Source organism: Lineus longissimus, chromosome 15 (genome assembly GCF_910592395.1).
Source record: "Lineus longissimus chromosome 15, tnLinLong1.2, whole genome shotgun sequence".
NCBI lineage: Eukaryota > Metazoa > Nemertea > Pilidiophora > Heteronemertea > Lineidae > Lineus > Lineus longissimus.
Window position 1 is genome coordinate 222108 of NC_088322.1, and position 71785 is coordinate 293892.

The window sequence follows — 71785 nt, forward strand, 5'->3', positions numbered from 1 at the left end:
AGTAGGCCTATCTCTGTAGCTAGGAGATCTGGATCGATGCCTCTCCTGACCATTCCTATTAGGCCTCCTCGACGACTCTGATCCGTTCTTCACCCTTTTGTTACTGCTGGCGCTCATCATGATGGTACAATGTTTTACTGGCCAATTGCACCTACTCTTATACACTCAGTCCAGACTGGACACGCACTTGGTATCCACGCACTGGGAGAGTGTCCAGGTGTCCATAATGAAAACATTGCCTATATGTACAATTGTCATTCGAAGAAGTACACAGACCTCGTACAACAACAACAACAACATGTCATTCGATGTACTATTTGGATTACCAACGACAACGACGACGGGGTTTTACAGTAGTAATACACAGCCTATGGACGTCACGACGGCGACAATGCCAGCATCATCGCATACCGACGAACCAACATCATTGCAAAACCAAGAACCATCGAACCATCAAGAATACCAACCGTATATAGCTAGTACTAGTGCCACCATGAACTCTGTCAACTACATTCCAACTCCGATCGGGCAACTGCGTACGATGATCAATCCTTTTATGAAGACCACGACGGATGATGGAGACAAAAGTATCTTTTTCATGAACACGGCCTCTGAGATTATGAGCATTGTCGAAACACTCAATTCTAAGCAGACAGTAGCTGCATGGACCACCACCATCGGACACTACCAACAGTTTGATACATTCTCCTTCCACGACGTCTTTTCCACATACAACTGCAACGTCAATGATGTACCCCCAAAGCCCAAACTCGCTGTGACCAATGCCATTCGCCAGATGACGTGGGACCCATCGATTACCGACGAAAACGACGACACCAACGCCGCCGTCCTGGATAGGTTGCAACTGTTCAAACTGGAGCCTGTGTGTGCATCGCTTAGATGGAAAATGCTTTACGAGACAATGACACTCGGTGAACTTTCGTTCTCCGACTATATCCTGTTTGTGTTTTGTGCCCAGGAAGAACTGAACGCTGTAGTGAATGGGACACATTTGTTTGAACAACTAGACACGCGTCGTATTAATTTCAAAACCATGATTGCAGAGTGGTTGACTACGCTGTGTCAAGTCTACGGACTCTCCATCATGCGTATGATATGTGAGTACGTGCTGTTGATCACCAACTACGACGTACCGTTGGATGAATGCGATAAAGATAAGTTCACAACGACCAAACACCTGCCGGGCAGACATCCTGGCATCTACAGGGGCTTGTTATATACGGCCCTAACCAATGCGGCATTTGTTATGGTTCCTGGTTCTTTCAGAACAGGAACCATATTGTGTTTGGTCATGGTGTCTGTGTGTGTGTGTGTCTGTCTGTGTGTCTGTGTGTCTGTGTGTCTGTGTGTGTGTCTGTCCAGTCTTATGACTGTCACAGCTCAGTTAAAATGAGGGTTAGAGGTCTAGAAACAGTTCCTACCCCTAGGTTTGTGGACACTAGCAATCTAATGAGCCCATCATTGTCAACTTACGACACGGGGATCATGGTGAAATTGACATTTTGAGATGTGAGATTTTGTCTGTCACACTTTTCAGATGCGAATATCTCTGTCCCTATTCAAGTTAGAAGTTTGGAAACAAGGTCTACCCTAGGTTATTGATGTGCCTGATTTCAATGAGTGCATCAAATTCAATCTCAGTTATCAGGGTCATGGTGATATTGATATATCGAATTTGATATTTTGAGATATCTTGACATCTGCGTAAGTTAGCAATGTGCAACCAAGTCTAGGTAATGTGTAGTTACCAAAGAGTTAAATGACATGAAAATGTACAGTGTCAGGCATTTGGATCATTAAGATATCATGAGATTTTCATATATCAATTTTGATAATTTGAACTATCTCGGTCTGTGGGAGGAGTAGAGTCATGGAACCTTCACCTATGCCCAGGTTATTGAGGTTGCCCATTCAGGTTATGCAATGACCTTGAAGGTCAGAGGTCAAGGTCAAGGTCAAATCACCTGCCAATGAAACCACTGATATTTCAACTGTTTAGTCTATGACACGGGAACAACATGCCAATCTATATCTTCTGTGATGCTTTGAAGGTCAAACGTCAAGGGCAAGGTCGAAAGTTATGAAGCAGGCATCCTCTCCTATCTCGGTCTGTCGAAGGGGTTGAGTTGTGGAGCCTTAACCTATGCCTATGATAGGTGGCAGTTTAGATTATGCAGTGACTTTGAAGGTTTGAGGTCAAGATCTGATCACCTTGAAACATAAAACTGTTGCTATTTTTGAGTGTATTTCTTGTGATATTTGAACATGTTTTGGAGGTGCTTTACAAGAAATGTGTATGATGACGTCACAGAATGACGAGAGCGTAGCATATTTTCGATACTCCATGCTACCAGATCAAAATAAAACGAAATCCTTAGTCTCTGGCTTACAGAGATGCTGAACATGAGATTAACCGGTTCCGCATCGTGCCACACCGTTTTCAGTGTGAACACTTAATACGAATTAAGGTTTAAATTCAATTCGAATTAAAACTAGTGTCAACAGAACTTTATTTCAACATTCAGCACATCGGGAACCATCAGACATTTACAATGTCATCTTGTTTACATTCGATTCGCTCACGCGGTGCTACAAACGGGCTGTGTTGACTATGACAGCATATTGGATGATATTCAACGATTGGATGTGGAGCGGCGATCTTGTGAAATTGTCTTGATGTGCATGGCGTTCAGTATCGATGGAATCGTGTACCGGTCCGTGTGCAGTAACACAGCAGACAGCGACGGTAGCGCGCCGGCGTTCACCGCTCGGGAACTCGAAGAGATGCGCGCCACCTCCATACCGTGCCACATGTACGACCGATACGTTGTAAGGATCGACTGGTTTACGAAAAATGAACTCCTACAAAGAAAACTATTGCGCCCAGGATACGATTTGGAGGATTTGCATGTAGAGATAACGAGGCCGCAACGAATGAATATGTACACTTCAGTGTTGAGGAACTCTTACGAACAGTACATGTACGGAGCAGCTGCAGCGGCTCGCGGTATTGTCGGTCGCCGCGTGGAATCTCCCATGAGCACAGTTACAAATAGTATAGCGAAACAGACACTTTATTACAAACATGTGATGCGCAATTGCTTCAAACTTGTTCGCTTTCTTTACGCCCCGCCCCGGCAGTGAATGAATCATTTATTCGATGAGTGGATCGAGAGTCATCGGAGCCTGCACAGGGACTGCCCCATACGTGTGGTGGTGCTGCTGCTGCCACCTATTAAGGGTCAGAGTATAAATTCATGCTCAAAAATATGATTTCTTTGTAAAGGTGTCCAAGTGTCCAGATTTCAGATAGGTGTCCAATTGTGGTCAACAACACAACACCTACAAGTGTACGCACTAGTAGTCTACACACGGTCGGAATTAGACCACCAGGAGGTAATGTGGCGTTTTTTAGGTTCAACGTCTATTTTTACAAAAGCGATGAAAAAAATCTTATGTCATGAATCATGTCTTCGTTGTCTGTCCCTCAAGGTGTCTGGTCCATGGCATATCTGGGTAAAAATGTGAACGTAAAGGTGGCCCTCTCGTACACCCCCCCCCCCCCCCCACAACATCGATGTATTTATTATATGTAGTAGGGATATAAAATTTTCCGAACAAAATGACACGAAAAGATTTGTAAAGGTGTCCAAGTGTCCAGATAGGTGTCCAAGTGTCCAAATAGGTGTCCAAGTGTCCAGATAGGTGTCCAAGTGTCCAGATAGGTGTCCAAGTGCACCATAACACTGTTTTCAGCACTTCATTTAAATATTCTGCAAGCAACCTTACGTTTAATATCATTTTAGAAGAGCAATTAATTCACTTAATTATTTCAGTCCAAAATTATTTAAATCAAATTTAATCATTCCCTCCCCGTTTAGTCATAGTTTTGTTCCGCTAGGGTTGGTCCACACTATCTTCTACCTGTAGGTACACTCCTAGTTTAAATCACACAGAAGTCACAAATGAATGAAAGTGATTAGTGATGTCAAAACATGTTAATTTAAACAAGCAAAATAACTCAAAAACATGACCCCCAAAAATGACTGAAACTCATGGTATTCTTCAGAAGCATAATATCAGATATCCATTACTATCTAAGTGGTTTTAAACCACATATACCCTGTTTTTGAAGTGTTGCTCATGATTATTGATTGGTCGTGATTGGTCATGATTGGTCGGCATTTAGTATCGCCCCATCTTGCACTTTTATGAAAATGCCGCCATGTTGGATTATAATCGAAAATTTCGTGACACAAATTGGGTCATTGTGGAACCAAAACTGGACAGATTTTCATCTAACTACTTTCAAAAGATTGTTAGGAGACTGGACAATTGGAATATGATGGTGTGGACATTCATAAAGTACGAACACAGGGAGTAATATAGGCCGAAAGCCTAAGCATGATACCGCTTCGTCGCTACACAGTAGTCTTACATGTAAATGAATGTACATGCTTATACATGTATACAGTGTGCGTGTTTATCACCTAAAAAACTCAGTAAGTAAAAGTAAAAACATGCATTGTGTACTTTGTGCCGACTCATTGCCTTATAGCACAGATGATGTGATGGCTGTACTTGCTGCTTAGTGTTTGCAACTAAGGCCGACAAATTAAGTCTCGACAGCAGCCCACGCAATGCACCATCGTCTTTGGATATCGGTACAATTTTGAGCACCGTATCGGGAAAGTCATCATCAAATCCGTTTTATGGGAGAATGGCGAAACCCGGCAAGCTTCATTCGGACAGTACTCTGTTTGAAATTATCGAACTATCCACGGTGCCAGTTACAGTGCACCGAGTCAAGCCAGTATCGTTGGCGCCGATCCACAACATTTTCGACATGTGTTTGGTGAGCATGTCCCATAACGATTCGTTAGATGTGCATGTGGAGAAGAACTGTTGCAATGACGTTTCACAAGGAATTGTAACATTTATTGTAAATAACGTGGCCGAATCTTTTAACAAGGCCGACGTGAAGAAGTCCGCAGAAAATGAGTCGCTCGGATTTCTTGACGGACTCTGTTCTTTGGGGGGGGAAGGGTATCTTGCCCGAGATGTATGCGAAGGCAATATTTAGCGATCAGGACACATATTATTCGGAATACGTATCCGAATCGCTGACATCGCTCAGTTTGAACAATCCGAACGAAATGGTTAGTGGTGCATTCTTGTGTCTCGTCTTGGAAACGTTACTCTTGCATAAAAGTTTGTACCAAGTCGTGTTGGACGGGGAGCATTTCCACAAGCAATTCGAGAACCACTTGAACCTTATGCGAAGCAGTAAGTACGATGGTGCTGTGGATAACGCGTTTGTGCAGTATTCGGCCATGAAGTTTGCAGACGATCTCATGAAAGTAGTTTGCGCGCACATAACAAACAAAAAACAGTACGTAACGAAACGCGTCCTGGGATTTCTAATGGAAACAATCAAATTTAATCGATTCTTGACGCTGTTGACGGACTCTACAAGTCGATGCGAAAAATCGGATGATCTGCTGCACTTGGATAGGAATCTGGTTGCATTTGATATGCTCAAAAACTATATAACTGTGGAGAAAAGGTTAGTGGACGTGTACAACACTAACAGTCGTATCGTTGAAAAAAGTGAGCTTCATGTGTTGAATGCCATATGTAATATGGTCGAAGGACAAAAACATTCCCAATTGTGGTGTTGGGAAGAAGACCACTCTAAAAACTCACAAGGAGGACATCGAGTACGTTAAGATAAACTTGCCCGAGTATGTGATTGAGGCTTACAAAAACATAGAATAGTTTGGGTCGATTCATCCCATTATATCTCGAATGCATATTTCTAACTACTGTATACATGTTGATAAAATGGAGTTAGTGATGTGATTGTTATAAAATTTGTTTTTCTCGTTAGTCTTCAATATGTGTGGAAATCATTCAGACCTTCCTCCACTCCTCACCTGTTTTGTAATAGGTGGACCATCCATTTATTACATACGCATATTTCTGTATTGAAATCATTCATAGTATCTCCATGATCTATAATTGTGTAACTATTGCATGTTTAATTGTTGTTTTATTTTGTACTATCATCATACATCATAATTATCCAGATGGAAATTTTGATTGTGATAATCCCTGCCAGCTTACATTATTATTGTGTCAGTCAACTGTATTATTTGTATTACCTTTGGCCCCTAGAGGGCGTATTCGAGTAATAAATAAATAAATAAAATTAATTAAAAGTTGGGATTTTTTAGACGTTTAATGTTTTTTTCAGAGGAGATATTACACTGGGTCACTCCCCCCCTAGACCAACCAAGTATGGTTGTAATACTGGCACTTCCTGGGGCTGAGGGGTCATTTCAGGATTTAGACCTACCGAGCCACTCCCCAGCCGGAACCAGTGAGACCCAAGTCATCTCCCCCCCCCCCCCCCCCCCATTCCACAACTGCTAGCCATTGCTATTGGATTTTTACATGTTTTTTGGGGAAATATAAATGTAGGGTCCCAGTGTAATATCTCCTCTGAATAAAACATAAAAGCATTATCTTACGATGAAATGAATAGAAACGTAAGTGGCAGTGTTATGTTTATTCATCTGCAGCTTCAGAAACAAACGTAACAAGAAGTGATACCCTCAAAAAATGCAGTCCGACACACATGCAGGATAAACCACATGTCTCCTTTCCTGATGAGGGTAATGTGAAAACCATTCCTTCTAACTATTTTTACAGAGGCATGTTTACATTCCTCCCTCGTCACCACAAACGGGACAATGATTATGCCATTGCTGCAAGTAGAGAGTTCTTCTTGGTAATTGTTCTTTATGTGTTCAAGGGAGTTTTCCATGCTTCGTGGAAGTGCTGTCACTTTCTTGAGGTAGTCTTCATCCCGGTTGAATTCCCAACATGTGTCAGGTGTCAATGTCTCGGGGAGGTCGGAAAATTTATCCAGATAATCCAAACATTCCAATACATGTACATTCATCGCGGGAATCCTAGGCATCTGCCATATTTCAGTAAGAGTGAAGGGGCCATAGTCCTCCGAATTATCGGGTAATGTACGGTTTAGAACGTGAAGCGCTTTGAATTCTTTCAAGTACAAGTTACCCGGAGAGATCATTACACCATGCTCATTGGCAATGAGATAACTGTCGAACTCGCAAACATAGACACTATCGACTTCAACATTTCCCTCAGGACGAAAGGCTTGGAATAGTACATAGTTCAATGTAGCCTTCACTGCTGGGGGTAGTTTCGGTTCCGGCTGTGCTGTCACTGTCCAGTACGGACTGTAATTTCTTGTTGGCCTTTATTTGGTACATCCTGTATATTCAGTTCATCCCGCAGTTGCACATTGGCCTGGATGTCCTTATCAGCTGATTCCAGGAAAAGCACGTTTTCGCCATATTCTAAAACAAAGACGACATCACGTTTATTTTCATCACGCTAAATTCCAAGTTTACGGCTGTAGTACGCCTTTTTCTGCACTATCTGTGGTAGTCACTTTTCACCCAGGAAACTAACGTTCTGTAAGTGTTTATATGATTATGTGTCTTTCTGTATTTTGGTCGCTACAAGACTTTGTAGTTGTAGGGCTAGCGATGCCGAGTTCCTCCTGGACACTGCTATTGTTTGTTTACGTGTAAAATTAGCTGTCTCACTTGGAGTCTCTAATTCTTGTATGTTGGGCCACGTTGTGCTTAATCTTCAACACTGTTCGATGCTATGTCGTCTAAGGCCATGTCTCATCTGTGTGTTGTATATAAAAGGTGTCTTTAGCGGAGTTTAATTAGGCTACGGGTCATGTCAAATTTTCTATTACTGAAGGTAGTTCGTCTAGCTTAGGACAGGCGGCAACACCGTCTAGTCACATTCATTGTCTTTGTCTTTAGACTTATGAGTGTTGTCTCTTGTATCTTTTCAGTTTACCGAATCGTTTATGAATTATGAACCTGTATTTTCAATAAACTATATTCGAAGTCAAAGAAGAGTTTTCGTCGAGTGACTGATCCACAGTCACTCTAGCATTCATATTCTTCACTTGGTAATTGAGATCCATTGAATGACAATATTGTACATAGGCAATGTTTTCATTATGGACACCTGGACACTCTCCCAGTGAGTGGATACCAAGTGCGTGTCCAGTCTGGACTGAGTGTATACGAGTAGGTGCAATTGGCCAGTAAAACATTGTTGGCCTACCAAAGAAGGATTTCCCCACCCGGGATTTCCCACAACAAACATCCTCATTGTTATCACACATGGTACAGCGCCATTTTATCCCTGGTGTCGAAGTTATGAACTATTGTCAAATAAAATCATCTTTTTTTAGAAGATGCAAAGACTGAATTTGAGAATTTTTTGTTCGTATATCATCGCAAGTGATCCTAGAACAGTATAGGACACAATTCAAATTGATACCATTGAAAAAACTAACGAAACGAGGCTTGCTCAGGGCAGCGTCTGTATAACGTACGCTGCCCTGAGCAAATCCAGGTGACAAAATGGCGCTTTTCGAGCTTCAAAGTCAATTTTTGACAAAACCGAACGACAGAATTCAATAATTTTTTCACCAAGATTCTTGTATTCGTCTCGACTTATCGTGTACCAAATTTCATTGCATTGGGTTCATGCATATTTCTAACTACTGTATACATGTTGATAAAATGGAGTTAGTGATGTGATTGTTATAAAATTTGTTTTTCTCGTTAGTCTTCAATATGTGTGGAAATCATTCAGACCTTCCTCCACTCCTCACCTGTTTTGTAATAGGTGGACCATCCATTTATTACATACGCATATTTCTGTATTGAAATCATTCATAGTATCTCCATGATCTATAATTGTGTAACTATTGCATGTTTAATTGTTGTTTTATTTTGTACTATCATCATACATCATAATTATCCAGATGGAAATTTTGATTGTGATAATCCCTGCCAGCTTACATTATTATTGTGTCAGTCAACTGTATTATTTGTATTACCTTTGGCCCCTAGAGGGCGTATTCGAGTAATAAATAAATAAATAAAATTAATTAAAAGTTGGGATTTTTTAGACGTTTAATGTTTTTTTCAGAGGAGATATTACACTGGGTCACTCCCCCCCTAGACCAACCAAGTATGGTTGTAATACTGGCACTTCCTGGGGCTGAGGGGTCATTTCAGGATTTAGACCTACCGAGCCACTCCCCAGCCGGAACCAGTGAGACCCAAGTCATCTCCCCCCCCCCCCCCATTCCACAACTGCTAGCCATTGCTATTGGATTTTTACATGTTTTTTGGGGAAATATAAATGTAGGGTCCCAGTGTAATATCTCCTCTGAATAAAACATAAAAGCATTATCTTACGATGAAATGAATAGAAACGTAAGTGGCAGTGTTATGTTTATTCATCTGCAGCTTCAGAAACAAACGTAACAAGAAGTGATACCCTCAAAAAATGCAGTCCGACACACATGCAGGATAAACCACATGTCTCCTTTCCTGATGAGGGTAATGTGAAAACCATTCCTTCTAACTATTTTTACAGAGGCATGTTTACATTCCTCCCTCGTCACCACAAACGGGACAATGATTATGCCATTGCTGCAAGTAGAGAGTTCTTCTTGGTAATTGTTCTTTATGTGTTCAAGGGAGTTTTCCATGCTTCGTGGAAGTGCTGTCACTTTCTTGAGGTAGTCTTCATCCCGGTTGAATTCCCAACATGTGTCAGGTGTCAATGTCTCGGGGAGGTCGGAAAATTTATCCAGATAATCCAAACATTCCAATACATGTACATTCATCGCGGGAATCCTAGGCATCTGCCATATTTCAGTAAGAGTGAAGGGGCCATAGTCCTCCGAATTATCGGGTAATGTACGGTTTAGAACGTGAAGCGCTTTGAATTCTTTCAAGTACAAGTTACCCGGAGAGATCATTACACCATGCTCATTGGCAATGAGATAACTGTCGAACTCGCAAACATAGACACTATCGACTTCAACATTTCCCTCAGGACGAAAGGCTTGGAATAGTACATAGTTCAATGTAGCCTTCACTGCTGGGGGTAGTTTCGGTTCCGGCTGTGCTGTCACTGTCCAGTACGGACTGTAATTTCTTGTTGGCCTTTATTTGGTACATCCTGTATATTCAGTTCATCCCGCAGTTGCACATTGGCCTGGATGTCCTTATCAGCTGATTCCAGGAAAAGCACGTTTTCGCCATATTCTAATACAAAGACGACATCACGTTTATTTTCATCACGCTAAATTCCAAGTTTACGGCTGTAGTACGCCTTTTTCTCCACTATCTGTGGTAGTCACTTTTCACCCAGGAAACTAACGTTCTGTAAGTGTTTATATGATTATGTGTCTTTCTGTATTTTGGTCGCTACAAGACTTTGTAGTTGTAGGGCTAGCGATGCCGAGTTCCTCCTGGACACTGCTATTGTTTGTTTACGTGTAAAATTAGCTGTCTCACTTGGAGTCTCTAATTCTTGTATGTTGGGCCACGTTGTGCTTAATCTTCAACACTGTTCGATGCTATGTCGTCTAAGGCCATGTCTCATCTGTGTGTTGTATATAAAAGGTGTCTTTAGCGGAGTTTAATTAGGCTACGGGTCATGTCAAATTTTCTATTACTGAAGGTAGTTCGTCTAGCTTAGGACAGGCGGCAACACCGTCTAGTCACATTCATTGTCTTTGTCTTTAGACTTATGAGTGTTGTCTCTTGTATCTTTTCAGTTTACCGAATCGTTTATGAATTATGAACCTGTATTTTCAATAAACTATATTCGAAGTCAAAGAAGAGTTTTCGTCGAGTGACTGATCCACAGTCACTCTAGCATTCATATTCTTCACTTGGTAATTGAGATCCATTGAATGACAATATTGTACATAGGCAATGTTTTCATTATGGACACCTGGACACTCTCCCAGTGAGTGGATACCAAGTGCGTGTCCAGTCTGGACTGAGTGTATACGAGTAGGTGCAATTGGCCAGTAAAACATTGTTGGCCTACCAAAGAAGGATTTCCCCACCCGGGATTTCCCACAACAAACATCCTCATTGTTATCACACATGGTACAGCGCCATTTTATCCCTGGTGTCGAAGTTATGAACTATTGTCAAATAAAATCATCTTTTTTTAGAAGATGCAAAGACTGAATTTGAGAATTTTTTGTTCGTATATCATCGCAAGTGATCCTAGAACAGTATAGGACACAATTCAAATTGATACCATTGAAAAAACTAACGAAACGAGGCTTGCTCAGGGCAGCGTCTGTATAACGTACGCTGCCCTGAGCAAATCCAGGTGACAAAATGGCGCTTTTCGAGCTTCAAAGTCAATTTTTGACAAAACCGAACGACAGAATTCAATAATTTTTTCACCAAGATTCTTGTATTTGTCTCGACTTATCGTGTACCAAATTTCATTGCATTGGGTTCACTAGATAAAAAGTTAGACTTTTGAAAAATGACATTTTAGCTACCCTCTTATAGTAAATGATATCCCAACTCCATTGAGTGATTGACAGACATGCTATGACGACCACACGTGACTTTACAACTGAGCTGTGATTGGGTTATATTTATACCTAAAGAATATGCTAATTATATCTTAATGTCTCGCGTAGTGTGCAGTTTGTGGCATAGCAAGTTTGAGAGTTTATTGGCACTTATTACGTTTTTGTTTAGCTTTAGCATGATAATATTTCTATTGTTTCTAGTGTTATTTTGAGTGATATATCCCCACCCGTTCAGCACCGCAGAGCATACTTCATTGTCTGTCCTTGGTGGCGTCAGCTTTTCTTCTGTGTATAGTTTCTGGAGGTTCTCTATCCTGGCAGCTCTCATCTCTTGCATGATTGGGCATCTGATCAGGAAGTGAACAACATCCTCCTCCTCCTCGTTGCACAGGGGGCAGATTGGGGAGATCTCCTTTTTTTAAGAACTGGACCTTTGTGACTTGCAGGCCGTATCGACCCACCAGTAGACGTGCCTTTGTGGTTGCAGCCTCCACCATATATGGTTTGCCTTTGCACGGAAGCCATAATGGGTGAGGTTTGCCTGTCCAAGTCTGATGAACAATCAGCCATTTGAGAGTCTTCTTACAGCCTGCCTCGATTGACAGTTTTGTGTACCATTTGTCCTTTACTAGTAGGGTTGTGTGTTCTCGCCAGGAGGATTTAGGCCAAGGGTACACTATTGCCTGATTCACGTCAATGCCATAGTGCCATCCCAGCTTGCGGACCTGTGCAAACCAGCTCTTGGAAGTGTCTGTCTTCGTCGCTAATTGTCTAAGTGCCACCTGATACAGTGGGTTAACCGTGTCTAGTCTTGTGATAGCCCCAAAGAGTGACAGCTGCTGATGTATGTGAACAGTGGCAGTTATTGGAAGTGCACCTAATAGGAGATAGACGGCGACTGAAGCTGTATTCTCTGATAGGCCCTGGATCCTGCGGATGATGGTTCTGTGGCATCTGTCAAGTGACTCTAGCTGTGTGGCTGTGGCGGTTGTGGCCTCCAATCCATACACGATTCGTGGGATGACAAATGTCTCGCAGAGCTTCTGGCTGGCTGGTGGGTCCAGCCCGTTGTTGCCGTGGAAACCAATACCCATCAGCGAGTAGGCAGTCCTTCTTGCCATGGACAGTCTGCTTGTTAGATCTGGGGTTGCTTTACTCGCCTGCCAATTCATTCCTAGATGGTCAAATGTTTCGACAGTTGGAGCTGGTTTGGACTTTAGGAACCACTGTCTGCTTGTCTCTCCGTCATTGCAATGGATTTTGTGCGGGCATACCACTGACTTTATTGGATGAAGGTCATACAGGTTGTCTTCGGCGTAGTTGCGCGAAAAGCTTCTTGTCTGTTTTGTCGAAGTGGAATGCTTTCTTCTGGATTTTTGGGCGACTCTGTTGTGTCTTTTGCTCGACACGATTTAGCGTTGTAGTCGATCTCAGTGGGTAGTGCATCGAGGTGTTAACATGGTATTCCTTTCGTGGGATAGCTGGGTTCGACCATTCGTGGTCTGCTCCTGGTAACTGCCGGATAAAGATATGGTCGATTCTTGAGTGGTGGTTGAGGTGGGGATTGCAGTAGGTGGGAAAAGTTGCTCCTTCTCCAATATCCCTGAACAGTAGTTCTGTCAGTAGTTCTCTGAGGCCCCTCAATATCATGTCAAATCATATTATCATAAAACGATTGAAAACAATAAATATACGGTCACAAAAGTTTATGATAACTGAGGCTACGAAGGTGTTGTTATTCCTTGACCTGTGTCTATATGGCACTGCCGAACACTGGGCATCAGCCTCATTTGTATATACAAAGAGATACAACGAGTTACATATCACCAGGTCGTAACATTCAGACTAAACATATTATATAAATACTAGCATTGTACCCGTGGCGCAGGCAGGTTCAAATCACATCACTAGAGTCCGATTTTGGTTAGTCAACAATGAAACAGTCGTTATCGCTAGTGTGATCGCTTTCGTCGTCAGTTTGGTTATGTATTTTCGATGAATCGTATAAACAGTGTTTTCTGTGCAGCCAATAGTTGTTCAAGTGCGTCGGATTATCATGTTGTGCCATGACGTCAATAATCCATGGACAGACTCTTGACACATATCTCATAATGAAATACTCCGCATGTCGGACGCACATAAGTCCACAGGAATAAGTGTCCTTCTGATGACAGGTTTTTTTCGTGCACTTGGAAAACGTGAACTCGTTGCCGTGAATTGAATGGAATATATACATAATGTCATCCCGGCGTTCATCACGGCGTTCATATAAGCTGTCGAAGACGAAACACTTTTTACAATGGGTATCAACGATTAGCAACACCCAGTGATTACCAGTGTTATAAGGTACAAAATAGTGGCGCTTCCTCGACTCGTTTTGGGAAATAGGAGTTTTACATTTTTCTTTTTGATCTTTTTCCACCTTACCCTGAAATATATAATGCGAAGAGCACAATGAACTGATTTATCAGTATACCGAAGTGAGATGATCCGGGGAATCATCGTCAGAAAAGTACAAATTTTGCCAAGAAGATCAGTAATAAATCCACCCAAAACTTCGCAATGTATGCTGAAGAAGCAAACTTGGCAAAACACAGCACCTCCAATGCTTTTCATTCCCGACAAACGAAGATTTTGTCCAAAAATTTGCAAATATCGGGACCGGCCCCCCCCCCCCCCCCCCCAGCAATTTGTGATGACGTTGGCCGCGACGTCAGTCATGAAGTCGTTCTGAACTATCCAAAATGACTTGTTTTTTACCATTTTTTTACCACGGCATATCTTTTGCACAAATGTGGGTTTTCTTTCAGTTGCTGTGGTACATGTATATGACAAACAGAAAACTGCCCTCGTGTCTGATTCGAGTCACCGGATCACACGAGTTGATTTTATCCGGCCGCGTGAAAGCCCGAGATCCCAGAACTGCTGAAACTGCAGTCCTCTGTGTCTAGAAATTAGACAAAAAGAATAGCTGCATTCAATGATCTGAAAGCCACATACCTTCCAATATCTGAACAATGTCGTGTCTAGCACTTCCACCAAGTGATCCACTTCGTGCTTTTTTACCACGTTCATGAGTTGTACCTCTAGGGTCTTAGTGGTATACCAATGACCACGCTCGACAATAGGACGTAGGTCGTCCCAAAACAGCTTTTCGTCGTGCATTTTCACGCACGTCGAATCGTCGGTCCTCATCTTGTCGGTCATGTCATCAGTATATTTATCATAAGGATGCGCTGAAAGTACACAGACGAGTATATACAAAAACGTGTAGTCAAATGTTTACTTGCGCGACACCATATACCGCCCTGTATAAAGTATAAAAGGCCGCGCATCCGCGTACAACGTGGACAGTACTTGCATACGGTATGATAATTGCACTTTTATGCCAGTCATTCTGTTAAATATTCCACTAAACACTGAACCAAAGAGCGTTTAGCAATCTCAAATCATCATTTAGCTAAAACTAGAAAATTTCATGTAACATTTGTTTCATGTGTCGCCTTCATGTCCAAACTTCAACTGCATGCATAGCTTCCAATCAGTACTCAGACTAAATGCTAAACCAATAGAGTACAACTATTCAAGCAAGAAGCGCACCTACCTTCAAAATGTTGAATACTCTCCTCTGTCAACTTGTCCAGGGTTATCAAATCCTCTGGATTGCTGCTATCGGCGACTCGGTTGTATGCGTTTAACAGGAGAACAGAAAAACCATATCTGGCAACCGCTGTGGTGATCCCGCGACTCTCCAGGTTCGTCCGAATAAATTCCAACATACATTTATCGTAACACCCGTCTTTTACATGGTATTGCTTTGCAATGCACATGTTATATTGTTCGATTTGATCACACAGATGTTTCAATTTGCCAGTATCAAAGCCAGCCAAAAGTGTGGTCAAAAAGTGTTTGGTGTGCATATCGGCCACTGAAGTTTTCATGCTGTCAAGGAAACCAAAACATTCTGTATACATTTTTTGTTGTTGAACGGTATCAGCTTTTGGTGATGTGACAAGCTGATCGTCCGACACAGCGACAACATTTGGTGGTTCGATTGCAGAATTCGCAACATCGCCAGTAAATAATTGTTCAACAGGCTGCACATCGAGTAATTGACAGATTTCTGACACGTGGAGAGGTAACTGGTTAGTGATGATTGAACTTCGACAACTGGCTGTTGCATGTCGACCTGCAATTCTGCAGAATTCGCAACATCGCCAGCTGTAAATGATTGTTCAACAGGCTGCATCAATAAATCGAAATTATCATCGAATAGTTGACAGAATTCGGACTCGTCGAGCTTGGACACGTCGAGAGTTAGGCCATCATGCACCGGCGGGCCAGTGGTTGACAAGTGAACATCAAAAAGTGGCTGCTGCAGGTCGTGTCCGTACACGTCGAGAGTGGCGTAATAGGGTGGTTTCGCAGGCGCACGGATAGCACGACGTGAACGTTAAGCTAGACGTAACCGTTTTATTCACTGCTGCATCATTTTGGTGGTTTCGCTGCACACGAGAAAACGGTTACGTTTAAGTCTAGGTGGCGCGAATTTTGAAAATGGCGGCACTCAGAGAACTCTTGCATTTGGCGATTGAAAATGAAGATGATGAGTTTGTGTACCTACTTTTGAAGAAATGGCGGTGCCAAGGGGGGTAACATATGATCCAGCGGTATCCAGTGAAAACGTCCCCATGCCAAAACGTCCTCGCTTTCAAGGTACCAAAACGTCCTCGTGTCAAAAACGTCCTCGCTTTCAATTGAAGGTGGCTTGGCATTGGGGGCTTGGGCTTGGGCTTTGCCTGGGGTAATCGCCATAAGCTCCAAATCTAGATGGGCGGGCAGGTATATGAAACAAAAGCCCGAATAGAGATTTACGATTATGTTTGCTCTGTGGAAGTGATGTAGAAAATGAAATCCATTTCTGTATGCAATGTACAAAATATGCAAGAATTCGCACGGATTACCTAAAATCCATTGATACATAGATTTACAGGGATTGTCAGATTTAGAAAAACTTTGTATGAGGGGATACCACATACACCACTGCACACTCAATATGATATGGATCATTGGCATATCTAGTCGAAATCCCCTATAACACTACTTCTCATTTGGGGCCGCTCATTTTCACAATACTAGTATTTGACCCTAGCTTTACTACTTTACTATCAATGTGACAAACGGACATATATCAATACTGTGTTCGCAATATAATTGTACACATTAATGGGGCCGCATTATTATGCTGAATTTATTGTTCTTCTAAGGAGGTTTCTTTAAATGACAATAATGATCATAGTAATAGGTATTGGAGCAGAATATTACATGCAGGGTGAAAGAACCAATTTAGTTCCGTTATCATATATACATGTATAGGTGGATAAAGTTAGAAAATGAAATAGTGCAGATCAGATAATAATGATGATAATAACGATAATATAAAATATATCAAGTCAAAATATCAGTCTGTCAGTAGTGTGAATTGACGATATCTAGTCAGGCTTTCATCTTGTCACCCTTAATTACGCAATAAGAGATGTCACAGTCTGTCAGTAGTGTGAATTAGTGATATCTAGTCAGGCCTTCATCGTGTCACCCTTAATTACGCAATTAGAGATGTCACAGTCTGTCAGTAGTGTGAATTGGTGATATCTAGTCTCTAACCCTCATCCGTTCACATGGCACAGGACCCGGACACTTTTTCCAGGGGGACATTTTCTACTTCTGCACCCCCGGCAGCCGCTTTCAAAAGTCAGTCATTGAGCTCCACAAGCAAGCCGCCTCATATGTGACAGAGGATAGCGACATGAAGGCCGTAAGGGTCAAGGTCATGGGCTCCAAGACGCCATGGACGCACGAGATTCCCGTCGTTGGTGAGAAGATGAAGGAGAGTCGACGAGCATGTACTAGAGACATGACAAATTTTTTGACCAAGTTTCGTCAATTTGGAACGCCATTCGGACCGTCTTCGGAAACGTCAAGATACGGGGATGCGCGTTCCATTGGGCCCAGTGCATCTGGCGAAAGATACATGACATTGGTTTGGCACCAGCCTACAAGAACGACAATGCGACGCACAAGATCTGCCGCCAGCTTCTCGCTCTGCCGTATCTGCCAGCCGAGTTCATCCCGCAAATCTTCGCCCGCCTGGAACAGAAAGCCACGACCGACTCATTGCAACGCCTTACCACGTACATTCGCCGCCAGTGGATCGATTGCCACCTACTGAAGCCAGCTACCTGGAGCGTCTTCATGCAGCCCGTCAGGACCAACAACGATGTTGAGGGGTGGCATGGAGCCCTCAATCGCCACGCCAGTCGGGGAAACCTGTCCTTCTACCTGATGGTGCGACTTCTGGTGGTAAGTTGCCTAGATTCGATTTAGAGACTTACACGGATGATCAATGTTGGAACGAATTCAGATTCCGTAAAGATGACATTCCTGTGCTCTGTCAATGCATAATAGTTTACAGAGCCTGCCCCTGGCTGTGCCACACCCGTGCACCACTCTAGACCTGCCTTCACAACATGAACACACAAGACAACACATTCCATCATCATCATGATCATGGATGGCCGGGGAAATATCCACATCATGACATGCATGAAATGCATGCGGCACAAGTGTCAAGTGTACATCCATGGGAGCGAAACATCGGCAACCGCACTTTATCATCTTTTTTCGCCTGCAAGGATAGGCGATATCGACTACAAAAGCCATTTATTTGCAGCACAATATTCCTAATAACTATTACAGGTGCTACTCAGGATGTACGACTTCTGTGTCAGTGAAAATTCGTCAATTTTGCTGTCCGTTTAGACTTACGTGTATCGAGCCCGCTATCCGTCTTTTCCCTCCTCCGTTTACGCGAAGGGACGTTGCGTACGACGTCACGACACCGCAAGTAGTGATGACGTCACCGCTGCTAATTGTTCACGTCGCGCTATCCGTGCGCCTGCGAAACCACCCTAATCATGCACCGGATAAGTGGTCGTTGACCTTTCGACGTCGGCTTCATGACTGTCTACGTTTTGAAGAGATTTGACAATTTTTTTAAGTTTAACCATGTCTTCTTCCACTACTTCCAATCGTTGGTCAGAAATGTCCACACGATCTTTCACGACTTGTGCATTGCAGCCAGCATCAACAACAGGTTGCTTCCTTTTCCTTTTTCTATTGCCGTGTAGGCCTATGTTTTTACCTGCAATTGAAAATGATGGAAAATTACGCTCACTTGGATAAAATACGCATATCATTGATTTCGTTCACAGATGATAAGTGACCACCTCCCCTTTACAAGTCGACTAAAACAGGCCAGTTCACCTTCAATTGACCAAAAGGATCATATCCCTGTAAAAATATTGACAAGAGACCAGTTCCCCTTTAATCATTTTGACCAAATGACAAGAGGTCACCTCCCCCTTTAAAAGCTGACCAAAACAGGCCAGTTTACCTTTAACTGACTAAAAGGACCATATCCTCTTTAAAGACATGGACAAGAGGCCTGTTTCCCTTTAATCATATTGATCAAATGATAAGAGGCCACATCCCCTTTAAAAGTTGACCAAACAACAGGCCATATCACCTTTAATTGATCAAAAGGACCATCTCCCTTTAAAGATATGGACAAGAAGCCAGTTTCCCTTTAATCATTTTGACCAAATGACAAGAGGTCACCTCCCCTTTAAAGGTTGACCAGAACAGGCAAGTTTACGCTTAGCTGACCAAAAGGACCATCTCCCCTTTAAAGATATTGACAAGAGGCCAGTTCCCCTTTAATAATTTTGATCAAATGACAAGAGGTCACCCCCCTTTTAAAAGTTCACCAAAACAGGCCAGTTTTACTTTGATTGACCAAAAACAGGCCAGAGCGATCGGGGATTTATATTATTTTTACAAAGCGCCCCCCTCCCCTCCCCCTATAGGACACAAAATGAATAAAATCGAAAACTCAAGTGACATATGGTTTGTCATTGGTATGAAATTTCCAAACAAAAAAAACACCTACCTTTAGCAGTGATTTGATCGCAGCTGTGACCAGACTCCATTGAGAAAAATTTATCGCGGATGTAAGGGATTTCATCAATACACAGTATAATCTTGTTGTTGTTGTCAAAAATTCGCAATTGTTCACCTCCTCCAAGCATTTCGTTGTCAACATATTCAGAGTGATAAACCCTACAGTTTTTCGACTGATTCTTTCTCCGCCATTCAGAAAGCCGTTTGTACTGGCGATTTGTGGACATTATAATTTCTTTGCTCCCTTTCCTAATCTTTTTTATCGCATGGCTTTTTCCCGATGGCTTTTGTCCTAATCCGTCCCAACGGTAAAGTTTTCGTGCAAGAACATCGTGGTCTTCTTTGTTCAGTATGGGTCTGGACGTTGTAAAAATGGTCTCCATTTTTCCAAGTTGAAACTAAACTATAATATCGCTATAACGCAATTATGCCAGAGTTCGCAGTTTTAGGGCGCCTTCGTTGGCTGATCGGTATTTGCTTGTGATGTTGCGTTGAATGACGTGAGCTACTTTGGAACTCAGAGAGTGAATAATCTCTCTAGTAAAATACACCCTTTTATTGCAAAGAAACTCCTCGACATGTCATAGCTGTCCATCAGCCACTGGTTTGCCATGTTCACATCGTTAATCATGAATATAATATAATTGGGTCGTTATGTCGTTATCATTCCAATTTGATCTTACTAGTCCACTGCACCCGTGGCCGCCATCATTTAGAGAACCGTTTTCCCACTAATTCGGCAGTTTGATCATAATTATGGAGATGAATTACCCTAATGGGAGATTCATTACCAGGATGTTAGAATTGAGTACTCTCGCATCCTTCTATGTAACGAGCGGAGATAATTAGAGAAAACTTCATTGGAAAGCACTGGGAAACCTTTGGCACCAAGATTGTTCTCAAGCTCATTAATCATCACTAGCATACATCATGACAGGTCGGCTTGTTTTCAATCTCACTAAACTGCAAATGCACAGACTGTTGTATGGGGCATTGCAAATGGATGTTCACTCAATGCGGACAATGAGATAAATGACTTATTTTATTTACAAAGTGATATGATCGTTTATATACAATACAGTGGAACCCCGGTAACACGACCACTCATAGTAATGAAAACAAACCATGAAAACGTTAGAAAAGGAAAGCTTATTTATTCATTTACACTTAAACAATTGATCATACCTGCAAAATCACATTGTATATTTTGTTTTCATATGTATTCCCATGGCCATTGTCCCCGTCTCAACAAAGCTTGGCAGCGAGGTGCTAATTACTATGCTGCTGTCGCGAGCGATTACGGCAATTAGGCCTGGTGGTCGGGTTAGCGGGGTTGATTTTCAGTTTGGGACCGGCCAAGCCAGTGGTCGCGGTCGGGGTACCGGGGTGGTCGTCTTAGCGGGGGTCTCTTAATGGTAATTAGAGAGGAAACCATTCGGGACCGGAGAATCGTGGTCGCGTTGGCGGGGTGGTCGCGTTACTGAGGTGGTCGCCAACCGGGGTTCCACTGTAGTTTATTTTTATTTACAGGTGCATCTGTGGAAACTGTCAGATCATGGAGACAGCACTAGAATGCAGATGTTGCCAGACTATGCACATAGTCCAGCAAAAGCTCACTGACCCCTTGATCGAAGGTGCCGATTTCAAGTGTGTGACAGAACACCCGAGTTTTGAAGGAGCCTGCCTAAATATATTGTTTGAAATAATTTTTATTACTTTCAGTAATATTGTAACATACAAATGAATCCCAGGGCTAGGCTATCAAGCATTATTAGCCCTGGTTATTATTACGTAGAGAAAAGTGAAAGATGGCAGAGAAGAATTAAACAAACAAGGATATGATAATTGAAGACAGGCTTCATAAGTTAAAGAATGGCGAGTTCAGCAATAAAGGTGCTGACTCTAGTAACGATAAAGATATTGTCTACAATAGACAATCTGTAATGGCCATTCAATAACACCTGCAGCCTGTCTTCTTGACAAAGGTTGTAGAATATAAAGGTGAATGATGGCAGCGTATTCAGGTCATCAAGAAGATCAACCCTAAGCATGTCGGCAAGAGGGCAATTGAAGAAGAGGTGGCGTGTGGTTTGCGCCTTGTGTCTGCATTTACAGTAAGGGTCGTTAACATTTACAAAGTTATGAGAAAACAGGTGGTTTTTGAATATAAGGTCACATCTGGTCCTATTCAAAACGATTTCAGCTTGACGGGGTAGGTTTAGTTTGGGCGTAGCCATGGACATTTGATTCCTGTCTAGGAATAGTCTTAAGTGATATTTGAAAGAGTTTCGAGAGTAACGAGTTTGGACATCTATTGGAAGGGAAGACCAGTGCCTAATTGAGCTGGGTATTGTGCCTAAATATATGGGCGTTGGAAGTTGCTTTCCTAACGTTCAAAGCACAGCAAGGGAATCACGCCCCAGATGGACCAAATCATGAGTATGTACTATCAACGGACAATGTTCTTTATTCTAGTGTTCCCCTCTAGTCTACATATTAGTAGGTTCTTCGAGGTTGATCTGAACTCAGTGAAACACTTTGCCTGGCATCTAGATGGCTCACACTGCTACCATGCAAAAGAAAACAAACGCATTTGTATTGTAGATTGTTGATTTTGGTTGTATTACTCTTTGATATGCAGTTTCACCTTTCTTTTTCAGGAGGTATTTCAGTCAACAAGTAAGTTTGCCCTTGCATAAAGAAATAAACAATCATCCATCAAATGATTATGATATGTTTGATAGGAAAAGGAGCCCGAAATTAATGCGTCTGTTATTTGAATCCCTTGTCAGGTCAAAATTGGAATATAATTCCGTTTCTTGGGATCATATCACGAGGGAAAACTTGGTCAAGCTAGAAAGGGTTCAACGCAGAGCCACACGGCATATGTTGGGTGGAGAACTTAGTTACAAAGAGAGGCTCTCTGTTATGTCTATGTTACCTTTGTCTTACAGGCGGGAGATGGCTGACCTCAATTTTTGCACAATTGCTTTATCGGTAAAATCGATTTGGACACTTCAAAATATATATCTTTTAGAGAAAGGAGGGGTGACCCACTTCTTTTACGTGGTGCTAGATGTAGAACGGAGACATATTGCCGGTCGTTTTTTAATCGTGTGGAGGGCACGTGGAATGCCCTGCCTATGAGTGTGCGTTGTGCGGCGAGTCCTAACGCCTTTAAGCGATCCGTCAGGGACTTTTATGAAAGCCAGCTGATGGAGCGTTTTGACCCGGACAACGCGTGCTCATGGGTTGGGCGTTGCAGGTGTCCTTTTTGCCGCTATTAAAAGAATGCTTTTACATTTTTATTAAAGTTATTATACTCTTTTAGGGGTCCCGTGAATGGGTCTTAATTGACCCTTTGGCGCTCCCTTTTGGGCACCTAGTTTTACTGTTATTTCGACCATATGTTTTATTTGTATTTTCATCACTGTTGTTTTACTTTGTATATAATTTTATGTTGGTGCTCAATAAAGTTGTTGAAATTGAAAAAATTGAAATTGAAATAAAACGGCGTTATGATCGGATTGTTAGTTGAAAATTCAAAAATCGGGCTTCGTAAGGACATTTGCGGATCCGTCAAATGCTACGTGCAAAATCTGGGGTCGCTCAGCCATTCAGTCTGGGTGCCCCTATCATTAATTAATACTACGTGCCCGAACAAACACTAGGGACCGGTCCACATTTACTGCAGATGTAAAGTATACCCCCCGAGATAAAGAAAATATCGGCCCATTAATTTCTGCATGCTGCGATATCGGACTATTTGGACAGCAATCTTTGTATTCGTCCCCCTTCCAGTATTATTATGTAGATTACAATTTATATTGTTAACGTGGTGTATCGAGTGATTTAGTATCATTCAGCGGAAATACTTTTGTCGGGGATGCGCGATTTCGTGCCTAAGGACTGGCTATTGAGAATTGTTCCGTGGTTAACTATCATTTTAATGGGGTTAGGGATGATATATAATAACCTTATTCCCGCTATCATTGATGATTATGACATCATGATCACCCTTGAAAAGCGCCTCATTAACTTTATATCTAATTCTACTCAATCTTCAAATTCACTCCTCAACATGTGCACACAGATGGTACTGGCGGGCAGCACATCGTCTGTTGGCAAGTCCTTGACTGTAATTAGTGCAAGGCACCGTGTACCAAGAATGGATCTGATAAGGAGAGGGTGTCTTACAAAGTCATGGAAAATCCAATCGTCATTTCTGTGTACTCAGATTCAAGAGTTGCTTCACATGAGGGACTCGGGTGATGGACACTTAGAAACCGAGGAGATCAATGAGATATTAGACCATTTATGTACATCTTAGGTGACTTCCTCGGTTGATGGGATTCTACCGCTGGAGTGCCTCATGTACAACTAAATTATATGTCCTCATTTTGTATCGATATTTTGTCAAACTTGTTACAGCACTGTATATATTTCAACACCATGCACCTCTGATTGTACCTAGTACGAAATAAACATATATCTATACTATAATGCGCGTTGTGGCCGCTAAATAGGAGGCGATTTTTGTTTCAAAATTGGGCCTCGAAAATGCGTCGAATTCTTGCAACTTTTGGTTTCGTAGGTGTGGATCATGAGTAAGAGTGTCACTGAGGGTGTCATACGTCGAATATCTTCGTGGTTTTAGAATAAATAACAACTTTTCAGAGAGCACCTCGACTGGAGAGCTCCGCTCATTCTCAAAAGCATGCACAAACTTCACGCATATTCTCCCTGCCACATCAGTATTAGCTTCCAGCACGTATGTAGTGCTATACAACCTGGTCCATGGTGCAGGGTATTAGCAGGGAGATTAATGATTAGCCTGTTCTATTTTAGTTCTATTCGAGAAACACTGACCTGAGTGATAAGGCAAATTCTGCAGAGTGGCCCACCGGAACATGTAGTCAGGGTATCAATAAACAGTTACTAGCATTGTACCCGTGGCGCAGGCAGGTTCAAATGGGCTATACCTTGAATAGATTGAATTGCAATGAAAATATAATGCAATATCAAAGGAGCAATATCGAAGAGACAAATTAAACCAACCATTTGTCCACAGACTCGGACCCTGTGGCGTGCTGTATGCGTGCATATAAAAGTAAATCAATTGGTCCGAATGATGATGAGGCAATGTGAATATACCTCGTTCCTTAGTCAGCAATATGCCCCTTTTTATACGGAGATGAAGGAGAACCCAGATAGGCCTTCACATGTTGGCCTCCAAATGGCTCGGACCAATTGCACTATCACTACTAAAACTTTAAAATGCGTGCTCCTCCTACATGTACAATGATGTAGCATGATCTCGGGCAAGGCACTTAGTCGACAGGCAAGCTAGAAGTTCAGCACCGTGAGCAGCTCCTTGATAAGGCCATGCCAAGTTCAGAGTGCCTCTTCAGATACATCAAGTTTTGAAAGCTGTGGTGAGCACATAAACATACCATTGTAACCTTAATTTGAAAATCCCTTCATAATCAAGGGCTAGCTCTGGCTAATACAGTACCAATATACGATAGACCATCAATTTGACCCCAGCTCCTTACTGCGGGAAAACCCAAGTCCAGCAACCAAAAGTATCAAAATACATTTTTGTTTACATTTGAACTGCACACATGCGTTTGTTTACAATTTCTTTCCCGCGAAATCTCGAAGATCAGGTGACCTACAATCGTGGATTGAAAATAACATTAACCTTGGTTCAGCAGGTCAACACGTGTACAGGCTGTTCCAATCATCCCCCTACAGCCAGCCGTTCAACAGGTAGTGTTAGTCACCCCACAGGGAGTGCAGGTGATTCATTAATCCTCTGCATAACTGAACAGCAATGGCTTGGCTTCCGTGAGTGATAAGGAGAATTGACCGTGTCCGATTAAAAATCCCTCATTACTGCTCCGCTGAAGTAAATTTCCGAAAATAAACATGACGTTGCATCAGGATAACATATCACCTGCAAACGTGCAAAATTTCGAGACGAAACACGACCCCCAAATGGCACTTTAGCGAGCCGCCTTATAGTATTATGATATAGATGCCAGGATGGACAAAATATGTACAGTGGCCAGCGCTTGCTCTTTGTTTTATTCTTTACTGACTGATGTTGTCAGTTTGAAATGCGTTCTGCATCTCTCCATGCGCCTGGCTTTGGTCCGACAGTGGCATTGGGTACGGGAGTGGGTAGGTGATATGCCTAATATGTGAGGGCCTTATTTGGAACAGGACCTGCTGTCACTGGTCTCAACGCATTGTGCAAAATAGCGTACTCCAATCAATCTATTGGGGGTTGCATGTAGATAGCAGCAATAAGTCCCTAAATGCAGTTAATTTCGTGTTTAACCTTTAATAAAACTTCAGTAACGTTAGAAATTTAATGTAGCTCAATCATCGTGCCCATTTAACTAATTACATTTCAACTTTGCCCGCTCCATGGGTATATGCTTATATATAATTTGCTGTTCAAATTGTCCGATCATGGCAAACTGCTAATTAATAGCATGCGAAATAGGTTTATAATTGTAACTGCATGCAATTAGAAAATTGGTTCGAGACCTTTTCACAGAGTCTCGTTATAATAATACAATGGACCGAGTCGCGGCCGCGTCACCCTCCCCTATAACTAGTATTCGTATGCCATTATCCTGGACTCTGAGTTCGTGACTTGGCATCTGTATATTTAGGGCACTGGACACGCTCGTTCTCTCTAATTGCTCTCTTGGCGGCCCAGCTAGCAGCTTCGCCTCATAAGTCTGATAAGATATCAGCAACATCATTTCAATTTGAATCAAACAAATTGTCGGAGAAATCGTCCTGACCAAGTAGCTATGCTTTGAGGATAGATGACAAAAAGCTCACGAAATAGATTCTGGCCTAAGGACACGAAGGTCGAAGAAAAGCTGTGGGGAACACAGCCGGACCTTCAGGCGACAAGCCGCTTCATCTCCGCCACAGGACTGAGGTTATAGTACTTAGGCAGGTTGAACGCTGAAGAAGAAGAAGAAGATGACAAAAAGCCAAAGGCGTTTTTCAAGATGGGCAAGGTGAGTTGAGGTTGATCCAACAGAAACCATCAACTTGTTTGAATTGAATTTCAGCACGATATGAAGCAATGTAGGCCACCATAGACCTTGATGGTGTACGTTCCTCTTTACTCCTTGTACTGGAAGATTGAAACTGTTTTGTGGCTAACTCACGCGCTAATGTTGGTGTTATCTTGTTGCACATGCTGGGCATATTCCAACGAAGGAGAAAGGTGACATTGATCCTCTTTTGTCATGCTCCCCTGACTTTCAGAACGGCATCAATAGAGTTCTAGCGTAAGTACAGTGATACAAGTCATAGCATTACCTTTTGCAGCTAACTTGCTTATGGGTTTGACCCCCTTTCCTTCAAGAAGGCTAAGTGAGGAGATAACTTTAGCAAACCTAGCAAAAGTTTGCGAATCTCATTTGATGGCATCGTCATATCTTTGCAGAGAATTCATCGCCGACAACGAATTGCAAGAGATACCGTTTCCCTCAAGCCGTTTCAACAAGTGTGAGTTGGCTTATATTGGAACAATCGCAAAGAATATGAACCTAATCGTGAGATATCAGCAACATCATTACAAGTAAGTGTAGTAAATTATCTCTTATTACTCTTTGAGTTCATTCCCTACTAGGTTAGTCTGTGTTCAAGTTCAGCATCGGTCTACGGCACAGTGCCTCAGACTTCCCGGTTGACGTATAAGATGATTTCTTCAATTAAAGATGTTATTCGTTTGCTCCATAGTGCTGAAGGCCTTTGAAGTCGATACGATTCAGTTGTCTTCGTTAGTAGAGTGGGTTAGAGAACTCCCTTCACATGTCAACATTGGAGGGGGAAAGTTATGCACTGTCGCAGAAGTCCGAGTCATATGTCAAGGAGCTGGTGGTCGGAAGTTAAATGTTGGCGCGAATACCATTCGCGAGGCGGATTTGGTTTCTCTGGAGCCAGATGGTTTATTGACTGACGAGATAATGAGTGGATTCCTTTGGATTATGATGAGGGAGTGCAATGTGAAGACATCCAGGACTGTAAATATGCCACCTTCCTATCTGGCTGTGATGTCGGAAAAGGGAAACATGACCTGGCTATTGAGAAAGGTGAGTTAGTTTTATCTAGTGGCATTTTATTGTCTGCACATGGCTTGAAAATAGTCTGTAGCTTGCTTGCTTGCTTTAGAGCAGCTCCAGACAGTGGTCAAATCAGCGCTTGTCCCTCAAGGTGTCTGGTCCATGGCATATCTGGGTAAAAATGTGAACGTAAAGGTGGGGGGGGGGGGGCAATTTTGGCCCTCTCGTACAACCCCCCACAACATCGATGTATTTATTATATATAGTAGGGATATAAAATTTTCCGAACAAAATGACACGAAAAGATTTGTAAAGGTGTCCAAGTGTCCAGATAGGTGTCCAAGTGTCCAAATAGGTGTCCAAGTGTCCAGATAGGTGTCCAAGTGTCCAGATAGGTGTCCAAGTGTCCAAATAGGTGTCCAAGTGTCCAGATAGGTGTCCAAGTGTCCAGATAGGTGTCCAAGTGTCCAGATAGGTGTCCAAATGCACCATAACACTGTTTTCAGCACTTCATTTAAATATTCTGCAAGCAACCTTACGTTTAATATCATTTTAGAAGAGCAATTAATTCACTTAATTATTTCAGTCCAAAATTATTTAAATCAAATTTAATCATTCCCTCCCCGTTTAGTCATAGTTTTGTTCCGCTAGGGTTGGGCAAGTGGGGGGGGGGGGGGGGGGGTACAGGCCAGACTGTGAAGACATCAATGCAGAGGTTTCGGAGGCTTGATGTGTCTGCATGCCCAGACTGCAATGGGTTACTGAAAGACACAGATTTTGTTTCGCTTTTGGGTAAGTCAGGTTTCATCGGCATAGGACGCATGATGGAGTCATGACAGACGAATAGCTTAGCACTGTATTGGCCATCAAGAATAGACTGTAACTGTTTACCAAACATAAAAGGAACATGAAGGGTGCCCGGCAAGGGCACCACGGCAGCCTTCATGTTTGTCTGGCACACCTTACAATCTGTCCAATTTATCTTAAGCCACTTCCTCAATCCACGAAACGTAGACTGAGGTGATTTTCATGCCAGAGCAACATGGATTTGTTGCCATAATGAGATTGCTTGGAATAATATTAGCAAGGGTCATGACTGTCAAAAGAACAGTTTGTTTGCCATCATCAGCCAATAATTCGAAAAGAATCTGAGATTTCTGTTTAGAACATGCCGACATTTTGCAACACAAGAAGAGTTTAGCGGTCAGCTTGAATGCTAGCTAGATACAAAACGATGCAACAGAGCACATCAATACGATGTACAAAATGACGGTGTCAACATCCAGTTGCGCAGTTTCACCTGTCTCACAACTGGAGCTAATGTTGCAAATGTGTCTTCAAAAGCAAAGCGATGAGTATTGTTTGTTATTATGACATTTGCTTTGACCAAGGGTGTAGGGCGTCAAGACCAGGAACTATAAGCTCAGAGCTTATTGTCTGGTTCTACAAAAGGTGAAGATAGACAGAGAGCTATTGCAATAATGCTTAACAGACTACTGGTGACGGACGTTAAGCTAAGCCAAGTTGACGGAGAGTCATTGCATAGGCTGGCTTCATCGTTATAGTGAGCATGTTACTTAATTTGTCGGCCTTAGTTGCAAACACTTTGGAATGTGCTTTAGCATGTTTGGCCATTTCTTTAAAGTCCATAGCTAGAATGATTTGTGTGTGGTGGGAAACCCCGGGTTCGGGAAAACCTTCTTTGGTCCACACTATCTTCTACCTGTAGGTACACTCCTAGTTTAAATCACACAGAAGTCACAAATGAATGAAAGTGATTAGTGATGTCAAAACATGTTAATTTAAACAAGCAAAATAACTCAAAAACATGACCCCCAAAAATGACTGAAACTCATGGTATTCTTCAGAAGCATAATATCAGATATCCATTACTATCTAAGTGGTTTTAAACCACATATACCCTGTTTTTGAAGTGTTGGTCATGATTATTGATTGGTCGTGATTGGTCATGATTGGTCGGCATTTAGTATCGCCCCATCTTGCACTTTTATGAAAATGCCGCCATGTTGGATTATAATCGAAAATTTCGTGATACAAATTGGGTCATTGTGGAACCAAAACTGGACAGATTTTCATCTAACTACTTTCAAAAGATTGTTAGGAGACTGGACAATTGGAATATGATGGTGTGGACATTCATAAAGTACGAACACAGGGAGTAATATAGGCCGAAAGGCTAAGCATGATACCGCTTCGTCGCTACACAGTAGTCTTACATGTAAATGAGTGTACATGCTTATACATGTATACAGTGTGCGTGTTTATCACCTAAAAAACTCAGTAAGTAAAAGTAAAAACATGCATTGTGTACTTTCTGCCGACTCATTGCCTTATAGCACAGATGATGTGATGGCTGTACTTGCTGCTTAGCTTGTACGAAGTCATGACTAGCGCACGGGCCAAAAAAAAAGTTCAAAATGTGTTCTGGGCATGTTGTTTGTTTGTATTGCTGTGCCTTTGTTTCTCGGTACAATGTACTGGTAAACCCAATGGGTATCCAGTCAAATCGTCCCCAGTAGCAATCGTCCCCGCTCATAGGGGTCAAATCGTCCCCATGTCAAATCGTCCCCGGGTGAAATCGTCCCGGTTTCCGGCGCCAGTGCATGATGGAACCCGGTGGTGTATGGGGTATGGCATAAGGCCAGTAGTGGCATGATATGTCTATTCTATAAGTCTATTCCTGTATAAGGGATGAAATCAGAGGCGGATTTAGAGGGGGGCGGACCCGGCGTACGCCCTCCCTTATTTGAGAAAAATCTTTGAAATTGACCACGAATTTCAGGAAATCGTCATAAAATCGACATAAATATCCGGTAAAAAATAGATGCCCGCCCCCCCCCCTTATTCAGACTCCTGGATCCGCCCCTGGAAATAAAGAAAAATTAGCATACGCAGTGAGTTGTTTAATTAAAGGAAAAGTCGTTCAAATAGCCTTTAGCAATGTTTAGTTCACGGACCTGTGAATACTTAGTACGGTATCTTTTAAAGTTCCATGGTGAGTTGATATCACAACCGATCAAAGGGGTCGCTAATTCAATTGATGATGAACACAACCATTCATTATATCAGTGAGTTAATATCACAACTGGGCCTATATTGATCAAAGGGGCCGCTTCAATATGTTAGTGAGTTGATATCACAACTGGGCTTATTGAGCAAGGGGGCCGCTAATTGATGAACACAACCATTCATTATGATCAGTGAGTTAATATCTAATGTCTATCTATCTACTAGGTAAGTACTTTTAAAAAAGATCAAAATGTGTTCTGGGCATGTTGTTTGTACAGTATTGCTGTGCCTTTATTTCTCGGTACAATGTACTTCCACACTATCGTCATTGGAATGCCACAGTGCAGTGAATGTTGGTCATTTTCTACCTGGCCTTGATGTACATAATCATAATTTTGAACCTGTAGCCTGGGCCTACCGGATATTGTGAGAATGAGATGAGTGTTAACTTTAACTAGCAGACCACTTACAGTACACAAATAATGACATTGTGCTCATGTAGAGACGACATCACAGATCTGTGTGTACTATTGGGTGGAGGGAATTTTAAGGTAGTTGAGGAGAGTTGTTCATGGAGAACATATTGAGTCAGGAGGACACATTATATAGAGGATAAACTATTCCAGTACACATGACAAAGAATGATCGCAAGCAAGAGACCTGGGCCGGCCCATCATATGGAGTGACTGTATGAGTGGAATACAACCAATGTCAGTAAGTAATGACAAACTTTTCAGTGAGCACAACCAAGGAATTGACTGATTTTGATTTTGATTCATCACTGTTTATTGCAGTGCATTCTTTGCTCTTCCAGTTGCTGTTATAAATGAAAACATCATGCCGAACACCGACAAGAACAGTGTCCTGTCAAGCGCATTCATTGATGACGAGATGCGAGATCCTAATTGGAATGCAAATCTTTCAGTCAACAAGTAAGTTTGCCCTTGCTGTTGTCATGGAATCATTATTTATTTCTCACTCGTAATCAAACATGTCAAATGATCTAGAACTACTGATATTATTGTAGTACTGTACTGTTTGATGATAATATACATAGATGTAACATAGTACTATATAACTGGTGAGTCTAGGGTTTCAGCTTTTCATTCACTTTAAAAGTTTCTTCTTTTTATCAGCTTGTTGAGGAGGGTGCACAGTTGGTGAATATGATCGAAAACAGCATCAGCTCAGCCTGCTGTCAACAACTGATAGTGGTTCAGATGACGATGATGCCATTGGTCGTGCCCCACTCCAGGTGATTGCAGAAAATGAACGAGAACTGCCCTCTACTTCTAGAACTTCTAAGTTTGTGATGTCTATCTATCTACTAGGTAAGTACTTTTAAAAAAGATCAAAATGTGTTCTGGACATGTTGTTTGTACAGTATTGCTGTGCCTTTATTTCTCGGTACAATGTACTTCCACACTATCGTCATTGGAATGCCACAGTGCAGTGAATGTTGGTCATCTTCTGCCTGGCCTTGATGTACATAATCATAATTTTGAACCTGTAGCCTGGGCCTACCGGATATTGTGAGAATGAGGTGAGGACAGCCAACTGATTTTGATTTTGATTCATCACTGTTTATTGCAATGCATTCTTTGCTCTTCCAGTTGCTGTTAATGAAAACATCATGCCGAACACCGACAAGAACAGTGTCCTGTCAAGCGCATTCATTGATGATGAGATGCGAGATCCCAATTGGAATGCAACTCTTTCAGTCAACAAGTAAGTTTGCCCTTGCTGTTGTCATGGAATCACAGCTCATTGTCATTATGGACGGTATGACCTACAGCGCCATTATTCCCTAGTTGTAATGTGTGGAACTAATGCCGAATAAAGTCATGATTTTCAAGATATAATGCAACCACAAAATATTCCAATCTTTTGCAAGGAGATTCAAATATGATCATTTAACACGATTAGCCTTAGATTCAGTAACTTTCTATCACAGGAGCCGAAATATGACAATGATCAGGGTAGCAGAACATATAGTTCTTCTACCCTGATCACCCGCTAGGTGAAATATGGCGCTCATTCAACTTCAAAGTCATTTTTTGGCAAAACTGTTCACAATTATGGAAATATTGTTTAACCTAACGTCTTATATTCGGGTAGAGATAGTATGTGCCAACTTTCATCAAATTCGGTTCATTACTTTAGATTTTCGAAAATTGAAAAAGTGACATTTTTGCTCCTACCTATAGTATGATGCTCTTTCCCAATATAATGTATGAATTCCATGCTATGACCACGTGACATTTAATTAATATGTTAATGTGTTCTATATTTGTAATTGTCATTGTACTACCATTACAATGTAAAAACATGCATTGTGTACTTTGTGCTGACTCATTGCCTTATAGTACAGTATGACCTACAGCGCCATTATTCCCTAGTTGTAATATGTGGAACTAATGCCGAATAAAGTCATGATTTTAAGGTATAATGCACGCACAAAATATTCCAATCTTTTGCAGGGAGATTCAAATATGATCATAGAATACGATTAGCCTTAGATTCAGTAACTTTCTTTCACAGGAGCCGAAATAACACCTTGCTTAGGGTAGCAGAACATATAGTTCTTCTACCCTAAGCAGCCGCTAGGTGAAATATGGCGCTAATTCAACTTCAAAGTCATTTTTTGGCAAAACTGTTCACAATTATGGAAATATTGTTTAACCTAACGTCTTATATTCGGGTAGAGATAGTATGTGCCAGCTTTCATCAAATTCGGTTCATTACTTTAGATTTTCGAAATTGAAAAAGTGACATTTTTGCTCCTACCTATAGTATGATGCTCTTTCCCAATATAATGTATGAATTCCATGCTATGACCACGTGACATTTAATTATGTTAATGTGTTCTATATTTGTAATTGTCATTGTACTATCATGACAATGTAAAAACATGCATTGTGTACTTTGTGCCGACTCGTTGCCTTATAGCACAGATGATGTGATGGCTGTACTTGCTGATGGGACCTTGCTGTTGTCATGGAATCATTTTTTCATTTCTCACTCGTAATCAAACATGTCAAATGATCTAGAACAACTGATGTTATTGTAGTACTGTGCTGTTTCATGATAATATACATAGATGTTACATAGTACTATATAACTGGTGAGTCTAGGGTTCAAATGAATAATGTGGCCATCTTTGACAGCCCTAGACCTGGTGTCAGATTGCTATGTTGCTAAATGCAATTGTGAAATAATTCATAGGCCAGCTTTTCATTCACTTTAAAAGTTTCTTCTTTTTATCAGCTTGTTGAAGAGGGTGCACAGTTGGTGAATATGATCGAAAACAGCATCAGCTCAGCCTGCTGTCAACAACTGATAGACGTTCAGATGACGATGATGCCATTGGTGATGCCATTGGTGGTGCCCCACTCGATCCAGGTGATTGCCGAAAATGAACGAGAACTGCCCTCTACTTCTAGAACTTCTAAGTTTGTGATGTCTTTCTATCTAAGGTAAGTACTTTTAAAAAAGATCAAAAGTAGTGTGTTCTGGGCATGTTTGTGTTGCTGTGCCTTTATTTCTCGGTACAATGTACTTCCACACTATCGTCATTGGAATGCCACAGTGCAGTGAATGTTGGTCATTTTCTATCTGGCCTTGATGTACATAATCATAATTTTGAACCTGTAGCCTGGGCCTACCGGATATTATGAGAATGAGGTGAGGACAGCCAACTGATTTTGATTTTGATTCATCTCTGTTTATTGCAATGCATTCTTTGCTCTTCCAGTTGCTGTTAATGAAAACATCATGCCGAACACCGACAAGAACAGTGTCCTGTCAAGCGCATTCATTGATGACGAGATGCGAGATCCTAATTGGAATGCAAATCTTTCAGTCAACAAGTAAGTTTGCCCTTGCTGTTGTCATGGAATCACAATTATGACATTGTGCTCATGTAGAGACGACATCACAGATCTGTGTATACTTTTGGGTGGAGGGAATTTTAAGGTAGTTGAGGAGAGTTGTTCATGGAGAACATATTGAGTCAGAGGACACATTATATAGAGGATAAACTATTCCAGTACACATGACAAAGAATGATCGCAAGCAAGAGACCAATGAGCACAACCAAGGAATTGACTGATTTTGATTTTGATTCATCACTGTTTATTGCAGTGCTTTCTTTGCTCTTCCAGTTGCTGTTAATGAAAACATCATGCTGAACACCGACAAGAACAGTGTCCTGTCAAGCTTTGACAGCCCTAGACCTGGTGTCAGATTGCTATGTTGCTAAATGCAATTGTGAAATAATTCATAGGCCAGCTTTTCATTCACTTTAAAAGTTTCTTCTTTTTATCAGCTTGTTGAGGAGGGTGCACAGTTGGTGAATATGATCGAAAACAGCATCAGCTCAGCCTGCTGTCAACAACTGATAGTGGTTCAGATGACGATGATGCCATTTGTGGTGCCCCACTCGATCCAGGTGATTGCAGAAAATGAACGAGAACTGCCCTCTACTTCTAGAACTTCTAAGTTTGTGATGTCTATCTATCTAGGTAAGTACTTTTAAAAAAGATCAAAATGTGTTCTGGGCATGTTGTTTGTACAGTATTGCTGTGCCTTTATTTCTCGGTACAATGTACTTCCACACTATCGTCATTGGAATGCCACAGTGCAGTGAATGTTGGTCATTTTCTGCCTGGCCTTGATGTACATAATCATAATTTTGAACCTGTAGCCTGGGCCTACCGGATATTGTGAGAATGAGGTGAGGACAGCCAACTGATTTTGATTTTGATTCATCACTGTTTATTGCAATGCATTCTTTGCTCTTCCAGTTGCTGTTATAAATGAAAACATCATGCCGAACACCGACAAGAACAGTGTCCTGTCAAGCGCATTCATTGATGACGAGATGCGAGATCCTAATTGGAATGCAAATCTTTCAGTCAACAAGTAAGTTTGCCCTTGCTGTTGTCATGGAATCACAATTATGACATTGTGGTCATGTAGAGACGACATCACAGATCTGTGTGTACTTTTGGGTGGAGGGAATTTTAAGGTAGTTGAGGAGAGTTGTTCATGGAGAACATATTGAGTCAGGAGGACACATTATATAGAGGATAAACTATTCCAGTACACATGACAAAGAATGATCGCAAGCAAGAGACCAATGAGCACAACCAAGGAATTGACTGATTTTGATTTTGATTCATCACTGTTTATTGCAGTGCTTTCTTTGCTCTTCCAGTTGCTGTTAATGAAAACATCATGCTGAACACCGACAAGAAGACTGTCCTGTCAAGCTTTGACAGCCCTAGACCTGGTGTCAGATTGCTGTGTTGCTAAATGCAATTGTGAGATAATTCATAGGCCAGCTTTTCATTCACTTTAAAAGTTTCTTCTTTTTATCAGCTTGTTGAGGAGGGTGCACAGTTGGTGAATATGATCGAAAACAGCATCAGCTCAGCCTGCTGTCAACAACTGATAGTGGTTCAGGTGACGATGATGCCATTGGTCGTGCCCCACTCCAGGTGATTGCAGAAAATGAACGATAACTGCCCTCTACTTCTAGAACTTCTAAGTTTGTGATGTCTATCTATCTAGGTAAGTACTTTTAAAAAAGATCAAAATGTGTTCTGGGCATGTTGTTTGTACAGTATTGCTGTGCCTTTATTTCTCGGTACAATGTATGTACTTCCACACTATCGTCATTGGAATGCCACAGTGCAGTGAATGTTGGTCATCTTCTGCCTGGCCTTGATGTACATAATCATAATTTTGAACCTGTAGCCTGGGCCTACCGGATATTGTGAGAATGAGGTGAGGACAGCCAACTGATTTTGATTTTGATTCATCACTGTTTATTGCAATGCATTCTTTGCTCTTCCAGTTGCTGTTAATGAAAACATCATGCCGAACACCGACAAGAACAGTGTCCTGTCAAGCGCATTCATTGATGATGAGATGCGAGATCCCAATTGGAATGCAACTCTTTCAGTCAACAAGTAAGTTTGCCCTTGCTGTTGTCATGGAATCACAGCTCATTGTCATTATGGACGGTATGACCTACAGCGCCATTATTCCCTAGTTGTAATGTGTGGAACTAATGCCGAATAAAGTCATGATTTTCAAGATATAATGCAACCACAAAATATTCCAATCTTTTGCAAGGAGATTCAAATATGATCATAGAATACGATTAGCCTTAGATTCAGTAACTTTCTATCACAGGAGCCGAAATATGACAATGATCAGGGTAGCAGAACATATAGTTCTTCTACCCTGATCACCCGCTAGGTGAAATATGGCGCTCATTCAACTTCAAAGTCATTTTTTGGCAAAACTGTTCACAATTATGGAAATATTGTTTAACCTAACGTCTTATATTCGGGTAGAGATAGTATGTGCCAACTTTCATCAAATTCGGTTCATTACTTTAGATTTTCGAAAATTGAAAAAGTGACATTTTTGCTCCTACCTATAGTATGATGCTCTTTCCCAATATAATGTATGAATTCCATGCTATGACCACGTGACATTTAATTAATATGTTAATGTGTTCTATATTTGTAATTGTCATTGTACTACCATTACAATGTAAAAACATGCATTGTGTACTTTGTGCTGACTCATTGCCTTATAGTACAGTATGACCTACAGCGCCATTATTCCCTAGTTGTAATATGTGGAACTAATGCCGAATAAAGTCATGATTTTAAGGTATAATGCACGCACAAAATATTCCAATCTTTTGCAAGGAGATTCAAATATGATCATAGAATACGATTAGCCTTAGATTCAGTAACTTTCTTTCACAGGAGCCGAAATAACACATTGCTTAGGGTAGCAGAACATATAGTTCTTCTACCCTAAGCAGCCGCTAGGTGAAATATGGCGCTAATTCAACTTCAAAGTCATTTTTTGGCAAAACTGTTCACAATTATGGAAATATTGTTTAACCTAACGTCTTATATTCGGGTAGAGATAGTATGTGCCAGCTTTCATCAAATTCGGTTCATTACTTTAGATTTTCGAAATTGAAAAAGTGACATTTTTGCTCCTACCTATAGTATGATGCTCTTTCCCAATATAATGTATGAATTCCATGCTATGACCACGTGACATTTAACTATGTTAATGTGTTCTATATTTGTAATTGTCATTGTACTACCATTACAATGTAAAAACATGCATTGTGTACTTTGTGCTGACTCATTGCCTTATAGTACAGTATGACCTACAGCGCCATTATTCCCTAGTTGTAATATGTGGAACTAATGCCGAATAAAGTCATGATTTTAAGGTATAATGCACGCACAAAATATTCCAATCTTTTGCAAGGAGATTCAAATATGATCATAGAATACGATTAGCCTTAGATTCAGTAACTTTCTTTCACAGGAGCCGAAATAACACCTTGCTTAGGGTAGCAGAACATATAGTTCTTCTACCCTAAGCAGCCGCTAGGTGAAATATGGCGCTAATTCAACTTCAAAGTCATTTTTTGGCAAAACTGTTCACAATTATTGAAATATTGTTTAACCTAACGTCTTATATTCGGGTAGAGATAGTATGTGCCAGCTTTCATCAAATTCGGTTCATTACTTTAGATTTTCGAAATTGAAAAAGTGACATTTTTGCTCCTACCTATAGTATGATGCTCTTTCCCAATATAATGTATGAATTCCATGCTATGACCACGTGACATTTAACTATGTTAATGTGTTCTATATTTGTAATTGTCATTGTACTATCATGACAATGTAAAAACATGCATTGTGTACTTTGTGCCGACTCGTTGCCTTATAGCACAGATGATGTGATGGCTGTACTTGCTGATGGGACCTTGCTGTTGTCATGGAATCATTTTTTCATTTCTCACTCGTAATCAAACATGTCAAATGATCTAGAACAACTGATGTTATTGTAGTACTGTGCTGTTTCATGATAATATACATAGATGTTACATAGTACTATATAACTGGTGAGTCTAGGGTTCAAATGAATAATGTGGCCATCTTTGACAGCCCTAGACCTGGTGTCAGATTGCTATGTTGCTAAATGCAATTGTGAAATAATTCATAGGCCAGCTTTTCATTCACTTTAAAAGTTTCTTCTTTTTATCAGCTTGTTGAAGAGGGTGCACAGTTGGTGAATATGATCGAAAACAGCATCAGCTCAGCCTGCTGTCAACAACTGATAGACGTTCAGATGACGATGATGCCATTGGTGATGCCATTGGTGGTGCCCCACTCGATCCAGGTGATTGCCGAAAATGAACGAGAACTGCCCTCTACTTCTAGAACTTCTAAGTTTGTGATGTCTTTCTATCTAAGGTAAGTACTTTTAAAAAAGATCAAAAGTAGTGTGTTCTGGGCATGTTTGTGTTGCTGTGCCTTTATTTCTCGGTACAATGTACTTCCACACTATCGTCATTGGAATGCCACAGTGCAGTGAATGTTGGTCATTTTCTATCTGGCCTTGATGTACATAATCATAATTTTGAACCTGTAGCCTGGGCCTACCGGATATTATGAGAATGAGGTGAGGACAGCCAACTGATTTTGATTTTGATTCATCACTGTTTATTGCAATGCATTCTTTGCTCTTCCAGTTGCTGTTATAAATGAAAACATCATGCCGAACACCGACAAGAACAGTGTCCTGTCAAGCGCATTCATTGATGACGAGATGCGAGATCCTAATTGGAATGCAAATCTTTCAGTCAACAAGTAAGTTTGCCCTTGCTGTTGTCATGGAATCACAATTATGACATTGTGCTCATGTAGAGACGACATCACAGATCTGTGTATACTTTTGGGTGGAGGGAATTTTAAGGTAGTTGAGGAGAGTTGTTCATGGAGAACATATTGAGTCAGAGGACACATTATATAGAGGATAAACTATTCCAGTACACATGACAAAGAATGATCGCAAGCAAGAGACCAATGAGCACAACCAAGGAATTGACTGATTTTGATTTTGATTCATCACTGTTTATTGCAGTGCTTTCTTTGCTCTTCCAGTTGCTGTTAATGAAAACATCATGCTGAACACCGACAAGAACAGTGTCCTGTCAAGCTTTGACAGCCCTAGACCTGGTGTCAGATTGCTATGTTGCTAAATGCAATTGTGAAATAATTCATAGGCCAGCTTTTCATTCACTTTAAAAGTTTCTTCTTTTTATCAGCTTGTTGAGGAGGGTGCACAGTTGGTGAATATGATCGAAAACAGCATCAGCTCAGCCTGCTGTCAACAACTGATAGTGGTTCAGATGACGATGATGCCATTTGTGGTGCCCCACTCGATCCAGGTGATTGCAGAAAATGAACGAGAACTGCCCTCTACTTCTAGAACTTCTAAGTTTGTGATGTCTATCTATCTAGGTAAGTACTTTTAAAAAAGATCAAAATGTGTTCTGGGCATGTTGTTTGTACAGTATTGCTGTGCCTTTATTTCTCGGTACAATGTACTTCCACACTATCGTCATTGGAATGCCACAGTGCAGTGAATGTTGGTCATTTTCTGCCTGGCCTTGATGTACATAATCATAATTTTGAACCTGTAGCCTGGGCCTACCGGATATTGTGAGAATGAGGTGAGGACAGCCAACTGATTTTGATTTTGATTCATCACTGTTTATTGCAATGCATTCTTTGCTCTTCCAGTTGCTGTTATAAATGAAAACATCATGCCGAACACCGACAAGAACAGTGTCCTGTCAAGCGCATTCATTGATGACGAGATGCGAGATCCTAATTGGAATGGAAATCTTTCAGTCAACAAGTAAGTTTGCCCTTGCTGTTGTCATGGAATCACAATTATGACATTGTGGTCATGTAGAGACGACATCACAGATCTGTGTGTACTTTTGGGTGGAGGGAATTTTAAGGTAGTTGAGGAGAGTTGTTCATGGAGAACATATTGAGTCAGGAGGACACATTATATAGAGGATAAACTATTCCAGTACACATGACAAAGAATGATCGCAAGCAAGAGACCAATGAGCACAACCAAGGAATTGACTGATTTTGATTTTGATTCATCACTGTTTATTGCAGTGCTTTCTTTGCTCTTCCAGTTGCTGTTAATGAAAACATCATGCTGAACACCGACAAGAAGACTGTTCTGTCAAGCTTTGACAGCCCTAGACCTGGTGTCAGATTGCTGTGTTGCTAAATGCAATTGTGAGATAATTCATAGGCCAGCTTTTCATTCACTTTAAAAGTTTCTTCTTTTTATCAGCTTGTTGAGGAGGGTGCACAGTTGGTGAATATGATCGAAAACAGCATCAGCTCAGCCTGCTGTCAACAACTGATAGTGGTTCAGGTGACGATGATGCCATTGGTCGTGCCCCACTCCAGGTGATTGCAGAAAATGAACGATAACTGCCCTCTACTTCTAGAACTTCTAAGTTTGTGATGTCTATCTATCTAGGTAAGTACTTTTAAAAAAGATCAAAATGTGTTCTGGGCATGTTGTTTGTACAGTATTGCTGTGCCTTTATTTCTCGGTACAATGTACTTCCACACTATCGTCATTGGAATGCCACAGTGCAGTGAATGTTGGTCATTTTCTACCTGGCCTTGATGTACATAATCATAATTTTGAACCTGTAGCCTGGGCCTACCGGATATTGTGAGAATGAGATGAGTGTTAACTTTAACTAGCAGACCACTTACAGTACACAAATAATGACATTGTGCTCATGTAGAGACGACATCACAGATCTGTGTGTACTTTTGGGTGGAGGGAATTTTAAGGTAGTTGAGGAGAGTTGTTCATGGTGAACATATTGAGTCAGGAGGACACATTATATAGAGGATAAACTATTCCAGTACACATGACAAAGAATAGTCGCAAGCAAGAGACCTGGGCCGGCCCATCATATGGAGTGACTGTATTAGTGGAATACAACCAATGTCAGTAAGTAATGACAAACTTTTCAGTGAGCACAACCAAGGAATTGACTGATTTTGATTTTGATTCATCACTGTTTATTGCAATGCATTCTTTGCTCTTCCAGTTGCTGTTATCAATAAAAACATCATGCCGAACACCGACAAGAACAGTGTCCTGTCAAGCGCATTCATTGATGACGAGATGCGAGATCCTAATTGGAATGGAAATCTTTCAGTCAACAAGTAAGTTTGCCCTTGCTGTTGTCATGGAATCACAATTATGACATTGTGCTCATGTAGAGACGACATCACAGATCTGTGTGTACTTTTGGGTGGAGGGAATTTTAAGGTAGTTGAGGAGAGTTGTTCATGGAGAACATATTGAGTCAGGAGGACACATTATATAGAGGATAAACTATTCCAGTACACATGACAAAGAATGATCGCAAGCAAGAGACCAATGAGCACAACCAAGGAATTGACTGATTTTGATTTTGATTCATCACTGTTTATTGCAGTGCTTTCTTTGCTCTTCCAGTTGCTGTTAATGAAAACATCATGCTGAACACCGACAAGAAGACTGTCCTGTCAAGCTTTGACAGCCCTAGACCTGGTGTCAGATTGCTATGTTGCTAAATGCAATTGTGAAATAATTCATAGGCCAGCTTTTCATTCACTTTAAAAGTTTCTTCTTTTTATCAGCTTGTTGAGGAGGGTGCACAGTTGGTGAATATGATCGAAAACAGCATCAGCTCGGCCTGCTGTCAACAACTGATAGTGGTTCAGATGACGATGATGCCATTGGTCGTGCCCCACTCCAGGTGATTGCAGAAAATGAACGATAACTGCCCTCTACTTCTAGAACTTCTAAGTTTGTGATGTCTATCTATCTAGGTAAGTACTTTTAAAAAAGATCAAAATGTGTTCTGGGCATGTTGTTTGTATTGCTGTGCCTTTATTTCTCGGTACAATGTACTTCCACACTATCGTCATTGGAATGCCACAGTGCAGTGAATGTTGGTCATTTTCTGCCTAACCTGGCCTTGATGTACATAATCATAATTTTGAACCTGTAGCCTGGGCCTACCGGATATTATGAGAATGAGGTGAGGACAGCCAACTGATTTTGATTTTGATTCATCACTGTTTATTGCAATGCATTCTTTGCTCTTCCAGTTGCTGTTAATGAAAACATCATGCCGAACACCGACAAGAACAGTGTCCTGTCAAGCGCATTCATTGATGACGAGATGCGAGATCCTAATTGGAATGCAAATCTTTCAGTCAACAAGTAAGTTTGCCCTTGCTGTTGTCATGGAATCATTATTTATTTCTCACTCGTAATCAAACATGTCAAATGATCTAGAACTACTGATATTATTGTAGTACTGTGCTGTTTGATGATAATATACATAGATGTAACATAGTACTATATAACTGGTGAGTCTAGGGTTTCAGCTTTTCATTCACTTTAAAAGTTTCTTCTTTTTATCAGCTTGTTGAGGAGGGTGCACAGTTGGTGAATATGATCGAAAACAGCATCAGCTCAGCCTGCTGTCAACAACTGATAGTGGTTCATAGTGGTTCAGATGACGATGATGCCATTTGTGGTGCCCCACTCGATCCAGGTGATTGCAGAAAATGAACGAGAACTGCCCTCTACTTCTAGAACTTCTAAGTTTGTGATGTCTATCTATCTACTAGGTAAGTACTTTTAAAAAAGATCAAAATGTGTTCTGGGCATGTTGTTTGTACAGTATTGCTGTGCCTTTATTTCTCGGTACAATGTACTTCCACACTATCGTCATTGGAATGCCACAGTGCAGTGAATGTTGGTCATTTTTTGCCTGGCCTTGATGTACATAATCATAATTTTTAACCTGTAGCCTGGGCCTACCGGATATTGTGAGAATGAGGTGAGGACAGCCAACTGATTTTGATTTTGATTCATCACTGTTTATTGCAATGCATTCTTTGCTCTTCCAGTTGCTGTTATAAATGAAAACATCATGCCGAACACCGACAAGAACAGTGTCCTGTCAAGCGCATTCATTGATGATGAGATGCGAGATCCCAATTGGAATGCAAATCTTTCAGTCAACAAGTAAGTTTGCCCTTGCTGTTGTCATGGAATCACAGCTCATTGTCATTATGGACGGTATGACCTACAGCGCCATTATTCCCTAGTTGTAATGTGTGGAACTAATGCCGAATAAAGTCATGATTTTAAGATATAATGCAAGCACGAAATATTCCAATCTTTTGCAAGGAGATTCAAATATGATCATATAACACGATTAGCCTTAGGTTTAGTATCTATCTTTCACACGAGCCGAAATAACACATTGCTTAGGGTAGCAGAACATATAGTTCTTCTAACCTAAGCAGCCGCTAGGTGAAATATGGCGCTAATTCAACTTCAAAGTCATTTTTTTGCAAAACTGTTCACAATTATTGAAATATTTTTTGACCTAACGTCTTGTATTCGGGTAGAGATAGTATGTGCCAACTTTCATCAAATTCGGTTCATTACTTTAGATTTTCGAAATTGAAAAAGTGACAATTTGGCTCCTACCTAATAGTATGATGATCTTTCCCAATATAATGTATGAATTCCATGCTATGACCACGTGACATTTAATTAATATGTAAATGTGTTCTATATTTGTAATTGTCATTGTACTACCATTACAATGTAAAAACATGCATTGTGTACTTTGTGCTGACTCATTGCCTTATAGTACAGTATGACCTACAGCGCCATTATTCCCTAGTTGTAATATGTGGAACTAATGCCGAATAAAGTCATGATTTTAAGGTATAATGCACGCACAAAATATTCCAATCTTTTGCAAGGAGATTCAAATATGATCATAGAATACGATTAGCCTTAGATTCAGTAACTTTCTTTCACAGGAGCCGAAATATGACAATGATCAGGGTAGCAGAACATATAGTTCTTCTACCCTGATCACCCGCTAGGTGAAATATGGCGCTCATTTAACTTCAAAGTCATTTTTTGGCAAAACTGTTCACAGTTATGGAAATATTGTTTAACCTAACGTCTTATATTCGGGTAGAGATAGTATGTGCCAACTTTCATCAAATTTGGTTCATTACTTTAGATTTTCGAAATTGAAAAAGTGACATTTTTGCTCCTACCTATAGTATGATGCTCTTTCCCAATATAATGTATGAATTCCATGCTATGACCACGTGACATTTAATTATGTTAATGTGTTCTATATTTGTAATTGTCATTGTACTATCATGACAATGTAAAAACATGCATTGTGTACTTTGTGCCGACTCGTTGCCTTATAGCACAGATGATGTGATGGCTGTACTTGCTGGTGGGACCTTGCTGTTGTCTTGGAATCATTATTTCATTTCTCACTCGTAATCAAACATGTCAAATGATCTAGAACAACTGATGTTATTGTAGTACTGTGCTGTTTGATGATAATATACATAGATGTTACATAGTAGTACTATATAACTGGTGAGTCTAGGGTTCAAATGAATAATGTGGCCATCTTTGACAGCCCTAGACCTGGTGTCAGATTGCTATGTTGCTAAATGCAATTGTGAAATAATTCATAGGCCAGCTTTTCATTCACTTTAAAAGTTTCTTCTTTTTATCAGCTTGTTGAGGAGGGTGCACAGTTGGTGAATATGATCGAAAACAGCATCAGCTCAGCCTGCTGTCAACAACTGATAGTGGTTCAGATGACGATGATGCCATTTGTGGTGCCCCACTCGATCCAGGTGATTGCAGAAAATGAACGAGAACTGCCCTCTACTTCTAGAACTTCTAAGTTTGTGATGTCTATCTATCTAGGTAAGTACATTGTTTTACCTAATAAAGATCAAAATGTGTTCTGGGCATGTTGTTTGTTTGTATTGCTGTGCCTTTGTTTCTCGGTGCAATGTACTTCCACACTATCGTCATTGGAATGCCACAGTGCAGTGAATGTTGGTCATTTTCTACCTGGCCTTGATGTACATAATCATAATTTTGAACATGTAGCCTGGGCCTACCGGATATTGTGAGAATGAGGTGAGGACAGCCAACTGATTTTGATTTTGATTCATCACTGTTTATTGCAATGCATTCTTTGCTCTTCCAGTTGCTGTTATAAATGAAAACATCATGCCGAACACCGACAAGAACAGTGTCCTGTCAAGCGCATTCATTGATGACGAGATGCGAGATCCTAATTGGAATGCAAATCTTTCAGTCAACAAGTAAGTTTGCCCTTGCTGTTGTCATGGAATCACAATTATGACATTGTGCTCATGTAGAGACGACATCACAGATCTGTGTGTACTTTTGGGTGGAGGGAATTTTAAGGTAGTTGAGGAGAGTTGTTCATGGAGAACATATTGAGTCAGGAGGACACATTATATAGAGGATAAACTATTCCAGTACACATGACAAAGAATGATCGCAAGCAAGAGACCAATGAGCACAACCAAGGAATTGACTGATTTTGATTTTGATTCATCACTGTTTATTGCAGTGCTTTCTTTGCTCTTCCAGTTGCTGTTAATGAAAACATCATGCTGAACACCGACAAGAAGACTGTCCTGTCAAGCTTTGACAGCCCTAGACCTGGTGTCAGATTGCTATGTTGCTAAATGCAATTGTGAAATAATTCATAGGCCAGCTTTTCATTCACTTTAAAAGTTTCTTCTTTTTATCAGCTTGTTGAGGAGGGTGCACAGTTGGTGAATATGATCGAAAACAGCATCAGCTCGGCCTGCTGTCAACAACTGATAGTGGTTCAGATGACGATGATGCCATTTGTGGTGCCCCACTCGATCCAGGTGATTGCAGAAAATGAACGATAACTGCCCTCTACTTCTAGAACTTCTAAGTTTGTGATGTCTATCTATCTAGGTAAGTACTTTTAAAAAAGATCAAAATGTGTTCTGGGCATGTTGTTTGTATTGCTGTGCCTTTATTTCTCGGTACAATGTACTTCCACACTATCGTCATTGGAATGCCACAGTGCAGTGAATGTTGGTCATTTTCTGCCTAAGCTGGCCTTGCTGTACATAATCATAATTTTGAACCTGTAGCCTGGGCCTACCGGATATTGTGAGAATGAGGTGAGGACAGCCAACTGATTTTGATTTTGATTCATCACTGTTTATTGCAATGCATTCTTTGCTCTTCCAGTTGCTGTTATAAATGAAAACATCATGCCGAACACCGACAAGAACAGTGTCCTGTCAAGCGCATTCATTGATGATGAGATGCGAGATCCCAATTGGAATGCAAATCTTTCAGTCAACAAGTAAGTTTGCCCTTGCTGTTGTCATGGAATCACAGCTCATTGTCATTATGGACGGTATGACCTACAGCGCCATTATTCCCTAGTTGTAATGTGTGGAACTAATGGCGAATAAAGTCATGATTTTAAGATATAATGCAAGCACGAAATATTCCAATCTTTTGCAAGGAGATTCAAATATGATCATATAACACGATTAGCCTTAGGTTTAGTATCTATCTTTCACACGAGCCGAAATAACACATTGCTTAGGGTAGCAGAACATATAGTTCTTCTACCCTAAGCAGCCGCTAGGTGAAATATGGCGCTAATTCAACTTCAAAGTCATATTTTTGCAAAACTGTTCACAATTATTGAAATATTTTTTGACCTAACGTCTTGTATTCGGGTAGAGATAGTATGTGCCAACTTTCATCAAATTCGGTTCATTACTTTAGATTTTCGAAATTGAAAAAGTGACAATTTGGCTCCTACCTAATAGTATGATGATCTTTCCCAATATAATGTATGAATTCCATGCTATGACCACGTGACATTTAATTAATATGTAAATGTGTTCTATATTTGTAATTGTCATTGTACTACCATTACAATGTAAAAACATGCATTGTGTACTTTGTGCTGACTCATTGCCTTAGTACAGTATGACCTACAGCGCCATTATTCCCTAGTTGTAATATGTGGAACTAATGCCGAATAAAGTCATGATTTTAAGGTATAATGCACGCACAAAATATTCCAATCTTTTGCAAGGAGATTCAAATATGATCATAGAATACGATTAGCCTTAGATTCAGTAACTTTCTTTCACAGGAGCCGAAATAACACCTTGCTTAGGGTAGCAGAACATATAGTTCTTCTACCCTAAGCAGCCGCTAGGTGAAATATGGCGCTAATTCAACTTCAAAGTCATTTTTTGGCAAAACTGTTCACAATTATGGAAATATTGTTTAACCTAACGTCTTATATTCGGGTAGAGATAGTATGTGCCAACTTTCATCAAATTCGGTTCATTACTTTAGATTTTCGAAATTGAAAAAGTGACATTTTTGCTCCTACCTATAGTATGATGCTCTTTCCCAATATAATGTATGAATTCCATGCTATGACCACGTGACATTTAATTATGTTAATGTGTTCTATATTTGTAATTGTCATTGTACTATCATGACAATGTAAAAGCATGCATTGTGTACTTTGTGCCGACTCGTTGCCTTATAGCACAGATGATGTGATGGCTGTACTTGCTGGTGGGACCTTGCTGTTGTCATGGAATCATTATTTCATTTCTCACTCGTAATCAAACATGTCAAATGATCTAGAACAACTGATGTTATTGTAGTACTGTGCTGTTTGATGATAATATACATAGATGTTACATAGTAGTACTATATAACTGGTGAGTCTAGGGTTCAAATGAATAATGTGGCCATCTTTGACAGCCCTAGACCTGGTGTCAGATTGCTATGTTGCTAAATGCAATTGTGAAATAATTCATAGGCCAGCTTTTCATTCACTTTAAAAGTTTCTTCTTTTTATCAGCTTGTTGAGGAGGGTGCACAGTTGGTGAATATGATCGAAAACAGCATCAGCTCGGCCTGCTGTCAACAACTGATAGACGTTCAGATGACGATGATGCCATTGGTGATGCCATTGGTGGTGCCCCACTCGATCCAGGTGATTGCCGAAAATGAACCAGAACTGCCCTGAGGATGCTAAATCATTGCGGAGTTCAGGGTATTTTGCGTCAGACATTCACAGGACACCAACGCAAATTCCTCAACCAGGCAGTCCGTAATGAATGTTTGGGAGGAGGATACCATACGAGTCGTGTCGAATTTGGAGGAAGTCGTTCAACTTTCCAGTGATGCCCGTTGCGACTCGATGGGCCACAATGCCAAGTATGACAGTCGTTCACTGCATGACACTAAGACTAACGCCATAATATGCACAGAACTTGTGGTGGTAAGTTCTCTAAAATGGACTAATATGTATGTACATGTATGTTCTTCAAGAAGATAAACTTCGAATCTCAGATTACACTGCTAGTAGGACTAGTAGGTCCCCTTTTTGCTTGGAATTTATCTTCAAGCTAACAAGCAGTAGTTCTTTGAAAACTACGTACTGCTTTAGCTTCTTTAAACTGGTGGTGGGATATGTCATCTGGAGTTCCTGATTACATGCGGTCTTTGGCAGAGAATGTTGGACTAGAATTTCAACAAAAGTCTTGTTTTTGTCCCAAAACAATGATTTCAATTTCCTTTCAGTCAACAGAACCAGATACTAAGAAAAGTGCCGCAATGGAAGTGTTGGGGTTATCACGAGCTCTTGGTGTTGTTGACGATTACTGCCCACACCTGGAGATTAAACTGATCACTGATGGCCATGCTGGTGTGTCAAAGTATGTCGGGGAGAACCCGCACCCTGACAAGGTGACCCATTACCTGGACATTTGGCATGTAGCAAAAGGTAGGCCTCGGTAGATAGATCACTGCACATTGTTATGGAATGCTGTCAGTCATCCATGCATATCGAGTGACATGATCAAGCATTGCCTTTCCAACAACACTGTGCCATGCACAATGTCGATTTAAGTCTTCCAACTCCCTCCCAGAAGAAGAGGTGTTCATCATCACTTATTTTGCTTCATACTACTAGTATATTCTGTCTGAATGGTATACAATGATGACTCGTATCCATCAGCAGCAGCAGCAGCAGCAGCAGCAATTCAAGGTAAAAGTTCTTAATATTATTATTACCTTTCTTTATCATATTATTTTGTGTCATGTATGCCATGATCAATGTACATTTCATCTAGCAGTGGTGGTGATGCTTAATATGCTTACTATTTCAGGGATAAAGAAGAGGTTGGCCAAGTTGCAATGGTCAAGTGGATATCCATCGCGAACCACATTGCCAATGTCCATGAACATGACAGCGAACTTTACCCAATAAATCGGTCCGAGATGTTGGTTTGACCGAGGTGAGTAGGGAGGGATCTGTTCTCCTGCCATACATGTATGAGAAATGTTGATACTCAGCACTTTGCTACTGTGTTACGTTACTACATTCACTTGTTCTAATCTTTGATTGACAAAGTGTCTCCAAAATGCTAACTTTATCAGAAATACCTAACCTACGTATGTGCCTCCCATATTAAAGCAAACATTGCATTGTTGAATCAAATTATTATAAGTGTGTTGATTATAATAATAATAATATGTGCATTTCATTATTTCAGGTTCTGAGGCATGACACGTACGTATGACACACACACTCTCTGCCATATAGAGTGATGTTGAACAAGCTGGTTCTGAAATCTGTTAAAAAGCTCAGTTCTGATGCTCAGACCTCAGGGTTGGAGGAGGGCTTCCACTTCACCTACCACCAGGCAATGAGTGAGTGAGCAGGTCAGTTCAGTTGGCAATTATAATTGCATACACAGTGTTCCTTGTTTTAATTTATTTCAGTGTGTAGGCAATCTTCATGTCTACGTACTTAATACTACTTGTAACTAAACTGGAAGATGCAGAGTGCAGTTACATTCACGCGCGTGTCCGCAATGCAGCCAGTAGTAATTATAACTACGTAGCACTGCCGCTGCTGACTGCCTGATATCTCAAATGACTGACATTGAAAACCAAATGAAGTGACTATTTGAGCGGCGGATATTACACACTTTATTAATGTGTCTGATATTTCCAATCACACACAATCCATTTGTTGTGTTCTCTTTTAAGTACAGCTTCACTCATCTCTTTCAGAATCTATGCCGACAGACAGAGTGTGGTGGAGGAAGTCATCCGGCTGGTGAAGACTGGAGAGACCTATGACGTAAACTATGTAATGACTGATGATACTCCAAATCTGGCCTCGCTGCACACACCGCCACCTGCTTCCAAGGAAGAGGCTGTATTGATTGCACTTGCAGCATTGAAGTCGCTTCAACAAGAACGCCTGCTGAGAGATAGACATGCACCAGCCTCAAGAACTCATGCACACATTATTGTGTAGGCTGTTACTGTGTAGATGATGTAGACTGACTGCATGTGTTGAGAACTTCTCGATCACTGGCTTCCTGGATAAATGATGACAAGCTCTGATAATATCAGCTTTTTATAGTAGTACTCGAGGCCCTAGTTTCTGGAAGTTCATATTATTGCGCAGTGAAAAAGTCCCAAGCATGCATGAAAAATTTTAAGAGTGCAAATTTTGAATTAACAATGTTCACTCGAAGTTTTATTACAAATGAAAATAGAAGAACATTATTGATAAACATTGTGTGATTGTCATTGTCTTTCTCACTTGGCTATATCATCACAACAGCTATAGTCATTGTCACAACACATTCATTGATCATTGATTGACATCATCTGCTCGGACTGACACCTCCATGGCTTCCTCCTCCATGGCTTCCATGAATCCAACAAATTCTGCTTCATCCTCAGGTCCAAACTTGGAGGAAACTCGAATGCCCTCATGCACCTTGCAGACTGACTGCACAGCATGGAACGAACCACAACATGAATGTCCTTGCCCAGGAAACCAAAAGCCCAGCGAACATACAAGCTGCCTATATAGCCGGCGATGTGACGGTACTTTTTTGAAGTACCGTCCATACATACTGCATGGGTCTAAGTTATAATAGTACATATTAATATTGATCATACCAAGCTGTATCACTATCAAGCACACCGCAGGTGAATCCTGCGTGATCTGTGATGCAATTACCACCTACTCCTGGAACCCCCGGTTTCCTCCTGCTCCTCTACCGTCATCAGTAGTGCTTGGTATCGATCCACTGCACGACAGCACCGACGTCGTGCATTCCTTTCTTCTCTTGGACACGACTTGACAAATCTAACAAACATCATGACGTGCACCTGCAAAGATAAATTATTAAACAGCATCGACCAATGAACGACGAGATATTGTTATCACTACGAGACTCAACTGCATGCTGCTGCTGCTGCTGCTGCTGCTGCTGCTGCTGTTCTAGGCCCAGCACAGCATGCACAGTGACACGAATTGTTTGTTTACATCGATCAGCTGATGATGGCCGAGGACGAGGTCAGATATGCATGTCAACACACTAAGTTAGTTGCTAACCTACTAACGTTTCACAACAACAGACAGACAGAGTCTCCCAGCAGAACATCATTACACAATACCTGAAATAGAAATGAGACGCCTATCTTCATCGGGTTTATAATAATAGGGAGCTCTAGCGAGCTTTATGGTTAGAGAGTGTGTGTATACCATCAACGAAAAAAACTTGACCAGGAACCAGAAAACCTCTGCACCCAGGTGACATTTTTGCACGCGAATCGTATACGCTAATGCACAGCAATTTACCTGGGGAGAGATTTTCTTTTTCCAAACAATTCAGCGGGACGCTACGATGTTTACGCACAGAAGTTGCTGTTCGGTTGAAGATTTCGTCAAAACAGGGCGGAATCAAAGTGTAACGATACCCTGGGGCGAATCGAAATGCATTAAACAACAAGCTGCATCGCTGCCAGAGATTATTTTTCTCTTTCCGCGAAGAAATCGTGCTTTGAACTGGCAAAATTCCGCAAAAGATTTTCCGTCTGCTAACTTTTCCGTAGTTTCAAGCGCACCAACATGATCGGTCCGGGGCTGCCCGTTTCGACGACGATTTCGTCAATATCATGGGGTGTGACAATATGTCGACGGTCTGGTTCCATTAATAATGCAATATTCTTGAAAGTACATTGGTCTCAATGTCTATTTCCCCGTTTCCATGTCAAAATCCTACCGTGAAACCTGAAACCACTCGTCCACAACACTGGCCATTTTAATTTTCCGTAGAAAGCGCATGCGCACTTAACTCAAACGCACGCGCTACCCTCAGGTCTCACAAGCCGGTGCGGAGGCCAGGCCTACCTGCCTCCAAAAATGACGCGACGTCTTTTCATGCATACCCCTGTTCCAGCGGCTGTAGACTTGGCAGTACGTTACTCTCACACAAACCAATACATTTCTGAATAGCATGTCTCTTGTATTGTAGAATACATCTGACCAAGTTTGATCAAGTGATCAGGTGTTAATCTTGAAGTTATAAGGCATAGAGGTGAAATTTTTTCAAATTTGCGTTATACAGGGTGTCTCATGCATTGTGCTACATCAGTCTATGCATGACTGTATGTCTAGGCGACGATGGTCTTTTTGAATTAGAATATAAATTGTGGTGCGGAGGGATATCGAGCGCGTCACCAACAGCCGGTATCCCGTGACGTCAGCAGGTGGAGGACCCAGTGACGTCACTCCCGGACCGCATAAAAGCCCTCGAAGGCCCAGTCTCGGGGCAGAAAAACAACAGAAGTCTACAGAGTAAGTTTATCCCGTATCTTGTCCGGTTTCGTGCACATTTCATGCATAATGCACCGTATCATGCTCGCACCTATATAGTCGCGGTAGTGCACACCTAAATCAGCCCGTAGGTCACCTCGCCAAAAGTGGCCGGCACTACAATTGGCGACGAGTTCGAACCCACCGCGGCTGTAGTTTTGCGATGGTACAAGTCAGTCCACTGTACTGACAACTTCGGGCGAATGTATTTTTTGCCCTATTAGATATATTTAGCTCAGACATTTTGGGTGTGGCAATTAGTATCTCTCGTATCTGAAGTTTTGTAAAAGTTTGCGACTAATATTTCACTTGCACATTTTGAATTTGTTGGTTTATTCCGCACTGTATTTTTGTACCGAGCACCGGCGACGTATACCCGCATATTTAGTCGTATCAGTTTCATTAGTCAGATGTGAATTATTATTGTGTGCCACACCCGTCTAGGCCTTTGAATTATTTCTCTCTCGTCTAGTGAATACCTAGGCCCGGTTCTTAGAATTTCTATTCTGATTTCGTAATATTACTATTCGTCCGCCTAGTTCTTATTATTATATTGTTATATTACCATTTTCGTCATGGCGTTTAGATTTGCTTCCGCTTCGGAAGATTACGACAATCCGGTTTCAATAAATAAGTCCTCGGATGAGGAGTTGGATCGTTTGCTTTGTTTTCCTTCTGCCGCTCCGGCGAGTCGTACGGAGTTGGTATATTTGAAAGAGGCGCGTGCGCGGGGCCAAGTATTTCGTTCCTACGACAACTTGTTGTCCATCTTCAATTATAGGACTCTTGACATTTGGCGGAACTTGTCTATTATTGATTTCTCTTATCCATCAAGGGACCAGAGTGTTCGTCCAAAGGGACGGAATATTACTTGGGGGAACCCTCCTCCTGCCAATGTCGAGGAATTAGGCCGTACTGTAGGCCTATTAGCTCCTAATGGGAGTTACTCTATTAGGCCCACTGCGCGAGCTCCGCCAGGGTTTGATGCGCGACCGCAGGTTGTTAGCACGCCATCACACGATCGAAGGTCTCTTCGATCGTCTGAATTCGACTTATCAGACGGTCTGGAACCGATTCTGTCACGTGGGCCAACCACGACACAGTATGCCGGTAATCCCATGTTGCGTTCTTCGGTCCAATCTCCGGACGGCAATGAGCTGGGGAGGCGACTGGAGGACGTTGGGATCCCGTCATTGTCTACGTATTATCCACCTCATGTACCACAACGTCCTTGTCCTAATCCAAATGTTCAACAAGGAACATATCACCAGAGAGGTGCTAGTACTGGATACCCAATACCTCCCCCGAATTACATTTCAGGTCAGCACGGACAGGTGTTGAATCGTGCCCCATTTCCACCATTTCAGGTTCCTCCCTATTTGAGTGCAGGTCCCTGTCCAGGCTTGACTGCGACACCACGTCCCCCAAATCATTTTCAGGACAATAGACAGCCGGAATATAATCCTCAATATTCCCAATATCCCCAATATTCTCCGTTTACAGCTGTGGTTCCACCTCAACCCGGTGTCCAAGTACGTCCATTTACTCCTGCTCCTCCACATCTATCTGCCCATTTTCAGTCACCCGAGGTACGACGAGAGGATGTTCATCGATATGATTCTACTTCCATGATGCCCCCCCGTTTCCCATTTTCAGATCCTGGACTGCAACATCATGCAATTCCGGAACAGATGGATCACTCCAGGGACGACTCACGTCATTCTCATTTCCGTCCATACAATCCACCCCCAGCCCCGCTCCCTATTTTCGATGGTGGTGGCCAGTGGTCAACCTTTGATTTACAGATGCAGAGGGCGGCTACCAAGTATAGGTGGTCGGAGGTGGAGAAATTAGATCGTCTCATTGACGCTCTTCGGGGGAGGGCACTCGAGTTTGTGGCGGAGTTGCCTCATTATTACCAGAACGATTACAATCAAATTTATATGAAACTACGTTCCCGTTTCGGGAGGACCGAGCCTCCGGTTTCGTATCGCCGTCGTCTGGCCGAGCTTGAACAATATGAAAACGAATCGTTGGCGGAGTTCGCGGAGCGCGCGCAACGTCTTGCGTCCCGTGGTTTTTCCTCTGCGGAGCCCGCGATTATTGATGAGTTGGCGGTGGAGGCCTTCTTCCGAGGCTGCCGGGAAAAGAATGCCGTCATTTTTGCGATGGACAAATGTCCTCTGAACATCGATCACGCCCTCAGATTAGTCCAGTCAAATCTGGATAATCAAAAAGCTATTTGGGGCCGTACAAAACAGTCAAAATTTTATAGTCGTACTACTCTTCCTGTAAGTGATGGTCCAAGCATACGTGCTGTCTCTGCTGGTGGTCTGGAGGGACGTGTTGGAGTTCTGGAGACCGATGTCTCTGTCCTCCGCTCAACCGTCGAGGCGACACGAGAGGATGTCTCTACTATAAAAAACACTGTGTCCTCGACGGGTGAGAAGGTGGACAGGGCACTCCGTTCGCTTGACGGTCGGCAGCGCTCCCGTTCCCGATCCTCCAGTCCACGGCGGGGCTGTTCAAATTGCGGTTCAATGGATCACTTCTTCAGAGTCTGCCCGGATGTGTCATGTTACTTCTGTAAAGAAAAGGGGCACATCAAGGAGAACTGTCTTAAATTGTCTCAGTCACCGTCCCCAAATGCTTAGGGACTGAAATGTATGGCCAACATTCAGTCCCTACCATCGTAAGGCCAACTTTGAGTCATGTTTCTCCCACCATTCGGCAATTAGCTGAGTCTCATCCGTGGGACTCGGACAGTCGTATGGTTCAGGTTCCTTCATCTGGATCTAGTCTCGGTAGCAACTTGGTGGAAAGTCAGTCAGGTTATGTGTGCAAGTCGTCACCGTTTCAGGTCGTGTATGACGAACTACCCGACGTTGCGCCGGAGACTGAGTGGACTAGTGAGTTAGCAGAAGAGCTTTTTCTTGCTAGGACACCAGCCTCTGGCCCACCCCCTGGTGGTTTGGTCTACAGCGACTTTGGGGATTACGATTTTGTTATGTCTCGGAGGTCGTCCCAAGCGAATTGGAGTGGTGACATTGTAGCCCCAGATAGTTACAATTACTCTGAAGGTTGTGGCGAGGCTGTCCCAAGTAATCCGTCTCCTGTAGAGTCCAGTTTGCCGGTCGGTTGTGGCCTTGTCCCTCCAAATATATCCGGGATGTCCCATGATAGTGTCTGCCGGGTTGTGTCTCGGCCTGTTGAGGGTTGTGACATTGTCCCCTCGGAGGACTCTCAGGGGATGTCTCGTGTTGGAGGTGGTGAAGTGCTTCCCCTTGCTGACTGTGACGGGATGCCCCGTTCTGTTAGAGGTTGTGACAATGACCTTTCGGGTCTTTGTCAATCTGTGCCGTTCAAATCCTTTGATCCTGGTAAGAGATGGTTGTCACCCGCCCCTGATTCTTCTCCGGACGATTTAGAGCTGGGGAGGGAGGGGGAGGGGTGGTTTCATCATCTAATCCCGTTTCGGTTATCTCTCATTTTGACCTCGGGTCACCACCAGCCCCTGATCCTTCTCCGGACAATTTAGAGCTGGGGAAGGGGGGAGGAGGCGTGGTGTCATCATCAAATTCAGTCTCACTCATCTGCCCTTTCAATCCTATATTGTCACTTGGTTCCTCAACCAACACTGGAGACATTGGCTGTATCCGGGAAGTAGATTTAGGGAGTGTGGGCGTAGTGGGGGAGAGTGCCGTGGTCCTGGCTTCAATACAGGGAATGGTGGCTGAAGCGACAATAGACAGTGCTGCTCAGGTTACCGTATTGAGTACAGACTACGTGCGTTCACTCCCTGTCGCTCTCATTTCTAAAGAATCCGTTAAACTTAAAGGTGCAGCCAAGGATAGTGACATTATTGCTTCGTATGTGGAGGGGGTGGAGTTCAGGATTAGTGATCAGGTGTTCTTGGTAAACGCGTACATTGCTCCGATATCAGATCCCATTCTGTTGGGGTTGGATTTTCTCAAGGCACAAAAGGCTGTTATTGACCTTCACCTTGAGAATCTAATCTTGAATGATATCCCAATTCCGATTAAGCTGGTACCCAATGTTCCACCGGTTTCCGAACCCAATGTACGCAACATCCGTATGGACTCATCCTCCCACGTTGTTGGGAACTTGGATGAGAAGTCTGATGTGTTGTCTTCGGGACTTAGAACTCCCATTGATCTCTCTCCTAGTTGTGAGTCTCTTCCTCCCGATCCGGATCCCAAGGCTCCTGTTCCTGAGTATTTAATGGATCTATATCTCCGTTCTATAGTACACCTTACGGACGAGCAAGCAGTGAAAGTTGCTGACCTCCTGAATGAATTCCAAGATGTCTTCTCAAAAGACGAATTCGATATTGGAACTTTTTCGGGGGTGCAGCACCATATAGACACTGGTGATGCTGAGCCCATTAAGGTCCCGACTAGAAGAACTCCTGTTGCTTTTGATGATGAGGAGAGGCAGAATCTCACTTTGATGTTGAAGGCCACTGTCATTGAGCCTGCTTCATCTCCCTGGTCTGCGGCCCCGGTGTTGATCCGTAAAAAAGACGGCAAGGTCCGCTGGTGTTGTGATTGGAGGGGTCTGAACTCTGTTACAAAAAAAGATGCATACCCTGTCCCAAACATTGAACAATGTTACCACACACTGAGGGGGTGCAAGTACTTCAGCACCCTAGATGCTACTTCCTCGTATTGGCAAATTGAGATTGCCCCCATTGATCGAGAAAAAACTGCATTTTCGTCTAGCAAATACGGTCTCTTTCAATTTCGGAAAATGGGGTTCGGACTTTGCAATGCTCCCGCGACGTATCAACGTGCGATGGAGCATATTCTCTCTGAACTGTTGTGGGACAAACTGGTTTGTTACTTGGATGACGTCATTATGGGAGAATTGACTTTTGAAGACCACCTGGTACTCCTCCGTAAGTCACTTCTCAGGTTCCGTGAACACAAACTCAAGTTGAAACCTCGAAAATGCAACCTCTTTCAACTAGCGGCTAAGGTTTTGGGTCACATTCTCGATGAGCGCGGGATTGCAGTCAATCCCGAGAACATCGAGAAAGTAAAGTCATGGGCCCCACCTAGGTGTCTCCGAGAGTTGCAATCTTTCCTCGGCTTCGCTAATTACCACAGATCTCACATCAAGGGTTTTTCGGAGATTGTGGTTTCACTCACCGAATTACTCAGTAAATCAGTCCCATTTCAGTGGGGAACAGAGCAGCAGTCCGCTTTCGTACGGTTACGGGAGGCCCTGTCGTCTGCTCCGGTGTTAAGTTATCCCAATGATTCTGACCCCTTCATTCTAGATTGCGATGCTTCTGATCGCACCATAGGAGGGGAACTCCTACAGGTTCAGAATGGGGAGGAAAGAGTCATTACATATGGGAGTTATACCATGACACCGGAGCAACGGCGTTACTGTACCACCCGTAAGGAGTTGTTGGCGTTGGTAAGATTTACCCGGAAATTCCGGCACTTCCTTCTCGGGAAGAAATTCACGGCCAGAACAGATCATGGCAGTTTGGCTTGGCTTATGCGATTTAAGCATATTGAGGGCCAGTTGGCTCGTTGGTTGGAAGAGCTAAGCTGCTATGATCTCCAAATTATTCATCGTCCCGGTAAATTACATGCCGACGCTGACGCTCTGTCTCGACTCCCTGATTTGCTCCCCGCTTGTGATTGTTATAGGGCGGGTATCTCCTTAGACAGTCTTCCTTGTGGTGGTTGTGCTTACTGTACCAGGGCGCACAATCAGTGGGCACGCTTCGAGGAGGAGGTGGATGATGTTTTGCCTTTGGGAATTAGGATGGTTTCATTAAATTCCTCAGACGACTCTCCTGAGGACCCTATGTTGAACCCCATGGGTAATCCTTTTCTTAGTGTCTTTCAAGATCAAGATTTGGACTCGGAGTTGAGTTGGGATGGTGAGGAGCTGGACTTTATTCCGGACATTGTCACTTCGGGTATTGGTCGTGTAGACGTACTGCCTTGTTTGTTTGAAGAGCTGGATCATTCAGATTCATTGGTTGAGTTGTGCGACGGGCCTGGGACGGTCGGGGGTGGTTCTGTTTGTGACCCTGTTTCCCCCCCGGACGTATCTGAGCTGGAGGGGGAGCAGGATCTGATAGAGCCGGTGTGCCCCCGGTCCCCTTCTTCCCCGGCGGACAATTCTGGTTGTTCAGATGTACCCGATCTTTCAAAATATTGCTCTCCTGTGAATTGGACGGATAGTTTCACACGTGATGAACTAGAGGCGTCTCAGACTCAAGACCCAGATTTGGGAAAAATCATTGGTTGGCTTAGGGAAGGTGTGGTGCCGTCCAAGTCCATGTTACAGTCATGTGGGCCTGTGGTTAGGCATCTTTGGTTATGTCATACTCAACTGGTATTGGAGGATGGCCTCCTTTGGTATCAGTGGGATGATGTTGTTAATTCCCGTTTGCTTCTTATGGTTCCCTCATCTCTCAAAGAACGTGTCTTTGGTATAGTTCACGATAACATCACATCCGGCCATCTGGGGTACAAAAATACTCTTTCTCGTCTCAGACAATCATTTTATTGGCGAGGTATGGGTCAAGATTGTTATGCATATGTGGCCTCGTGTTCCATATGCAGTATCAATAAGAAACCCTGCCGTAAAATGAAAGCCGCTCTTGTGCCATTTACGGCTTCTGTTCCGATGGAAAGGGTCCATCTGGATATCCTAGGTCCGTTTATTCCGAGTTCTAATGACAATCTTTACATTCTCATGATTATAGATCAGTTTACCCGTTGGATTGAGTGCTTTCCACTCCCCACTCAAGGAGCTGAGCAAATTGCTCGGACGTTCGTCTATGAGTTTGTCGCACGCATGGGTTGTCCGTTGGAGATACACACAGATCAGGGCCGTAACTTTGTTTCAAAGTTATTCGGAGCTGTCTGTCGTCTCCTTCAGATAGCAAAAACCCGCACTACGCCTTATCATCCTTCGTCTAATGGTCAGGTTGAGCGATATAATCGCACTCTTCTTCAATTAATTCGTTGTTTCCTGGGAGAGGACCAGCGGGATTGGGATAATGATTTACCCCTTCTCGCTGGTGTTATCCGCTCTATGCCGAATCGGAGTACTGGTTTCACCCCCAACATGCTTATGTTGGGAAGAGAGGTTCACATGCCCTCCGACCTGGTCCTCAGCCCATTCCTAAAACAACCTCCCGCAGCATCGACCGGCGAATACGTACTGAAGCTGCGGGAGAAACTTGAGTTTGTACATCATATCGCTCGGCAGCACTTGGGTGTAGCCGAGCACCGTAGAAAAAAGGACTATGATGTACAACTCCGGGAAAAGAGGTATCAGGCCGGGGATATCGTGTACAAGTCTGACACTGCGTCCAAGGTTGGGCAAAGCTCCAAACTTAGACCGCCTTGGCTTGGTCCGTTTCTGGTTGAGAAGGCAATCTCGCCGGTTTTATATCTCATCGACGGGCAGAGTAAGAACCAAGTCGTTCATCATGATCGGCTTAAGCTCTGTCGAGATCGGATCTTACCGTTCTGGCTTCGGAGAAAGCGTCATCATCTCCTTGGTCCGGACGATTCAGTGATTGCTCCATGTACAGATTCCCCTGACATGGAAACTGGGGTGTTTCCCTTTTGTGCTCTGGATGAATTGGAGTTTGCGGATGTTGCCCAGGGTTCATTAGAGAATATTTCTCCTTCATTACTTTCAGTTTCTCCTCCGTCCGATGATGCGCTGCCCGGACGATCTGTAGAGCTGGGCGGGGCTTCCCGGTTGGAGGAGACAACTTCTCACCATGAAGCCGAGTTGGACCTCAGTCTGTCTTCCTCCCCGTCAGTTAGTCTCCCTGAAATCAGTTTCTCTCAAGATATGCCCCCGATTCCAGGGTTACCACTCTGGGGGGTACATAATGGGTACGACGAAACTGACGAACCTCCCTGGAGACTGTCTGATGGACGCGGTGGGAGAAGGCGGCGGTTGCCGGCTTATTTGGGAGATTATATTCTCTAGATTACATGAAACTAGGCATTCCATAGTTACGGGCTTGGGTTATTGTTTCCCTTTACCTTTCTGTGTTCAAACATTATTTTACGATACGTCCAATTCTCGTCTATCGGCGTATCGATTTCCACTATTTCAAGCTTCTTGAGACTGATTGTTGAATTCTGCCGGAATCAAATTGCCGAAGTTGAATTTCTCGTAGTCCGTCTTTTCCCCAATCGGTTACTCCGTGTTAGTACTCTGTTCGTTTGTCTTGTTCTATGGGGGATTTTATCTTTTTTATCCTGTCTGAAATTCAAATTGGTGATCTGTTCCTTTTGTCGATCGTTGATACCTCATTTGTTTCAACATCGATTCAGTGTTGTCAACTAAAATTAAGTTGTCTTGGTAACGGGGTGTCCTAATTTAGTATGCTCCTCGGACTTTGTGAGCTGAGGGGTCCTTAAGGACATTCCAGTTTCCTTTATGTATCTATTAACTTGTCTTTGGAACGGGGTGTCCTACTTTAGCATGCTCCTCGGACTTTGTGAGCTGAGGGGTCCTTAAGGACATTCCTACTTCCCTCCGTGTATATAGTTATTATAATCATGATCTAAAGTGCCCTTGGAACTGAGTGTCCCATCGTAGCACGCTCCTCGGACTTTGTGAGCTGAGGGGTCCTTCTGGGCATTCATAGTCCAAATTTTGTATAATATACTATAAAGTCTAGTTTTTTCATACATATTATAGGCCCGAGTGGGGTTAAGTTTTTTTTTTGGTAAAAAAGCCGGCGTGTCTCTTCGGATATAAAAAGGCTGAGGAGGCTCGTGCAGGGAATTTTATTGTACAGTACATCGACAAGATCATGCAGCTCCCAGAGACGGTGACCACCCTCATCTTCCCGAATCCCGAGACGACCTAAGGGGGAGGAATGTGGTGCGGAGGGATATCGAGCGCGTCACCAACAGCCGGTATCCCGTGACGTCAGCAGGTGGAGGACCCAGTGACGTCACTCCCGGACCGCATAAAAGCCCTCGAAGGCCCAGTCTCGGGGCAGAAAAACAACAGAAGTCTACAGAGTAAGTTTATCCCGTATCTTGTCCGGTTTCGTGCACATTTCATGCATAATGCACCGTATCATGCTCGCACCTATATAGTCGCGGTAGTGCACACCTAAATCAGCCCGTAGGTCACCTCGCCAAAAGTGGCCGGCACTACAAAATCTTAATTACACTTGGGTCTTGGGATCATTATGCTTATCTCCGGGCAAAAATACCTATCCTTCTCCTGTTGTGTTTAGTTTCCCACATTCTCCCCACTTATTTTCTATAGGGGCCTACTGCGACAGCGTCTATTGGGTCAACTGCCATGATGGCATCATCCTAACTATATCCCCCCTCTCCCACCCACCAACTACTCGCCATCAATCATTGACATTGTGTGCTAGCCAACTGCTTCTTCGGTAAACTGCCATGATGGCATCATCCTAACTATATAACCCCCCCCCCCCCCCCTACCGAGTCTTCTCGCTTACCAGCCCTATTAACGAAGAGCTCCCTATCAAGGCCTGAGCCTTCCACATATTAATAATAATAATAATAATATAATAATGGTTAGAGTCGATTGTGTGTGTGTGTGTGTGTGTGTGTATACCGTCTTGACCCGGTTGACCGGAACCAGAAAACCTCCGCGCCCAGGTGACATTTTTGCACGCGAATCGTATAGGCCAATGCACAGCAATTTACCTGGGGAGCCGAGATTGTCTTCAGCGGGACGCGATGATGTTTACGGAGCAGAATAGCCGCTGTTTCGTTCGAGATTTCGTCAAAACAGGGCCGAATCAAAGTGTGACGATACCCTGGGGCGAATCGAAATGCATTAAACAACAATCTGCATCGCTGCCAGAGACTATTTTTCTCTTTCCGCGAAGAAATCGTGCTTTGAACTGGCAAAATTTCGCAAAAGATTTTCAGTCTGCTTACTTTTCCGTCGGTCCGGGGTTGCTCGTTTCGACGACGACGACGATTTCGTCAATATCATGGCGTGTGGCAAGATGTCGACAATCTGGTCCCATTTATGATGCAATAATCTTGAAAGTACATTGGTCTCAATGTCTATTTCCTCGTTTCCATGACAAAATCCTACCGTGAAACCAGTCCTGTTCAACCCACTCGTCGTCCACAACAACACAACACGTAGCCATTAATCAGCGGCAGGTCTCACTAGCCGGTGCGGAGGCCAGGCCTAGCGCCATCAGCGGCTGCAGACTTGGCAGCAGGCCCCTTATACTCTCTGCTCACACAAACCTATACAATTCTACAATAGCTTGTCTACTATTGTAGAATGCACATCTGACCAAGTTTCAACGTCGTCTAGACATAATACAGTGATGCATATTATAGACTGTTTACATAGCACGACAATGCATGAGACACCACCTGATCACATGCATACTGGCTAGTGAGACCTCAAACACTTAGATAATAATATTAAGGACAGGGCCGGTCGGCTAAGGTCTTTTTGAATTCAAATCCTACACTCGGCCGGGTCTCGGGATCATTATCTATGCTTTCATGCTTATCTCCGGGCAAAAAGGCATCATCGTAACTATATCACCCCCCCCCCCCCCACACACGCACACACACACGCACACACGCACACACCTCTCTCCCAACCACCAACTACTCCGGCGCGGCTTGTGGTATTCGACTCGATGACTCGACGACGCGATGACTCGATGACGCGATCAAGTTGGAATCTTTTTAAAGAATATCACTGCCTGGACTGTAATTTATACATAGAATCATAAGTGGAGGAAAATAAAAAAGAACCGATCATTACCAACCCCTTTCCAGCTGTTTTCACCGTATCTAATCCGACCATTTTTCGTTTCCTACAAGTTCGCATTTTTGATAAAACCATGCGCCATGTTGCTATGCAAGCTTACCGTCAATACAGCTAAATACACCTAAATATAGCTGGTTCAGATCAACCTCCTACCCAGGTTCTTTACGAGCAGAAATTCCAATGTTAAAATGACACGCGAGTTCCTGGAGACAAGGTTGGCTCTGGATATCCGTTCAGCACGGCAATATTAAATGTCCTATTGTTGCGTGTTGTGTCTTCGGCTGGCCGCACGGCGAGCCTGAAAGTTGTGTTTTGAGGTCAATAAAACTTATAGAGTTCTTCCTGTTTTCGTCCAGATTAATGCACAATTACTCATTGTGGAGGACCAGAAGTCGCCGCTCCGCAACATGGTGGCAGCGATGTGAAAAGACTCAAGCTTCCCGAGAAATGATAGACTGTATAATTATTGCGTTAATCTAAAGTAGTCTGGGTTGAAACCGGTCTCGGAAATCCTGCCGGTAAACTACACGTGTGTGACTGTACTGTGTAGCGTGTACATTGACTCTGTACGATACTGTACACTCGGGTGTACACTGCCGCTCAAACGACGTTTGTAACTAGAACTTTGAAATGGCACGTCCTGTCCAGGGGATAAGGCCCCCAAACCCTCCTGATTTTAAAGATGTATCTAGCATCGCAGAGAACTGGAGAATTTTTAGGCAGAAATGGACAAATTATGCCATAATTACAAACTTGGCTGCTCAGGACAGGCCCTATCGTGTTGCCCTGCTACTACACACGATCGGGGACGATGGTCTTCGTATCCACAATGGATTCAAGTTCGATACCCCGGATAATGAGCGGACTGTGGCAGAAATTCTTACGAAATTCAACGTTTATGCTATTGGCGAAGTGAATGAAACCTATGAACGTTTCCTATTCAACCAACGGATGCAAACGGGGGATGAAACATTCGAGTCATTCCTATCTGACATACGGAATAAAATCAAAACCTGTAACTATCATGCTGACTCTGTCGATTCAATTCTCCGGGACCGTATTGTGCTTGGCATACATGACCGCGAGACACAGAAACTCCTGCTGAGGGAGAGGAATTTAACATTGGAAACGTCTATCAATATCTGCAAGGCGGCAGAAAATGCAACGGTGCAGGGGAAAGCCCTCGGCACTGACTTAGATGGTACTAGCGCTGCAAGTGTCAAGCGTGTTAAGGACAGAAACTCGTGGCCTAAAAAGCCTCTAGGTGGGGCTACCTCAAAAGTGCCAAAGGCCCAATATGGGGCAGCTGCAGTTCCGACTAGGGAATGCAAGTTCTGTGGTCGGGAACACCCTATGCGAAAAACGGATTGCCCTGCCTGGGGCAAAACGTGCAGTCAGTGTCATGGCGAGAATCACTTCCGGGCAAAATGCAAAAAACCTGGTGTGGTCAAAATGGTTAGTGCTGATGCTGATGATGATGATGAAAATGACGATTATTGGATGGCCAATGTCATGACTGGTAAACGCAAACGAGATATTCTTACCGCCAAAATGGAGGTCAATGGAACTCACCTCCACTTTCAACTGGATAGTGGGGCTGAAGTTAACACCATTTGCCAGAGGTTCGTAAAAAAGGAACAGGTAAAAGACACCCCCCAGCGGCTCGTGATGTGGAACAACACGAAGGTACAGCCACTAGGGGAAGCCACACTACCGGTCATAAACGTTCGCAATAAGCTACGATATCTGGTGAAATTTGTGGTGGTGCCTAACAGTCTCAGTTGTTTGTTAGGCCTCGATACCATTCGCGCGATGGAACTCATTACCGTCAATGCTGACAAATTTATTGCACAAGTAAAGAAACAGGAACTTGGTGATCTAGGTGAGGCACATCTGTGTGTGGACACGGACGTCAAGCCACGTGCTTTGCCTTGCAAGAACGTACCCGTCGCTATAAATGGGGATGTAAAGCTTGAACTTGAGCGTTTAGTGGAGATGGGTGTCCTCCAGGGGGTTACTGAACCTACGCCATGGGTTAGTCAAATGGCAGTTGTTCGGAAACCCAATGGAAAACTTAGAATCTGTATTGACCCTCAGGCATTGAACGTTGCCCTAATGAGGGAACATTACAAGTTACCTACTGTTGATGATGTGTTACCCATGCTTCATGACGCAAAAGTGTTCAGCAAATTAGATGTCAAAAATGCATTCTGGCACATTAGGTTAGATGAGGCGTCTAGCTTACTAACTACGATGATTACTCCATTTGGACGTTTCCGCTGGACTCGTCTTCCTTTTGGGCTCAAAGTATCCAGTGAAATCTTCCAGCGCAAACTTACAGAAGCTCTCAGCGGACTTGACGGTGTTTTTACGATTGCGGATGATATCATAGCTGCTGGGTGTGGCAAAACGAAGAGTGCTGCACTCGAGGACAATGACTCTAAGCTTGAAAAGTTGTATCAGAGATGTGATGAGCGTCACATCATCTTGAATAATGATAAAAAGGAAGTAGGCAAACCAGAAATTAGATTTCATGGACACCTTTTTACAGAGGAGGGTGTTAAAGCAGATGACTCAAAAGTGGAGGCAATCATGAGGATGCCTAACCCCACTGATCTTCCAGGTGTAAAACGTTTCTGTGGCATGGTTCAGTACATGGCACGATTTTTACCTAACTTATCCGCTGATCTTGAACCTATACGCGCCCTCACCCGCAAAGAGACCGCGTGGAACTGGTCGGGTGATTGTGACAAGGCTATGGACACTGTAAAGAAGAAACTGTCAGAGACTCCAGTTTTAGCCTATTTCGATACCAACAAGGATGTCATGCTACAGGTTGATAGTAGCAAGGATGGTGTTGGTGCGGTACTCCTACAGGATGGCCGACCTGTGGAGTATGCGTCACGCTCGCTGTCCTCGGCAGAGCGAAACTGGGCGCAAATCGAAAAGGAGCTGCTTGCCGTGGTGTATGGTCTGGAAAGATTCGATCAATATACTTATGGGACCAAGGTGGTCGTAGAAAATGATCACAAACCTCTCTATTCGATTCTTCGCAAGCCACTCAGCCAAGCCCCAAAGCGTCTGCAAGCGCTGATGATGCGAATTCATCGATATGACGTTGATTTTCGTTTTCTGAAAGGTTCCGAGTTGATAATTGCAGACACGCTGAGCCGAGCATATCTGGATGTGCCAGATACCACAACCCGCATATTAAACGTGAAATCTGCCTATACCATGTCTGATGCCAGACTTGAGGAAGTTCGCAAAGCTACAGACAATGACAATGCTCTAAAAACCCTTGAATCCCTGATTCTGAAGGGGTGGCCAGAGTATAAACACTTGGTACCTTCAGAAGTGAGGGTATACTTTGACTTCAGAGACACTCTTAGTTGTGACAACGGGATCATCTTAAAAGGCGAGGCTATTCTCATTCCTAGTTCACTCAGGCAGGATATCAAACAGCGTTTGCATTCAGCACATCTTGGCTATAATAGCATGGTAAGGCGTGCTCGTCGTCTCGTATTCTGGCCTGGTCTCGCTCAGGACATAAAACAGTTGGTGGCCTCATGTGAGCCGTGTCAGGCGCTGAGGGCCAGAAACCCCAAGGAACCGTTGTTACCTCAAGATGATGGACGAGGCCCCTGGGATAAAGTGGCCAGTGACATCTTTGAAATCGAAGGACAGCGATATCTGGTCACCATTGACTGTTACTCCAACTTTTTGGAAGTTGATCCTTTGCCGTCTATGACTAGTGGTCGTGTGATTGCGATACTAAAGAAACATTTCTCGCGCTACGGCATTCCGAGGATTCTCATAACTGATCCGGGATCTCAACTTACGTCCGGTGATTTTCGAGAGTTTACCAAGAACTGGGGAATCACTCATGTGGAAAGTTCACCGGGGCACCATAGTGCTAATGGCAAGGCGGAGGCGGCCGTTAAAGTCGCCAAACACCTGTTGATCAAAACTCGCAAAAGTGGGACTGACCCAAATTTGGCATTACTCGAGTTGCGCAATACTCCTAGGGAAGACACCGGTCGTAGTCCTGCGGAGATGTTATTTGGGCATTCTACTCGTTCAGTGATTCCGTATATTCAGCAAAAGCCTAGTGGTGGAGATTCAGTTTCTCTAAATCCGAGGAGGGAAAGACGGAAGGAGCGAATGAGACAGTCTCATGATAAAAAAGCATGTGAATTACGTAGGCTCCCAGTTGGGCAAGTCGTGTATTTTGAGTACAGGGAAAGAGAGCGTTGGATTCTGGGTACAATAGTGGGCGTACTTGGGAATCGCACTTATGAAGTTGAGGGGAGAACCGGTGGTAAATATCGGAGAAATAGGGTACAAATGCGGCCTACTGCGGTAAAATTGCCATTACGACCAAGTGGTCTTCACAATCCAAATGTTCTTTTTCCTAATGCTCCACAACAGGTGTTGGATTTGCCAGAGAGCACTCCTGATAATTTGCCTCAAAATCAAAGTGTCAATCATGCTCCACAAAATGCCACTCCGCCGGTTGTTGAAAACTCTTCTCTAGACTATAATCATGGCCAATTGTCTGGTCCGAAGCCGACGGACACTGTGCCTACTCCTCCAAGACGCACAAGCACTAGAATCCATGTTGCGCCACAATATTTGAAAGACTATGTGAGAAAATAGACCATGTTCAGGATTATGATGTTTGAATCTGACTCCAAAACATACCTGTCTTTATGAACAGTCTGGAGTTGACATTGTCTCTATTATTGTTGTGTCACTGTGTTTGTGAGCTTGGAGGCAAGTGCGTCAAAAGTTTTCATAGTTATATTTGCAGTTTACAGCATATAAGTGTAATTAGCCCGTTAGTTTTAGAGGATTCATCAAAGTTGTATTTTGGTAGCGTTTTAAGTTTATAGTTAACACAAGTTGGGTTTGGTTGCTAATAAGTTGTACCTGTCGAGTGTTTGTGTAATCGCGTTCGAGATTATTCTTATTATCTTAAGAAGGGGGGATGTTGCGTGTTGTGTCTTCGGCTGGCCGCACGGCGAGCCTGAAAGTTGTGTTTTGAGGTCAATAAAACTTATAGAGTTCTTCCTGTTTTCGTCCAGATTAATGCACAATTACTCATTGTGGAGGACCAGAAGTCGGCTCCGCAACACCTATACACCTTTCCAGAAATGGGGCGCTGAGTGTCCGAAATAGTGATATCATAAGGGGAAACTAGGCCTGTGGTGGAGGGACAAAGGAGATAGTCATGGTTGACCAACACACTTGAATGCCTTTAATGACGGACAAGGGGGAAAAAGTTAGTTCCAATGCAAGCCACCAATTTCGGAAAGCATGTATAGGGGCTGATGTCAAGGGGGGGGCAGATGTCAAGGGGCGGAAGAGGGACTGAGTGACTGAGTCTGAAAAACTGCACATATGCGAAATTCCGATTGTTGACAGACTACCACATGACATCTGACATTGGCCACTAGAAGCTTGTTTGTCAATTAAATCTCCGGTCATTTTGCATGCTATGAAACTTCCGCGAGTCCTTCAAATATCAAAATCAATCGCGGGGACCAATCTACAGTGGCCATGGCTGGGGGGGGGGGGGGGGGCACATCCTTCTACATACCGTAGCTGGGTATGGGAAGGCCGAGCTAAAACCTCTGCTGTTAGTGCAGCGGTAGCCCGGAGACCAGGATCATGGGATTCCGTATTTTAGCAAAATCCATAGCAACGATCGCGTCATCGAGCCATCGCGTCGTCGAGTCATCGAGTCGAATACCACAAGCCCTCCGGCGCTGTGCTAGCGGCCAACTGCTTCTTCGATCAACTGCCATGATGGCATATCATCCATCCAAACTATCAAAACTTTCTGATCATGGGTCATGGTTAATGATTAATTCACCTCATGCACTAGCCAAAAATCAATTTACACAGAATAATATCATTTTATGTTATACTGAAGTCACAAATGAGATGAAAATGATTGATGATATGTTAAAACAATATGTTAAAAACAAGCAAAAAAATATTTAAAGTCACAGGGGTTATAAATAGGGTGCAGTAGTGGTCAACCATGCACCCACGCACCACCATTCACCTCTGATTAATGAGTTCATGAACAGTAATTCTAAGCTGATAATAATTCTACCGCCAAAAGAGACCACGCACATGCCTAATTGCATATGCATGGTTACTATGGTAAACAACTACAACAATTACACTGAACAACAATTACACTGAGGCTCCACAGAGCAAGTAGGTACCTGCATGGTGCGCATGCCTGTCCAGGTAGCACTGTCTCGAGAGTCAGCGATGAGTCACCCGGCCGCGCAGGTAGCTTCCCCATCTATTAAATGTACAGCACTGCATGGGAGTGAAGAGGATAGTCTGAGTGACCATGGTAACCAACCGGCCGCCGGTGCTGCCACCTGTATTTTCCCGCTGGCCGATATATGAACTAACGCTAGAACAGGATACAAATTTAACAAATATGCCCCTAACTCGCTAACCCCTCCACCAAATTTCTAGCTAACTTTGCCAATACCTGGACACATCGTTTACCAAACACCTCGCACAGGTCAAATTACGCACAACAACACCCGGCGCGCGTATTCACCGTTACGCCGTACTCGAAGATTTTCGCGATTTTTCATCCAGCCAGATATGCATCAAATAGGTGAGGGGGTGAGGGGGTGAAATCGTTTCCAAAACACCTCACCCAGGTCAAATTCCAGTCGTACGGGCGGCGCAGGGGGGGGGTCAAAGTGAGGGGGCCTATTTCCGATGTGAGTTGTAGTAGGCCTACCATGATTGTGTACTTTAGACAATCATGTACGTTATAGACATGATGTTCGAGTCGTACGTGCGTGCTATTGTAAGTTGTGATAGTTCAGTGTTGCATTGAAAGTTTGACACTAGGGTTAGGCCGGTTAGGGTAAGGCCGGTTAGGGTTAGGCCGGTTAGGGTTAGGCCGGTTAGGGTTAGCCGGCTCTGTTCATGCATGCAATACTGCAGCAGGGTTAGGTTTGTACGGATGACGTGTACATCAATAACAGTGAGTGTGTACGTGTGTACGTGCAGTCGACCAGCACCGCGCGCGTATTATTCTGATACTGGACATGGTAGAAGAAATAATATATGTAATGTATGTAATATGGGCGCGCGGGAATCACAGCTCAGTTGGTTGTATACATGCAGTCATAGCATCATGTCAAAACATACCATGCAGTGTGTTGCCACCGCACGAGAAATGTAAAAACCAGTCAAGGCCCTGGGCTCATAGTGATGACACAGTATATTCAATGTGGAAATCATTGCGTATATAGTAAGACAATCTCATGTACATGTCAATCAGGTCCTTTGAAATAGGCGTGTAGATGACGAGCTGATGACAAGTTATAGCTGTGTCGTTTTCATGTGGTTATAGCCTATATTACATGTATACATGTACTATATAGGAGGGCCGGGTTATTGGTGGTAGACTTCTGCCTGCCGCGCGCGTTCGTGCAAAAGCACTTGGGCTCATTGAGTTGAATTGGATGAAAAAAAGACAAACAGCAGGATGTGATCATATCAGCAGGATGTGATGGTAGTACAATGACAATATGTCGTGTCTCTTAAAAGGTCACCGGCCAGGCACGGTATCCAGGCTAGGGTTAGGGATAGTGTCTTCGTGTCCAGATACCACCATTAACCCCAGACACCGTTATGAAAAAGGTATAAAGGTATCTACCTAACAGGATAAGTTTCTCAATCACACTACTCACATCAGCAGCTACTTGGCAAACTTAA

The 71785-nt window shown here is 42.7% G+C and overlaps 4 protein-coding genes and 1 long non-coding RNA gene across 10 annotated transcripts in view; 3 read left to right on the top strand and 2 right to left on the bottom strand.

Annotated features, from left to right (window-relative positions):
- The window catches only part of LOC135499919 (lateral signaling target protein 2 homolog), a 750-nt gene extending 630 nt beyond the window's left edge, over positions 1 to 120 (bottom strand). Inside the window, exon 1 of the mRNA XM_064790980.1 lies at positions 1 to 120. This exon is cut by the window's left edge and continues 630 nt beyond it. Coding sequence (XP_064647050.1) covers positions 1 to 120 — 120 coding nt within the window.
- A 13112-nt stretch (positions 121 to 13232) lies between these two features.
- On the bottom strand, positions 13233 to 15669 carry LOC135499842 (uncharacterized). The gene is made up of 3 exons (XM_064790815.1): positions 15117 to 15669; positions 14513 to 14748; positions 13233 to 13940 (listed from the first exon to the last, which is right to left on the bottom strand). The coding sequence occupies exons 1-3, from the start codon at positions 15484 to 15486 to the stop codon at positions 13437 to 13439; spliced, it is 1110 nt and encodes a 369-aa protein (XP_064646885.1). The 5' UTR covers positions 15487 to 15669; the 3' UTR covers positions 13233 to 13436.
- Positions 15670 to 28682: 13013 nt separating this feature from the next.
- Positions 28683 to 31909, top strand: LOC135499288 (uncharacterized). Its single transcript, XR_010449286.1, has 3 exons — positions 28683 to 29931; positions 31475 to 31592; positions 31797 to 31909. It is a non-coding gene; the product is annotated as an uncharacterized LOC135499288 (long non-coding RNA).
- A 368-nt stretch (positions 31910 to 32277) lies between these two features.
- On the top strand, positions 32278 to 42347 carry LOC135499287 (uncharacterized). The gene is made up of 14 exons (XM_064789971.1): positions 32278 to 32388; positions 33928 to 34136; positions 34415 to 34529; positions 34988 to 35183; positions 35466 to 35583; positions 36043 to 36234; positions 36521 to 36635; positions 38758 to 38966; positions 39245 to 39362; positions 39821 to 40016; positions 40299 to 40416; positions 40876 to 41067; positions 41657 to 41774; positions 42234 to 42347. The coding sequence occupies exons 10-12, from the start codon at positions 39851 to 39853 to the stop codon at positions 40901 to 40903; spliced, it is 312 nt and encodes a 103-aa protein (XP_064646041.1). The 5' UTR covers positions 32278 to 32388; positions 33928 to 34136; positions 34415 to 34529; positions 34988 to 35183; positions 35466 to 35583; positions 36043 to 36234; positions 36521 to 36635; positions 38758 to 38966; positions 39245 to 39362; positions 39821 to 39850; the 3' UTR covers positions 40904 to 41067; positions 41657 to 41774; positions 42234 to 42347.
- A 61-nt stretch (positions 42348 to 42408) lies between these two features.
- Positions 42409 to 51107, top strand: LOC135499286 (uncharacterized). Of its 6 annotated transcripts, none has more exons than XR_010449283.1 (12): positions 42409 to 42425; positions 43027 to 43235; positions 43518 to 43635; positions 45177 to 45372; positions 45662 to 45779; positions 46239 to 46434; positions 46717 to 46834; positions 48374 to 48796; positions 49099 to 49290; positions 49686 to 49814; positions 50073 to 50241; positions 50596 to 51107. XR_010449283.1 is itself a non-coding variant. In XM_064789968.1 (12 exons), the coding sequence occupies exons 8-10, from the start codon at positions 48629 to 48631 to the stop codon at positions 49784 to 49786; spliced, it is 471 nt and encodes a 156-aa protein (XP_064646038.1). In that variant the 5' UTR covers positions 42712 to 42822; positions 43027 to 43235; positions 43518 to 43635; positions 45177 to 45372; positions 45662 to 45779; positions 46239 to 46434; positions 46717 to 46834; positions 48374 to 48628; the 3' UTR covers positions 49787 to 49814; positions 50073 to 50241; positions 50596 to 51107. The 6 variants fall into 6 exon arrangements, 3 of the variants coding, with proteins under 3 accessions (XP_064646038.1, XP_064646039.1, XP_064646040.1); XM_064789968.1 differs by lacking the exon at positions 42409 to 42425 and adding an exon at positions 42712 to 42822 and having other exon boundaries at positions 49099 to 49300; XM_064789969.1 differs by lacking the exon at positions 42409 to 42425 and adding an exon at positions 42712 to 42822.
- The last annotated feature ends 20678 nt before the right edge of the window (positions 51108 to 71785 follow it).

Bases quoted from the DNA above. Each gene is read 5' to 3' on its own strand.
- LOC135499842 (XM_064790815.1), bottom strand. From the start codon at position 15,486: ATGTATACAGAATGTTTTGGTTTCCTTGACAGCATGAAAACTTCAGTG. The intron at 14,749-15,116 runs GTAGGTGCGCTT...GTGTACTTTCAG, and splicing joins GAGTATTCAACATTTTGAAG to CGCATCCTTATGATAAATAT. The intron at 13,941-14,512 runs GTATGTGGCTTT...TATATATTTCAG, and splicing joins CATTGTTCAGATATTGGAAG to GGTAAGGTGGAAAAAGATCA.
- LOC135499287 (XM_064789971.1), top strand. From the start codon at position 39,851: ATGATCGAAAACAGCATCAGCTCAGCCTGCTGTCAACAACTGATAGTG. The intron at 40,017-40,298 runs GTAAGTACTTTT...TTGCTCTTCCAG, and splicing joins TGTGATGTCTATCTATCTAG to TTGCTGTTATAAATGAAAAC. The intron at 40,417-40,875 runs GTAAGTTTGCCC...TCTTTTTATCAG, and splicing joins GGAAATCTTTCAGTCAACAA to CTTGTTGAGGAGGGTGCACA.
- LOC135499286 (XM_064789968.1), top strand. From the start codon at position 48,629: ATGAATGTTTGGGAGGAGGATACCATACGAGTCGTGTCGAATTTGGAG. The intron at 48,797-49,098 runs GTAAGTTCTCTA...ATTTCCTTTCAG, and splicing joins TATGCACAGAACTTGTGGTG to TCAACAGAACCAGATACTAA. The intron at 49,301-49,685 runs GTAGGCCTCGGT...TTACTATTTCAG, and splicing joins CATTTGGCATGTAGCAAAAG to GGATAAAGAAGAGGTTGGCC.